General features: G+C 39.3%; 2 protein-coding genes and 1 long non-coding RNA gene across 5 annotated transcripts; all 3 read right to left on the reverse strand.

Moving 5' to 3' along the window:
• Positions 1 to 10,303: 10,303 nt before the first annotated feature.
• Positions 10,304 to 51,117, reverse strand: RAMP3 (receptor activity modifying protein 3). Its single transcript, XM_015619748.3, has 4 exons — positions 50,972 to 51,117; positions 34,195 to 34,224; positions 31,212 to 31,344; positions 10,304 to 11,809 (listed from the first exon to the last, which is right to left on the reverse strand). Exons 1-4 carry the CDS (start codon positions 51,021 to 51,023, stop codon positions 11,554 to 11,556), a joined length of 471 nt encoding a protein of 156 aa, XP_015475234.1. The 5' UTR covers positions 51,024 to 51,117; the 3' UTR covers positions 10,304 to 11,553.
• Positions 51,118 to 55,336: 4,219 nt separating this feature from the next.
• On the reverse strand, positions 55,337 to 62,304 carry LOC107200607. 3 transcript variants are annotated; one of them, XR_004495888.1, is made up of 4 exons: positions 61,554 to 62,302; positions 60,821 to 60,927; positions 60,436 to 60,668; positions 55,337 to 59,713 (listed from the first exon to the last, which is right to left on the reverse strand). It is a non-coding gene; the product is annotated as an uncharacterized LOC107200607 (long non-coding RNA). The 3 variants fall into 3 exon arrangements; XR_004495887.1 differs by having other exon boundaries at positions 55,337 to 60,668; positions 61,554 to 62,304; XR_004495889.1 differs by lacking the exon at positions 60,821 to 60,927 and having other exon boundaries at positions 55,337 to 60,668; positions 61,554 to 62,304.
• Positions 62,305 to 65,685: 3,381 nt separating this feature from the next.
• LRRC14B (leucine rich repeat containing 14B) lies at positions 65,686 to 70,451 on the reverse strand. Its single transcript, XM_015619350.1, has 2 exons — positions 69,547 to 70,451; positions 65,686 to 68,041 (listed from the first exon to the last, which is right to left on the reverse strand). The coding sequence occupies exons 1-2, from the start codon at positions 70,449 to 70,451 to the stop codon at positions 67,396 to 67,398; spliced, it is 1,551 nt and encodes a 516-aa protein (XP_015474836.1). The 3' UTR covers positions 65,686 to 67,395.
• Between the last annotated feature and the right edge of the window lie 1,638 nt (positions 70,452 to 72,089).

The raw sequence follows: 72,089 nt of genomic DNA on the forward strand, positions 1-72,089 counted from the left end.
ACCTTAAAGCAAAGTAGTTTTTAGGCACCACAGTGAATTAAGGGCCAAACATATCCACCAGCCCAATATTCCCAACCCAGTCCACATGGACAAACTGGTGCACGGGAAACCTGGGGAGTGCCTGGTTTGAACTCAAACATCAGTGAAAAGAATCTACACCAAGGAAGGACTTTCACCTCAAGTATTAGTGGAGTCTCTTATGTATGATATGGTAAGACCAACCTTTGCCTGGGATTCTTCTTCTTTGAAATCTCCCCCAGAATATAAGCCAATTGAAATAAAGATGACTTAACTTTCTTCTGCGTTACAATTATAAGCCAGCTGCAGTAAAAGTGACCCAATGCCATCATGTAGGTTTCTTATGAGCTGCACTGTCCTTGTCAAATGCTTGACTTCTTGTCAATCTATCCCAGTCTCAAAGGAGGACTATAAATAGAGAGCAGTTACTCCACACTTCTGATCCACTACAGCAGCAAGGAACCCTGCAGTTTCTTAAGAGACAAACACATAACACAGGCACTTTTTCTCAGGCACTTTTTTCACCCCAGAGAGTGAAAATAAACTGAGGAAGCTGATCATATGATCCTGGGAGAACTGAAATTATTGCTCTAATATGAATGGTCTTTGGTGGGATCCTAAGGAACTGTATGCACTGGTGACATTAGCAGCAGTCATTAACTTTTGGTCTTGATTATCATCCCAGGAAATGTGTGTTTTGCAGCATGCCTCATATTTACTGCTGCTGGTCTATGGTTTACCACTACAAGAAATCTTCCATTTTGGAAGGCCTGTGGCTGTCTCAGATACACCATGTTTAGTGGGAGAATTTAACAGGAACTTGTACTCAGTTTTCAAAAAAGGGAGAAATGTTTGACACAGGTTTCTGTGATTTCAGGTGTATTTTCTGTTACTATCTGCAAAGCTGTAAGACAAGATATTGTAAGGGACAATATAATTTCAGGGGTTTTTTTCAGCCATTTTTTTTTTTTCTATGACTTTAAACCTCATGTATTTTTTCTTTCAAAAACAGAACTTTTTAATAGGCTAGTGTCTACATAATGACAACCAGCACACAGACTAATAATTTCCACAGCGACTGATGACTAATGCAAGAAGGTATCTGGTTGAAAGTTCTTCTGCAGCTGGAAATATTCCCTTGCAATTCCCTTCAGTCACCAAAAAGGGCAAAATTTCCTCACAATAGTTGGGGCTGAATTTGTGATGGCACTCAAAAGACCAAGTCTGGGTTACTAATGTTGAAACAAAAAATTCAACATCAGTCAAAGTCAAACCTTGTTTTGGCATTGCTCTTTCTCTTCCATCAGTTTCAGAGCTGGATCCAAATTTTGCTCATAGTTCTGGTATGATCCAGCCAAAGGCAGGTCAGCAGATCAACTCAACCGACTTCACTGGTCGATAAGTAGATTCTGAAGTCATTTAAGACCAAGTCAGGAAAGAACCATGTAAATGCACAAGCTTACAAGTAACTTAATCTAACAGAGATGCTAAAAGTGTGAGCAAAAATAAACAACTTCCCAGGTCAAAGATTATATGCCAGCCTAGAGTAGTGACTGATGGATTGCATTGTAATAGATTGTGCTTTAATGCAAGTTTGCTTTCTGGCTTCTATTCAATTAAAACACTCCCAGGTTAACCAGGCAATTTAGGTCTACTGCTCTTATTACCATTAACTTATAAACATTAAGTGACATTTGCCCTGGAGACTGCTCTTATGTTACACACTGCTAATGCATTCTTTCACTCGGATCTGTAGGAGTTTATTTCATGGAATGGAATGAGACAGAAGCGTCCCACTGTTGTTGGTAATCACAGGCTTGTGAGAACGCCATCATGCCCTTTTGAGGCATGAAAGTGTGTATATAATAAGTTCATCAGTGTTTCTCTGGTGTCCAGGTGTCAGGGAGCAAGGGCAAGGCAGTGCACCCTCATCCCTGTGGCACATAACAGGGTGTGGTGGCGGGGACCCAGCAGGCTGCAGGGACATGCCTGGGATGTGACCTGGCTGGCAAGCTACGGTGGCAGGAAAGACCTTCGAGAGAAAACTTTACTCTTAATGTCATACTTGGTATTTATCAAGGATGTATATTCTCTAGCCTGGCTATCAGTGAAAGGTGATACTCCCCAGAAGTCATAATTTAAAAAATTACTTAGAAGCCCTAGTGCATGAATTTCAAGTGATAATCATCTACCCTGAGAAGCAGATTCATTCTCCATAAATAAAGTGCATTGCACAAGTGCAAAACAGAGCCAACTTTTGTTGGTTGCTCATCACACTGTATTGTCTGGCCATTTTCAAATTCCACCAGACAGCTAGGCATCAATTCCCTTGCCTGTATCCTTGAGCACTGAAATAATGCTTCAAAAGAGACACCATGAACTGTAGTTTTTTTTTATTCCAAGGGCTTTACTTTGGATAGTACTTTACAGAAGGGTAAATGGTGCATTCCATTTATAACAAATATTTGGAAGAACAACAGCCACATTTTTTCCCTCCAACTGCATATCCCCATGAGCAAGAATAGCATATATTCAACAAAGAGAACTATGCTCTATTTTTGTCTGTGAGCTGGGTGGTCCAATTGGTTACTGCATTGGCCTTTCTTCTCTGAACACTTTGATTTTAATAATAGCTTTGGGCACAACAGAATATGAGTATGACAAATTGATCCTACGTGTCCTGACTTCTGTTACAAAACCTCTGTAAAAATATACAGTGTACTTTAATACACTAGAGAAATTTAGAAACCAAGGGAAAACATCAGTCTATAACTTTTGTATAAATTAATTTCACAAATATAATAAAAATCTAAATACTTACATGATTGTATTATTTTTGATGCCACACTTGTTACAAGTACTGTAAAATGTCTGTCAAGTGTAACATCACCTGGAAACTTTGTCCTTTTTTCTCAAGAAAATATGTCTGTTACTTTTTATTTCTCCTTACATACATTTTTCTTACCTATCTAGAAGTCAAGATAAACGGGAATAGATAATATTTTTCATTTGCTAACATTTATAAATACCAGAAACATTTTAAAGGAACCTTAAATGCTGCTTGGTGTATTTCTGAAGGGCAAAAATTTTTAAGACTCTGTAGACTGCTCAAAAAATGAAAGAGAATTAAGAAATGCAGTGGTGGAGATAATGTTTGACAGACATTTGTTTAAAGCCATTGAGCTAAAATGAAGGTTAACCTCATTAAAGGAGACTTAAGACAGGCACATTCTGTGGTCCAAAAGGCGAGTTCTTGTTCTTTGAATTCTCCAGACTGCAGCACATCCTTGTCACCGGACTCAAAGGAATCTGAGCCCAACAGAAAGGATGTACTGCTCTATATCTTGCCACAGTTCCCCCTGGAATTTCTCAATGTGGCAACTGGAGTGATAATAATTGCACAAAAAAAGACACCTTGTGTCTCCAGACAGAGAGCTGACCCTTTTTGTCACTCCTCTGAGAGCCAGGGAGTCCAACTCTGATTTACTACCATAAAGCACACTGGCAGAAAATTATCATGTTCATAATGTTTTATAAATATTACACAATTACTACTTACAATTAGAGAATGTAAAGCAGAGTTTGGACCTATACAATTAACCCACCTCTAACCAAGTGAAATCAAAACTTTCACATTTGCGAGCCTAAAGTGAGACATTAAAGGTAACTTGATTTTTAAGTACAAAGAAACTGCAATTCTTAACCAACCTCTGCTTCAACTACTGATGGTATTGTGCTCCCGACACAAAAACGCATCATCTTTCAATTGTATTACTCTAGACTTTAGATTTCACTTCAATTCAATATACATTCTGTGGTTAAAACTGCATTACAATAGATAACACTAGAATGTGACTGGCAATATTTGGGGAAAAAAAAGAAAAAGAAAAAAAAAAACCCTAAACAAAAAAAAAAAAAAAAAAGAATTTTTTTTTTTTAAAAAAAGACCCCCTAAAAAACAAAATCCAAAAAATACCAACAAGCAATGTGGGTTTTTCAACACAGAATTGACTATCTTATAGTCTCTGGAATGCACATTATTTCACTGTTTTATAAATTTTACTTATTAGCTTTGTTTCCTCTCTTCAATTTAATGTTTTTAAAACTTCTGGAACCCAGGACAATTAATCATAGTAATCCACAGCAGGGCAAAAATATTTGACAGGCACAAATCAAACACTGTTTACATTTGGGCAACTTCAGCAGCTGATGCATATCAGATTTGCTTTCCAAGCATTTATCTAATTGCTCTTTACCAGGGTTTGGGTTTCATTTTTTAATGAAAGCCTCAACTGGCATCATAGACTATATCATATTGCATCCTTTATGTAAGTAAATACTATAATGTTGATTTCACCTCAGCAAAACCCTCCTGTTTCACTACTACACCTCTGCAGTATTACAAATATTTGTGACCTATTGCTGTCCTTGACTTGTATTTCTAAACTGTTATCCTAGAGTGTACATTGACAGTACTGCATATTACACAAAACACCGTATCTTTCAGTGTCACAATCTACCACAGTGTCCAGCCAGAGGCAGAAGCATTTTCCCTCACTTTTTTTACAGCTAAATAAAAATAATTTCATAATTATTTCAGATTATATACAGCATGCAGATGAAGAGAATCCAGTGATCAATCACCACATCTCAAGTACTGAAATTATGCTTAATGGTTTGATTTTCTTACACTCTTTTCAGGAAAACAAAGTGTATGTATTAGATTTATCCAAGTATTTTGCATTAAGTATTAAGGTTTTAGTTATTAAAAAGGACTGCCAGTTCTGCCACTTTGTTCAAGAAAGTACTCCTAAAACATTATTTTTGCTAGCAAAACCAAATTGTTGAAAGAGAAAAAACCAGATAGTCTGCAGATACTCCGCCAACATGTTTGTCAAATACTGGTGTTTCTCCAAATGTTTTTAAAAGTAGTTTTAATGCCCAGATTAATTCCTAAAAAGGATAAAATTTGCTGGCAGCGCTCTTCACTTTAAAATAAACTGGGATAAATTAGGCAGCCCAAGAAAACTGGGATTCACTCCCCGCTGACAGAAAAATTCATTGCAACCACCTCATAAATGTTATACCCTAAGCAAATTTCTTTCCTTAGACACTCAATCTCATGGGAATGAGTTCATTCTAAATCCCAGCATGGGGATCCCAGTACACAGGTCTCTAAGATGCTGGTTCTGTAAAGTTTCTATAAACTGTGACCTCGATTACTAATAGTTCTACATAAAAATTATTCCATTTGTCTAAACACAGCAAACTCAAGTCTTTCCAAGTGAGGCTTTTCAGTCTGCAGAACTCTACTGCAGTGCCCCACTAGGACTAAGAAGGTTTCCTTTATAATCTGACTTGGCTATTCCTTCAGGTCTGCTGGCTCAGACCGTGACCCTGACACAACTGTGTCCAATATTTTCATCAAAAACAAAACACAAAGCAAGCACCAGTTGTCTGCGTTAATTCCTTCATGCCTTTGAAAAAGTACCCATGCTGACCTTAATAAAAGTAATGTACTTTTATACAAAGTCAAAATTTCAAAATAAACCACAGAAATAAACAATAATTTATTTAAATTAATTAGAAAAATTCTTGATACTTGATACAATAAAATAATTTGGCATTTTTATTTTTTTTTCCTTACCCTTCTCTCTCATTCAGGTTAAAAATCATGCAAAGGGCAGAGACCAACCTAAAAATCAAAGTGTAACTCCACATGCATTATTTTTTCTAGAAATGAATGCTTAGTTATATTTGATTTCTACAACATCACAGTCATTTGAAATAAGAATGACTGAATGTGCTATTGCGTTCAAATCTAGTTCCTATCTGAATTCCTAACAAAACAACCTCTATATTCAATTCTCGTAAAATACCTATCTTTGCTTTTACAATTGACCAATATTATCTATCCAAATCTGAATACTTTGCTGTTAGAGAAGTATGAGCAGACACAGGCACGCTCCAAAAGTGATGATCAGCTGGTTTCCCCAAGTGTCTTGGCTCAAATGAAATTTGGCTCTGTGCTCTTGTGTACTCCAATGGCTTCTCATGCACATAAACCAATGGGATCTCCTCTTTGCAGCGACAGGCACCCACATAACTTTTTCTGTTTTATATAGAATTTCTTTATGCATCAAATGTTGAGTAGATATACCCCTCACACTCAGTCATGGAGTCTCCATAATGTATACAACAACTATTAGCTGGAAAATAGCAGCACATTCCCCTTGCAGTTATGTTACAGTCTTATTGAAGAGTAGGGAGAAGAAAGGTACATATTTGCATGTGTAATCAGGGTTTCTCCAGTTGTTTTTGACTTACAAGCGAGGGTTGTTTTTATGAGGTGAGCAATTAAATGTTATCATAATTTCCTAGGATCTAAAGTGATTTGTGTCAGTGGAATTATCTGTGTTCCCACTCACTGGTCTACACCTATGCAGTTCCCTGGTGTGCGCTCCAAGAATAGCTCAGTTAGTTTCCAAGTCACTCAACATATTTCACTCTTAAGCAGCTATGTGCTAAATAGCTTCCACTGTTGTCATTCTGAATCTTTAATGGTATTGAAACTGTCAGGCAAAAATTGCATTCTCCTGCTGTTCTGAGCAGCAGGAGAATGAAGATGACAAAAGACCCATGTTAACGTTAATCACAGATGAGAAATACAATGGCACTTTTCAGAAACAGGGCTCTGTTTTAAAAGGCACAGGCTCCTTATTTCCCCCTTATAGCCCATTATTTTTTTTAAAAAATAATAACTTCAAATTTAAAAAGTAACAAGAAAAACAATTAGCCAAATGGACTCAATCAGGAAAATTCTTCCTGTATGTATTTCCCAATGGTTTTCTAATTGCTGTGGTTTCGAATAATTAGATTGTTCTAAGTATGCTCTACAACTCAATATTCTTTAAGCAACTGGTAATCAATCACTTTCTTATGCCCATAGCATCCTTCCAAGATTATTCCCCACTCAGATAGGGCACTGAGGAACAAAGGTCTAAGGTACTTGAGAGCATGATTAACATCCTCTATAATTCAGATGTCTACTACATTGTAGCTGAGGCTACAGTGAAACTGTCACTAGCATCGATTTGATGGTTCTTTGAGAGCATTTCTGACCATTAATCTCGCCAAAACCAAGAATGTCCCTTAGAATGTGATGAAAAGGAAGAATGAGACCCTACTCTCATGCAGATATCTCACCCCACATATGAAAACTTAAAAAGATATCCCACCATGAAGGATTTAGATAGAACTCAGTTATATCTGAATGTCAAATCTTAAGGAGCAATTCCAGCTGTGCTGCCACCATCCCTGCAAGTTCCAAAAGAAAAACCAATAGCGTGGTATATTGTCTGTATACACACACTCCCAGGAAACTCTACAATGGCACATCTTCTACAAACTCATTTGAAGCTGTCTCCACTCCAGCAGTCAGGCCACCACATTAGCAATGGTTTCTGCCTAAGGCAAAAGAGGCACATTCCTCAAAGCTGAGTACGGCACCATGTTGATGTGTCTCCAGACATTTCCAAGCACAGTCAGCTCTCACAGCCAGCTCTAACCAGGGCAGTACCTCTGTACACTCTGTGACAACCTGCCTCTGGCTCCACCCCCCGAGTGTTTTGGCACAGTTGGTGTTGATTATGCCTATTATGCACCATTACTATCTGTGTCCTTTCAAAATGTTCTGCTGAGAGTTTAGCCAAAGACAAGGCAGCAGCCTCAATGCTCCTCAGGTTTCCTACTGTGCAGAAAATTTGCTTTTCTTATCAAATCCACAGAGCTATTTCAGGGTCTCAGCTTCTTATTTCAAAATTCTGTTAGAGTAGCAGAAACAGACTCTTTCACTAAAATTCAGTAGCTTTTTCTATATCCACTTCTGAGTATTAAAACACCACTGCATGCTCTTAGGTATTTCTGTCAAAGCACATAGAGAGCTCCATTCTTCTTGTACTCAGAAGCAATGACAGTCACCAATTGTCCTTATCCTTCCTAACCACCCATGAGTTAAAAAAAATGCTTTCTTTTTCTCCTACAGAACTCAGACTTTGTAAATACAGCTCAGGACCTTTCATTTTCTGAAATGCCCTCATGCTTTTGATGATCAAGGCTTAAGCAAAATAATGTCCAGCACTGCAGCATTACATCTTGCTGCCTTACAAAATTCATACTTTGCTTAAGTTTCCAGAAGAGCCAATGCACTGGAGCAGGTGGACACCTGCTTCTAGGATCCACACGACATTTAGACAGGAAGAGACACCACCTACACCAGACAAAAAAGGGGCACACCAGTTGAGCATTCCTATAAATTCATCTGGATGCCCAGTCCATGTAGAAGGGCATTTACATCATATACATTCACTTAATTGTGGGAATGCCAGAAATGAAAGAGGCTGTTGATTGCCTCCACATGAACGATGGACAGATGCAGATATCACGCAGGATTTCCTCCCCATTCCTTACCAATGCCCCAAGGGACATTTGCTACCAACCTGCTTATGGTGAGGTCATACTCCTGGAAGAAAGTAATGAATTTTTTTGTGTTCTTGACCATCTTTGTCCCTGCTCTGAAGGAGCTCTGTCCCTCCTTTGGCCTCCTGAAATTTCTGTTCAAAGAGATGACAGTCCTCTCTGCCTTTGTCTTGGTCATCATCTTCTTCTGTTAACTTGTTGCTGAAGCTCTTATACCCCATGGAAATACACACTTCCACAGCTACTGAATGCAAAAAATCCCACAACTCGCAGCAATCAGCAATGTCAGCTAGCTGTCACTTCTCATTTGGCCTAAATATCGCTGAGGATCAGCCACTGTTCCAGTTCTAGGAAGGATTTTAACCAAATTGTTTTCTTCCTTTTTGAATATCTTTTTTCCTGAGACTCTGTTGTGATATCAAATTAATTTGCAATTAATAAATGAGCCAGGTTCTTGGTACCAATGTGATTTACTTGCCAGTGGAAACAGACTTTGGGGGAGAGATAGCGAGGTCCATGCAGAAGAAAATAACAACTAACTCTCAACAACACATAGTAAAACCTATGTCAAAAGATTCAACAATTATCATTCTGGGTCTCTTATTAGTGTATGTAACAGTTAAGAACTAACTACTGCAGCTGCTTTTTTCCTAAAAACACTATAAATATTTATCAGATTTAAACCACTGAGACTTCATTAAATAATCAGTGTTATTTCCCATGTTTCAACCTCTCTGCCCTTCTTCAGCTACATAAAATGTAATAGAAGATCACACTTGGATGAGAGACCACACACAACGATTAAATTTTCACCTCCAAAACACAGACTAGCATCAGAGTCCTCTACCCCTGCTCCATGGCACATGAAGTAAAATCTACTATTTCTATTTCTTTGGATCTTACATTTTTAAAGACTCTTTGAACTACTGATTTTAAACATGGCATTCTTTTAAAGACCATAGTACACATCTGGTGGTATGAAGTCATCAAGCTTTCTTCTTCTTTACTTACCCAGGCCAATCCATTTTATAAATGAAGCTTATGAATTAAGCTGACTTGTATCTCTCAGGCAACATGTTCATTAGGTGAACATGATTTCAAATGAGTCAGAAACAGTCCAGAATTTGCCCCAAACATGACAATTAGGTTGAAATGAATGTGTTTTATTAAAAGTCAGAATTTTTGTTATGTGGTTTCCAAACCAAAGTTTTGAAACTTGCCTTGAAGCTTGCTGAAGTTTAAGTCAATGAGGATCAAAATGAAACTCCATGCAGAATATAAGATTGTTTGGTATTGGCCAAACGAAATGCTTAACCAAACAATATTTTCAATAAAATGAATGGGTGGGGCATTTTAACTGACCACTAGTTTTGGTGGTCCTATGCATTTTAATATGGAAAATAAGATTGAAATAGAAAATTAAACAATTGCTTAATACATCATTTCATCCTCCTTTTTTACAAAGAGCAATTTTGGCAAGCATATAGAGAATTAGAAAGTATCTTTCGAAAAACACACGGGAAACTCTTTAGAAATTCAATCATTCCAACATCAGAGTAATGAAAAAAAAAGTTGGTGCCTTCAACCCTTGTGAACGGATGCAAAAATAAACCAATACATCTTATAGGGGTTATTTATTTATCTATATACATGCAATGTATGTAGATAAATAATCTAGTAAATTGAGCACTTCTAATTTGATTCAAGCATGGAAGTGCTTCTCATATTCACAGACCTGAGTCTCAGACACAGAGCCAGAATCTTAAAGGAGAAAAATCTAACTAGAAAATATATAAAACACAATTACTTTTCCATTCAACCGTATTTTATTTGTGTGCATAAGGTATGGTAAAATAAAAAGTCACTTGTAACAGACATTGCACACTTGTCGTAGAAGAGCATTGGACTGAAAGGCATGTTGTGAAAGGAAGGTTTGCAACACAGAGAAGTTCTTTTGTTTTGAGCATATGATCTTTATTTCATAACTTTATTACATAACTTTATAGAGTAAGACTTCTGAGTTGAATTTTTTCTCTTTCCTCTTCTTCCTTACTTCTATTCCAAGTTTTGATGCTCATACTTTATTTCCCACACTCTTCACAGGACAAAGAACTATTTTTATGTACAATACTCTGAAAGGCACCTCAATCAACATGACACCTTTATATTTATTTGTAGGACATCACTTGCACAAATCGAAGTGAGAGTGGGGAATATACAATGAACACAAGTCATCAAGAATAGTAATTATAAAAGAGGAAAAATAAGGAGTCTGGCATATGAAAGTTTCTTCACTACTCCGTAGTATATTTATAATCAACCAATTTCCTCTCACATTTTCCAGCTCTGTAAAGTAAGACCTGTACATCCTCCCAGAGTTTGTTTGTAAGACATACAATTCCAAGCAGCAATGCTAAAAGGAATTTTATAAACTATTTTATAACGTGGCATGATAATTCCCCCGTACAAATAGTCACTGGACACACAAATTGCTTCTTTGCCAGAAAAATACTTCCCAGTTTTGATAATGATGATTTTGATTAGCTTCTAGGAAAAGCTGCCACCTGGTTACATACATAATTAGTTCCTTTGCCAGTGATCTCTCCAACTCACAGGGTTAACAGATGAAAGCCTTGAGTGTCCTGCAGAAAACCTCAAGAGGTATCACTTCCCCCTCAGTCAATATTACCCACCATATTACCACAGCTTTGCAAAACATTACCAACCACCTTTACCCACAGGAAAGTTACTTTATCCCTTTTGCAGACAAGGGGTCCAATTGCATGGGAACTCTCTTGTTTCTGGGAGTTGCCTGTGAATTCCATGCTAATGAGGCTCACTGGAAGTACAATTTTCCACCAGCAAGGCTCATGGTCAAGACAGAAGCAGTGACTTGCAGCAGCAGCAGGCAGCTCTTCATTCACAGGAGCATCTCAGTATCTCACTGGTTCCATTTCAGCAGATCTGAAATCTTTATGCCACGTTCCTCTCTTTGTCCTCCTTTCTTAGTGTTTAGGGAAGAAAGAAATGAAGAAAAAGAAAGCCCAGAGGAAGAACTTACACCAGGATGTCACTTCTCTTGCTGCACCATACTACCAGTGTTATCATGGCACATGTCAACATGACTGGGATCAAGATCAGTGTTACGAGAATTTCATCCGGTGGATCTTCCCAGTGAACCTTTTCTGAAGTACAGTTTGAAAAGAACTGTTTATGAATTCCAGTGATAAAGCCTTCTGCGAGGGGGTTTGGCCAAAAGCAACTTGCATTGTTGGCTTCACGTTCTGTGCACTGGGTAAAGTTGTCATAATACCTGGGAGAAGAAGAAAATTAAGAGAAGTTGAAATAGAAAGTATATGCATATTACACTTAGAGAAAGCTACAGAGGGCACCATATGAAATCTCTAAGAGTGTGTCTATCATGTAGATACTCCGCTGAAGAACCCCTAATGGAAGCTGTGGCTACTCACTACACAGTGAGGCAGAAGGAGAACTGACTCACTTGTACTGAGGCAACTGAGCCACGTCGTGTGAAGTTCTGAGATCCCAGATGGACAACAGTCAAACCTGACTACAGCCAGGACCTCCTAATGCCACTTAAATACAAACAGAACTCCCTCACTAGAGACATCTACAGATTCTTTAAGAAACACACACACACAAATGTGGGAGTTGGGCGGGCTGGGATGGACAGAGGGCTGGCCTCAACTGATCACACAGGAGACATCTTAGGCCGTGGGAAGCAGGATGCCAAGAGGGAAAACATCTAGCTAGGTTACAGTGAGAAGAACAGGCTCATGGGAGTTATTATGCTAATGTTGTTGTTCCATATTAAGCATTGTTTCTAGTTCTTGTTTCTGACTAGTTGGTAATGTTCTACATATATTATAATGTAGTTGTTCATTGGTTCACGGTTCTGTTACAAAGGTTATATATTGTTATGTTTCTCCCATTTCGGAGTCTTTGAGGATCACCCCATACCACATATGGCTTTTACCCCTTCATTATTTTTGTTCCATTATTAAAGTCTTTATTTTCCGAGCAACCCTCGTCAAACCTGTCCCCATTTTAATTTTGCCATGCAACTCCCGACTGGTCTGGTCCTGATGTCGCAAACGCTGAATCGTGACACAAAAATGTGCCAAGAACAGGTCACTTTGAACAAAGTATAGATACCTCAACTGCCACTAGACATGATGTTGTGGGGAAAATTATGATGTGGCACTAGGACTGAACCACAACATGCAGAACTGTGAAAAAACTTTGGTTCTGTTGCACTGCCATGCAGTAAGAAAATAATGAGAAAATAAACACACAGAAAGTTAGCTTTTGACAAAATTCCTCTTCTTTCCAACTCCAGCAAATGCCCAGCAGGGAATAAATAAATAATTTCTAATTACATGTTTGTTTATGAAATGCTGGGAATTTCTTGTAATACCTAACATGTGATTTCAATGCTGCACGTGCTAAAATTTACCTAAATATTACCCAGGAATAGCATATATTTGTGAGAACTGGCTACCCTTCAAGAAAAAAAAATGAAACAATAAGCCTAAATGAGTAATCATATGTGTTTTCTGGTGTTAGAATAAGCCAAAGAAATTCAGGAAGTGAATGGATATGAGGGAGGAGATTGAAAATTAGGAAGGTGAAGAGTGTCTGGTCAGTGCATAATAGGGCAAGAAAAAAGGAAGCTGAATTATTGTCTGTTGTGTTGATTTTAGTCCTGTGTGACTCAATAAACTCACTTCAAAGGAGAATTAAAAATAGAAAGGAGAGAGAAAAAATCCACACTACACCTCCAGGGACAGCATCCTATTATAGCATCTGAAGACCCTGCTCTTCCTTACAGTCCATAAAAATATGGTAGCTCCTGATGGATGACTCGTTCTGACACTAAGTCCCTGAGGGGAATAATGTTTACTCAATCCTTTACTGTTAAAGAAGAGGAGACGAGACATTCAGTGTTTGGGCCAAGACTGAAGTCTACTGTCTGCTGTCTGTCTGCCTGTCAGGGGGAATGTCTGCTACAGGCACAGAGGTTGGCAACGCAGCCTGCTGAGCATCTAAATTCTCAAAGCTGTGCTCACAGAAGAAGAAAAAGCCTGACAGAAAGACCCTTCTGTAAGTTCCTTGCAGTTCTCATTCCCAAGGAGTTTGAGCCAGTAAGCAAACACATGCACAATCTAACACCAAACTCCACCATGAAGATGCATACATGCACAATGTATGTGTGTTTTAGGCAAAGCAACTAGAAAGGAAGCTTTTGTAACAGCAACCGCAGGAAAACAACAGGAAATAAGCTAAAAATAAAATACAACTATCAGCTGTTTGCTATTTTAATAGTGTCATTCTTCTGTGTGACCTGATGGCATCCAGTCTTTATGTCCTTGGACTAAATTAGAAGCTGGAGATGTCTAGTTGAATGTGGGAGATACATTCTCAGAGGACCTGAAGGGAAACACATCTGAAGGCAAGGCTACAAGGTTCAGCAGGCTACAATGCAGAGATGGAGGAGCACCCAGCTGCCCAGACAGGTCAGTGCTCCACCTGGCACAGGCTCCAGAATGCTGCACTCTGCTCCAGCCTGCTCTGGGCCATGCTCTCATGGGCACCCTTGTGCCATGAAAAGCTGCTGTTACAGCCACCTCAATAAGAAAACCAACAACAAAACCAGGTGATTTCTGCATGAAAATTCCCTAAGCTCAAAGATTTGATGATATAATTTTTTTTCCCCTCTATGTTTAAAAACCTATTGAAAATTCAGCATTATACCAAGAATTCTGTAGATATTTTTCTTAAATGTTAGATGGTGTGAACAAAAATATTTCCCACTGATTTTTGATTGCAAATACAACATAGCTAGAAAAAGCTGGTTAAGTGTTGTCAAAAGGCCAGATAAAAATAATTTGTGACATACAATGTATTTGAAATACTAAATCCCCAAGAGCCAAAGTAAAATAAAAATGTTATCTTTAATAGTTGGCATGACTTACAATTTTTCCTTAAAACCTTCTCTCATTAAAAAAAAGGAAAGAAATTACTACCTGCACTATAGTTTTAGTTCACACAATTTGAGAAGGTACATAAAGGAAAATCTCAGCTGCTGGAGAATTGCATGTCTGCCAGTAAAGCTGAATTCACTTAAATATTTATGTAGTTTAGTAATTTAGAGTTTATGCAATGCAAGAGAAAGTTCACGTAACAAAAAAAGATCCTCTGCATGGCACTGTGGAACAGCTGCCTCAGATGGGAGCAACTGCATCCTCATTTCTACAGCATGGATGTTTTTGCAGCTGATCAATTGGTTTGCAAGTTGTTGGGTTTTTCTAAGAGGGAGATGGGGGTTAATAGATACTTAATTCCAGTTCAATTTTCCTATGCTTAGTTTTTTTATGCCTTATGTAATTCTCTTTATTTGAATGGTAAAGGCTGGAATAGGAAAACTTTTCACTCTGTATAATAAAATGGCTCTGACAAAGATGTCCTGGCCTCTGGCTGGAGATACTTCAAGAGAAGTCCATTAAAGTTAAACAACTTGTGAAAGGAAAGAATAAGAAATGATAGTTTCTACTTATTCCCAGAACAAATAACTGGAGAGCACATTGGAGCTCAAGCTCTTTCACCTCTCAGATTATAAAGGGGTGCAGGAACATTCTTATTCTTTGTGCTGAGACACATTTTCATCTCTTTCAGACTAGCTACATGGGCCCTAGGTAGTACTCAGGAAAGAGATATTCACCGCGAGCCAGGCTGCGAGCTTTGTGACAAATGGGCCAAAAAATTATTACGAGTTTCAATTCAGCTAAGTAGTCCAATAGGAAAAAAAAATTTAAAAATCTAAGTAGCAGACTCAGGAAAATCCCAAACAATTCTCAGAAAGCCTAATACCATACATATACTACCTAAGACAAACATTTGAGGGCATTTTCTGTCTGCAGCCAGTAGACCCACTGTCAGTTCCAAAAGGAGAATCTTTCCACCTCTCCAGCACTCATGGACAGACCACCACAGAGACACTCACAGCACATAAGCAGTCAGGAATGTTTTGCAATTGCTTAATGAGGAGAGCCAGGAATTAAAAACCGAACTTTCACTATCCCATTTTAAATAAATCAGTTTCGTGATTACTGATACAATTATAGAAGGGTAGTACAAGATACATATAGTACACTGTAATTTTTGTTCTTTTAAGTCCACTAAATACTCAGAATACAGTGAAAAATCTCTCTAGCATAACTGAGTCTTGATACAAACTAGGTAATAGATACACCAGGGACACTCACTCTTGCTGCTGTACAATCCCAGACAGAAATCTAGAGACACTGTTCCAGGAAAGTACAAGTCATGTGGTGTATTTTAATAAAGATGCTTTAAAACTATTTGCTTTCCCCCAGATTATTAAACCAAAAATTTCTTCATACACAGTCACATATTAAATTGAATTATCATCCTTGTAACCTCCACCCAGACTAGAATATGAAATGCTGAAATGTAAAAATATTAACAAGAAATCCCACATGATGAGAAAGGGTTTCTTACAGCATTTCCAGATGAAGTGGAGGCAGGAAGTAGCAAAAAAACCTCACAAAAATAAAAAGCCTATTCTTACGTGAGATGCAGCCAGACTTCAGGGTGCAACAGCCTGGATGAACTTCAAATAAGGATCCAAACCTTAAGATGATTATTTCCTGATGTTTCACCACTATGTTAAAAGGACAGCTTTAATTTCATAGTTTGTAGGAGCCTATAAATATGGTGGAATTTTTCTGAGATTTTCTCACTTAGCATCTCTCCAAACAGATTTGTTTCTGTGTCTCACCATTCCTTTAATCACGTATCTTCTGTCAAGATGAGTATTCTCACAGTCACATTTTTACCTCCCTAATCAGATCAGCTCTACTGCTGTGCAGCTCTGATACAGAATTCAGTCTCAAGAAAATAATGTGCTACAAAAAACATAAGGAAATTAATGGGGGATGGGGGAAACTGGTTTAATGACAATTATGAAGTATAGTTTACTCTCATGCCACTAAATAATGGACATTGTGACAGATATACTCACTTGGGTCAAAAATAATAAACAGATTCTGGTATCCTTTGAAGTAATTACAGATCTCCACCCTTAATTTCACATCAACAGCTGTCTGGAAAATGCAAAATGGTTGAATAAACCTAAGTAAATACCCAATAATGCACAACTATTACTACATTGTTGTTAATTCCCTAAAGATATCACCAGAAAATATAAATATAAAGAGCAACTGTAGCAGTTACTTTATACACTTAATACCCATGTCTAATGAGCAGCAGAAACCACTACATTATGCAAATGTAGAACAAGGGGGTAAACATAGCCTGACATCAGGTACTACATCATTAAAATCAAATATTTAGTAGCACCAGAATTTTACCAAGCCAGACGACTGGCAAGGAGGCTTTCCCTTTCACCACTCCTGACCCAGATTTTAATGACTATTTAGTTGTACACTAGGCCCATTTTTGGAGAACACCTAGTAAGAGGGGAAGTAGTGACATCACTACATCATGTCTTCAGAATCCTGTAACTCCCCTGAATTAGACAAAAATCAAAAGAGCAAGTGAAGACAAATCCTAAGCCACGAACACATAAGCATACATATCCAACTGCTTATAAGCACAGTATCTCATAAGTAGCCATCACTGACAATGTGTGGAAGATGTCCTTAATAGCATGAATAGAATCATTACACACCTATCCTTTACAGTCAAACACTTGTGATTCTGTCAGGGAAATGCAAATTTTAAAACCTCTTCAGGTTTTGAAGCTTTTGTCAAGTTGGTCAACTAGTGAGAGCCCTTCATTTTCTTAGGCTTCTCACCAAAGGAGACAGCGTGCTTCTGGGAGCAAGCATTGAAACATGCCACATGTTCTTGTGGACATCAATATTTGAAATTTCACAAGTAAAATTTTAAACCTTGTACTATAACTTGTGAAGGGAAGCAAGAAGCATTCCAAAATTCAAATTCAAATTGTAAGACCATCTTTTGATTTTCAGTAAGCACTTAGTGCTGAAATCGGCAGATGCACGTCTGCTATCTCATCCATCTGCTTTTTCTATTATAGTCAGTTATTTCTCTGCTCAATTCAGATTATTTCACAATGACAGGGCAAAGGCAATACCTGACTAAGATCAGGATTTTTTTCTTTCCCATCAGCTGTGCATGTCCCCTCAGTGTCATCAGGAAAACCATTAGCATTTTCTGGTGCATATCCTCATTCAAAGGCCAAGCATGACAGAGATGAGAGCCCTGAAAAGCCAGTAACATCCTTTGAAAGCATATCCGTATTATTTATGGTCATCAAAGTTCAAAGTTCTCCATGCTTAGGAACAGTCAGTGGAAACACTGGAATAACTGTTGGGCACGATGCACAAGACAGCTTCCTTCGAGATTCCCCTGCCAAGGAAGGGAGTCCAGAACAACTAGTACCTTGTACAGACGAGTTCTACACCTCTTCTGCCCAGCAAACAAAAAAAAGCTTCACAAAAAAAGGAAGCTAGTAGAGCATTACACTCAAATCTGCCACAGTAGTGATGGAGAGACATGCGAGCAGTACGCTATCCTTGTATCTATCTCAGCTTGACTCCCTCCCAAAAGCATTTCCACCGTGGATATGCACAGTCCTCCCTCCAGTCAGTGAGAGTGCAAGTGCTCGTGGTGCATGCAGGCATTTGGCTCAGACACTGACTCAGCCACCTGTAGAGGTGGTTCTGCTTTCTCCCAAATACATCCGTCACCTTTTCATTCACCTTGTGAAGTTTGCCACAAATAACAGCTTATTTGTCTCCACTCTTCGCCAAATGTTCCAGCTCCATGATAAAACCATCATTCCACCACTGCTTCCAAAATCAAATGCTCTGCCAGCTTCAATCCAATCTTCCAACACCTGGGGAGGAGCCAGAGTCAGGAGGGAAGGTGATGGCTAAGAACTGTTCTGAGCTCATGCCACATTTCAGGAGCTCAGACTTTTCTTTCCATCTCAATAAATGAAGCTGACAGGTGAACAGAGAAAATGTGGCTCAAATTCAGACTGGTCCTCCACAACTGGGCCTCCAGACAGCCACTCAAAACAAGCAACCATGAAGATAATCATTTTTTTGACCAACAGACAAAGACGCATAGGAAACGAAAGAACAGAGGGCCCTTCTCCATTCCAGCTGACATCTACAAACAACTGCTTCATATTCCATTTTTATGAGGATATTAAAGAGTATTAAAGTGTCACCTGCTGAGTGGAAGCTGTCATTAGATTCCACTTAGTCCGAAGTAGCACAAGCCTTCTATAATACCACAGCACTATTTCTTCAAGTGGAAAGAAGGGAGAGAAATATCTACTAATAAGCAGCTGTGAAATAGAAATCATCAGTCTATCAGGCTTACACTTTGAGAAACACCCACTGTAGCATCTCCACAGATTGAAAAATTTAAAAAAAACCCCAAACCCAACAAATAATCTGCTTCTAAGTTGAACTTTTCATCCTCATCATCTTCACAGCCCTCATACCATTTTTATGAGCATGTAAAGAATGTACACTTTCCCTGATTATTTACAGAAAATGGGTTTTACATGAACTTTAAAATATTCCTGTAATTAAAAAAGCCACTTGCTTTTTTTAGTGGAGGAGAGTGGCTGTTGTATTCTGCTCCAAGCAGAGCGCAAATAGTGGGAGTCAAAAATCAGTCGACTAATTACAGATCTTAAACTTCAGATTATGTCAGCTTCTGGATTAGTTAAAGAATAAATCCTTTTTGCAGTCTTGCATAATAAATAAATTATCTGAAATTGCAATCTAGGCACGGACAGTTCACAAACAAGACCAAAATTGATGAAAAAATAACCATAAAACTGGAGGAACAGTAACAAACTTAGATTTAAATTTTTCGGTTTAGAAATAAGCATAAAGACAGTTAGGGAAGAAGCCTGATATAGAAACATTCTGCTTATCTACTATTCAAATACATGATTATGTTTCAGCATGGCTTTGACAGCACAGCATGTTCACCATTGAATGTGGGGTTTTTTCCTTTCTTATGTGTTCTCTTACTTGTGGTGGAAAAGACACATTCCCCCTCCTTATGTAACGTCTCGTTCTGCTTCATGGCTTACCAAGACTGTTCCAACTTCTCCTACACACAAACAGAAGCAAATGGTGGACCCAAAGGGCCTTACTCCTTATCCACAACTGTGTGTGAAAGACTTGAGTGTTCCAACACTCCCTGAAGCTGATTAAGGGTGAGCCAGCAACCTCCCGAGCAGGTGCTTGTCAGCACTGTGTCAGGGGATTTTGGACAATGTCCAGCAAACTGTCTGCAGATCAGAAGCAGAGGGACCCAGCATCCTGAGACTGTCACCTGGAAAGGTAGCTGCTTCTCAGCTCCTGGATCTGCTAAGTTTACTCATCTTCTGCTTGGGACCAGCTAAACTCTGCCTAAGTTTGAGGAGGGACAATATAGCATGGCACATCACCCATAAAATGTTACAAACCCTTGACATAAGAAAGCTGTTATGGGGTCTGATAATACTTAAGCATTGTGAGTAGCCAAGTAGTAGGGTATTTTCTGAATCTTTATCAAATTCCTCTTTGGCTGATGAAAACAAGACTTATTTTCACAGTGATGGTTAAAAACCAATCTGTTTCCCTGCACAGAAATAGCCAACAGCAAAAAGAACCTCACATTTTTGCAATGACAATTTTTGTAAGTAGTAATGCTAATAGTAATATCTTACCCCTGCATACTACAAATCAACCTAGACAGATATTTATACTTCCCAGTAACAGGAAGCAAAAATCCATGGCAGATTACAGTGAAACATGATAAATTATACATAACATAGATCATTGTGCTTCTTAAGCTACCTTCCTGCAGGTAAAAATCAGACTCACTGATAACTCCCAGTCCCACAGGCAGACATAGAACCCAATTCTAGATGCCACAACACCCAATTTAACATTTCTATGTTTATTTCATAATGATTCCTTAATATGAAATGGCACATTTTAGCAGTCAGTGAAATGTATGAAAGGTATTTGTGTATCTGAGTGAAAGGCAAAGCATCAATTTCTTGAAAGCTGCGAAGAATTGTGCTCATAATTGTGCATCAGTGCACTATGCCGTGACAACCTCTGAATTCCACTCCTTCTATACTCAGCATTTATCTTACAGAAAATTTTTAATTTTACAAAGCTGCCATATCTCTAGTGTTTTTTTATGTGCACTACAGGCATCTCATCCATTGCCTTCAAGTTTGTCAATGCAGCCAGCAACATGTGTCTGCCTTCTGCAGATTATACAACAGGCTGAAGAAGGTGCTTAAGAGTGCAGAAGACTGCATTTCTTGGCTTGGAACTACTTTCCAACACTGAATTATATACTATTTTGTAAAGATAAAAGAAATCCCAGAATCCTGGAAATTAACCATGAAAAATACTATTTTTTTATTTTGAAGTATTATTACATAATAAACTTCCGTAATTGAAACAAGACCCTGTGTACAAAGCATATTAGTATTCATTCATACCTATTGTGTTGCCAACAATTAACCACATGAATAATACCACATGTAGCCTGGAGCAAGAAAATCTATTTTATTTTCTCTGCTGAGTTAATCTCCATTATTTTATGTTCGTGGTTGATCCATTTAGAAAACAAGAATGTAGAAAGAGTTTTGCAAACCAGAAGTACCAGAAAAGTTTGCATTAACTTTTCCTTTTCATAATACATTTATATTTTCATTTTCACTGCCTCTAAAAATGTCCATTATATATGCATTGCATATATATGCCTCTCCACTGTCCATTATATATTCATTGCATAATTCATACCAGTCTACCCAAGTTATACCATAGCACTTTACGTTACACCAAACAACTTTACGCAGAAATCTTATGCAATGTTGGTTTGTTTTTTTTTAAATGCAGCCTTTAATTATAAGCTCCATGAAGACTGTTTTCAATTATTGATCTTACCACAATAGAATTCAAAAAGGTCATGAAAGGTGTTGAAAGGCTTATCAGCTGACAGTCCTGAGATTTAACAGCAGACTTTCTAACATCACCTCTAAAATTGCTTACATTATTTTTTTCACAAGTGACTTAGAATTATTATATTCTTATATCTTTAACTATTTTTTAGTTGACTTGGAAATATGAGCACTGACATACTGATGCCACCTTGTGAGTGTAAGCTACCACCGTTAGTCCAAGGCATCTACTGAAGTACACATCAATTTGACTCACAGCACCCCTGCTAAAACACTGTTCCTGGGGTCTTCAGGTGGCATCAACCTCACCACTGTTGAAAACTCTTCCAGGACTTTTAAGGAAATACTGATTTTTATATCAGTGACCTCCTGGCAAATTCCAGATTTCACTCCTTTTTGGGGGGGAAAAAGAAAAAAAAAAAAAAGACTCAGGACAAATAAACGTAACATGTAAAAAAATGTGCTAAAACTTCCCAAAAAAAGCACTTGAGAGGCTGAAATATGACATTAAAGACTGAAAAGTTTTCGGGTCTTGATAATGAATCTCTTCCTACTTAGCAGCAGGCACTGAAGATCCCTCTCCTTTTTCATACTAACAGAACTTCCACAAAGATTTGCAAAATTATTGATAAATTAAAGAACAGAAAGATTTGATCTCTTAAAAACCTTGAAAAGATGGATAATAGGTTGAAAAAACACATTATTCTGGCATGATATGGTCATGATACATTTTCTATGGGAAAACCCAATGTCTCCTGTGGCTTAACAAAGAAAGAAATAGTTACCCACGACAAATAAATTATTGTTGCTTTATCTTCTTCCTATTCCAATGCACTGGTATCCCTGAATGGTGGCTCTCATAGAGAGTAGTTACAACATGTTTTGTGGTATAAATAACGTCGTTTTAGTTCATCAAATCTGAGCCCTTGCTAGTCAGTATACATAATTCAGCAGCCTCCCAAAATATTGGCAAATTTCTCCTAATCCACTACAATAAACCCATTTACCAGTGTCAAGTGAGCTCTTCAAGATTTCATTGTAAAAAGCAAGATTTTTCAGTGTCTAAAATGAAAACACAAGAAATCTCATCAGATGAAAAACTGATAAGGCTTTGCTAGTTTGTAGCATAGCTATGTGTTATATGCTGCAGAACAAACTCAACAAACTGATGGCTTTGTATTTATAAGTAAAGTGGTCTGCAGGTCATCACAGAATTTATAAATGCCAATGTTCTTAATTTAGCATTACAATTCAGAAGTCAGTAACTCACTAAAAATTCAACATTCACAAATGTTTTTCACCACCCTTCTGCATCATGTAAGATGGCCACAGCCAACAGTTTTAAAATGCATTTCTGTAATTCTGCACTCAAGAGAGAAAAATTATTAGAAATTAGTATCCAAAGCATTTCCAATACCTTACTTGGAATTATCCAATATAGACTCTATTTCCACAGCCATGTATTATATAAAATATCTGTGCCTCTCCCTTATAGTAAAGGTGATAATTATAACTGCACTGAAGAACCATATTTCAGCCTCTGCATCCATCAGAAGGAAAGCAGTTATAAGGGAATGAAATATTCCTGCCTCATGTAGAACCCTGGTGTATGATTTTAAACTAAACCACTTTATTTATATTCATCAGGACATATTGTTATCTACACAATATAAAAATTAATCCAGTACATTTCATATGAAACCATGATCTGAAATACAGATCTCTGGAAGATATTCTACTATAGCCACATTAAGGGACCAACTGTGCCTCTGCATTAACTTCAGAGCAACTGGGATGGCTGATCCCAAAACAGCACATTTGTACACATTCAGCACAACCCTGTACCATGCTACTCCATGAGATTTTACAGATTTTAGATTTCTTTCATTCCCAATGTTTTAAATAGTAGATAGCAAGCATTATTATTTCTGCAATGAAAAACTGCTATTGCCAGCTACCAGCATGATGGCAACACAAGTGCTCAAACACAACATTCTTTTCCATTGTCTTACTTCCTCACACCTAACTGATTTATAGGCTGCTTTGCTTTTGAAAAGAAAACCATGAGTCACAGAAGGAAAATAGCATGTTCTTGGGGTAACAATTACCAGCCTGGCATTGTCATTGCTGCCATGACCTCTAGGAGTTTTAAGATGGCTTTTTTAGTACAAAGTTACTGTAAGTTTTGATATGTAAAGAGAGGAAAGAAATATACAGGTAAAAAAGATTAAATATAAACATCATCTTCTCAGCTTTCAGTCAGAGCTTAATAAAAAGCAGTAACTGTATCTGTATGAGAAGCTTAAAAGAAGACAATCCTACCAACGAAGACCAAATGCTGGCATCTACCACATCAGTCCTTTTTGTATACCCCACTGAACACTAAATTGTAAATCAGCTACACTGACACAATGAGGCAACACAAAGTGCAGGTTTACTCAACCTTCCTTCACAGAGACACTAAACAGACAAAGAATATTTTCTTCTATAAAATCTGTACTAACAAAACTGGGAGGACTTACAGCTGGCTAATTGTGGGATTTTTATCACCTTTCTCATTTAGATCTTCATGGAAAATAAGATCTTGCTCTTCCGATGCATACAGAACTTCAGGCAACACCACTGCAGAAAATTACCCAAAGACCAGGCAATACAATGGCCTTTTGCTGTGCAAACACATTTGTGATTTGCAGCATTCTTACCATGACTTTGCCCAAAGTAAACCATAACCAATGTACAAGTCTGTCTATAGGGATATGAATCCCAACACAAATACAGACACCCCTACATGACACAAATGAGGAAGGGTGGACTCCCTTTGATCAGTACTGTTCTAGATCTAAAATTACATGTGCTGGTCACTCAAACATCCAATTTCCAGCAGTCCCAGATTGCCCTTCACATGAGAAAATCACATGCAAAAATCCAGAATCAAGACTTTTCTGATAATATTTATAAGAACGAACTAAATGTTGCTTTTCTAATTGCAAGACCATTACCGTGGGAACATTAGCTCACACGAATCAGTGGCTCACCTCAGCTGCAAAACAAACCCAGCAGTTTGTCTGAGATTTTCACTAGGGATTTGTACTGAGGTTTGATACTAGGGAATATGCCGACCCTATCTGGAAGGAAGCAGAAGAGATGGTTACCCAGGAAATGAGAAGGCTTTTTTTTGCCTTGGTCTTCGCTGGCAAATGCTCCAGTTAGACCCCTCAACTTGCAGAAGGCAAAGCAGGAATTTGGAGAATGAAGAACTACCCACAGTAGGAGAAGATCAGGTTCAAAAATATGTAAGGAACCTGAAGGTCCACAGGTCCTGATGAGAGACATTTGCAGGTCCTGAAAGAACCAGCAGAGGAAGTAGCTAAGTCACTATTCATCACATTTGAGGAGTCACAGCAGCTCAGTAAAGTTCCCATTGGAAAAGAAGCAATCCCCATTTTGCCAAAGGAAAATTAAAAGAAGCACCTCTCCTCTGAAGACAGACTAAGATATTTAGGGTTGTTAAGCCTGTAGAAGAGACTTTGTAAAGATCTTACAGCACCTAAAGGGGACTAAAGAGAGCCGAGAGGGACAGTAGTGACAGAACAAGGGGGAATGGCTCTAAACTGAAAAAGAGTAGGTTTGGATTAGGTATTAGAAAGAAATTCTTTACTATCCAAAACAGATTTCCCAGAAAAGCTGTGGATGCCCCATCTCTGGAAGTGTTCAGGGACAGGTTGCATGAGGCTTTGAGCAATCTGATCTAGCAGAGGATATCCCTGTCCACAGCTTGGAACCAAATGATCTTTAAGGTCCATTCCAACCCAAACCATACAGAAATTCTAAGGTTTTCACAGTTCATTTCTCTTCTGTAGAAGTTTTGTCATTAGCAGCTGGATGCAATTGCTGATCCGTGTCTATATCAGGCTCCCTGCAGTGGTCAGTGGGGAAAATGAAAAAATTTAGATAACCAACCAAGAAAATTACTCCCTTTTGAGAGTTCTTAAATGCCCACTCACCCAGCAGAGGTTCTTAGTTCCAAGCTTCACGAAGTGTGGGCATATCATTTCATTTTGGGTTGCAGAGGTTTCTTCCAGGGTTTGCCTTCCCATTGATCTTAATGAGATCTGGCTTTATTTTATGTAGTATTTTACTAAGTTTCTTTAAAAACTAGGCACTTTTACAGTTAGCTTAGTTGGGCCAAACTGTAACAGGCAAAACTCCCACTGACTTTAAAATTGAGCAACAGGGTCACTTTTCCAAATTACATCAAATTTAGTCATACAGATTTTTTTCTTTAAAACTTTTTTTCAAATTCTCAGCATCTGTACAGAACATGGGTGGACTCCCTCATCATCTTCAATGGGACTGGAAGTGTTTATAGAATTAATATTTCATGTAAAGTGATATGGGAAAACTACACTAAGGCTGAACAGAAAAAAAAAATATTATTTACAGTGGACACAGACCTTGGACCTTGCACACAGCAAAGCAGGGAATTTTGTCAGGTACACACATACCTGCAATGAATCTGCTGTAGATGCACTGTTACGGAAAAAATTTGCCCTCTCCTATTCTGCTATGAACTGAAATTTAAAGCCTCTGAAAATTTAGACTTTTAACATCTTCTAGGTACTGTAGAGCAATGTCACACAGCCACTGCCCCACAGCAAATTAGGGACTCCTAGAGCTGTGAAAACAGGTAAAAAGAAATGTTGGGATTGGAGGAAGAAGTTTGTTTCCTTTTCTCAAACAGAAAATTCAGATCTGACATGTGTTAAATGCACTACTTTGCTAGAAGTCTCTTCCAAAACAAATTGCTATTTCACCCTCTATGGATGCTAAATCTCAACCAGAGTGCCTGTACAAATTACAAGCCGCATAGCTCCTCAGGCTTGCCTGAGAAAGTAGTCTGGGAAAAACATGAGAAGGAATTAAAACAATCCTCAGGAACACAAAACAACCTTGCAGGTGTTGTTATGTGTTCCTTGTTTTCCTTGCAGGAGAAAGTCAGGAGGTGGTGTACACCACTGACCAATGATGGTGATGTAGCAGTTTACTAACCAATAAGAGTTTCCTTTCTGTATTTTCCACAAACTAGTCTATAAAACAAGTCTAGAGTAATAAACTAAGGAATTCTCCTGTTCTGACTCCCTTGAGAGTCCGTGTCGTTCTTTTCACCGTTCCTAATTAGAACGACAACCCTCGGACTCTAACCCACAGCTATCCCCTGGCTGGTAAAAACAGAATGACTGACTGGGAGCTCCCAAAGTAGTAAGTATGCAACCCTAGACACTTGTGAGACGAATGCTGCAACACTACTACTCGTCTGAAGTAAGAGTGCCTCACCTGTACCAGATGACACAATGTTTATAGACGTGATGGATCAATACCCATCTTTTAAATCAAGATTTGATGCCTTTCCATAATGTACTCACTCACTCTTACAGGGTGTAGAATAGTGACTACTGGGCAGATTGCATGGCCTGTGCTGTGCAACAGTGCAGACGTGGCCACAGCCGTCTCTCTGGCCTCAAAATTACTGAAATGCTGGTAAATACACTCAGAAATATTTGGAAAATGGTGATGCAGAAGACTGGTGCTTGGGAGCAGGCCAAAAGCTTAACCAGACACTAAAAATCATCTTTAGTACATTTTGGTCCCACATTTCCATAGGGGTTAGGCCTAGGAGACACACACAGATTTGTTTAGAGACTGTTTGTTCTAGCTAAATTGTTTCCAGGATCCAGTTAGAAGTATTTGAAAAACTGTTTCATGAACTAAGAATAGAAAGTAATCTAAGCAATTACAATAAAGAACATTTTTCCAGGTTCATGTAAGACAGCTCTGGGCACTCCCATCTTCATCTGGCCACTTGCTTCAGGAATTAGTCATACCTGGCCTCTCAACTGCAGTCCCACACCAGGATTTATCACAGCACACTAAAAAAAAGTCTGACTGCTAATAATGAATTTTGGCTTGTGGACAGTAGTTGATTTTACATATTCAGCTGTAGTTGCTAAATATTAAGAAGATAATACAGAAATATAATGCATAGTTATTATATGTAATGCTGCACTATCAACATACATGTTACTATAAGTAGACATAACAGAAATATTACAAGAAAAATAAAAAATATCATTCAATTTCCAGTCTTCTGGCAGATGAAAAGTGTATTTGCTTTTGTTAATTCCACATATAGCTTTCACCCACACTTTAGTCTCTGCTTAATCACTTGCCATGTACCATAACTTTGAATCTTTTAAACAACCTCACTGTATTTTCATCTTCAGAGCTCTCTCTTAATAATCTAAAGGCCTCACCAAAACTGTGACTAGGCAAACTCCTGCTCTTCTGTCAATGAATACCCATGGCTGTATACTGAAGGTTTTGCTTTTCTTGTAAGATGTTTGTGGTTGGCCTTCGTATTCTGATGTCCAAGCTAGAACCACTGAAACCCACCACATGAACCCTCATTGTATTTAAGCTTTCAAATACCTTTGGACAATTTGACCCAGAGTACTTGTACCCTAACTAACAGTGAATCCTCACAGAAATATTCAAAAAATTCAACTTCCATCTAATAGTGCTTCTATTAAAAAAAAATATTAAACTTCATTAAAACTTCACCTGAAAATTTACTGTTTATATGTGATCCTCTTACATTCCCAGCAAGATCAGTATCAACTGTGGAGACTAAAACTCTCATATTGGTTTGCAGAACCAGCTGCCACACACAGAAGCCTGCTCTGCTCAAAATCAGTGAAAAGGCTGCTTTTTAAAGAACACAAGTTTGTTAAGAATATCAGCAATGTCAGAAAATCTTTCAGCTTAATTAGGTTACAACAAATTGGAGTCACTGCAAATTCTCTCACAAATGCCTAGCCAAATGGTGAAGCACTACAGATAATTGCTATTTACAATCCCATAACCAAAGGACAGCCATTTACAATCAAGTGCTAAAATGCCTCCATGAAACAAGGAATTTAGAAAATTAGCAGATTTCCATTAAGTGTTACATTTCAATATAAATTACAAAGATTTATTTCTAAGAGCACCATGTAGAAGTTACTCCGTGAAGAAACAGTTTCCTTCATGCAAAACTCACACTTTTAACCCACTATCTGATCCAGGCTGATTAACTGTTACTGCTGGAGGCTAGATATAAAAGCAGCACAAACTAATACCACCAGGTTTGAACATCTGAATTTTAAGTGCTCATGGCTAGATGTGCCAGTTTTTCATTAATTTGTCAGATTACTCCAAAGTAAGTGTTTCTGTCCCGTCTCTCAGGGCTCCTCTAATGAACTGGACTAAATCAGCCTGTACTTGTCCCTGACCATGGCAGAGGGGGATGGAACATGGGGATCTTTACATCCACTTCCACTCCAGGACATTCTGTGATTCTATATGCTTCTCCCAGAATGCATGACATCAAATAACAATGTCTACTCTCAAAAGAGTAAAAATCTTAAAGGTAGATGCACATTTGCTATTTGCTCCTTCTTCAGTGCAATGAACCCTTATAATAAGTTTGTAATCAGACATCTAATGCTTGATTAATCCTTGATTCAGGAGATAAATTTCAAAACAAATTCTTCCTGCTACTCTCTTCTGAAGTAGAACTTGATGCATAAAAAATAAGGTTTTTTTAGAAAATGTGTATTATGTAAAAATGTAGGAGATTTTTTCTACTGTAAGAGCCTTGAATTCTTCTGGTACTGCTTTTGAGGAAAAACAAGCAAAGCCTCAGACTGACCAACTTTTTCAGAAAAATTGTCTTGTACAGGGAATGAAAATTATCCTTTCCAGTACACAACTGGAAAGGATAAAATCAAAGTGGATTCTTAACTCTAATTAATAGTCAGGAAAAGGTCTTGCAAAAAGCTGCCTGTTTTTTCACCTGCATTAATAAAGGCACAGTCTTTTATTTTGGCTTCTATACGTATTTTTCACTTTACTTTTCAAGTAATCCCATTAGTAGAGGTCACTTATCAATTCAAACAAGGTATCAGCAAAGAAATCTTATCATTCTGAAACAATTGTAATGAAGATAAAATGGAGAAAAAATACAGTGTTTCCTTTAAAAAATAGAACATCTTGTACCTAGATGAGTTATAAAATTAAATTTATTACTCCATAACATACAGGTATTTGTTAAATTTAGCAGTACCAGAACTGCAAAGATTTTGTTTTTCTTTGTATACACAAAGTGTATACAGAAGTGTTTCTCTGTCAGATTTGACTACAGTTTCTGCAAGCTGGTTTAGGAGAGCTAGCCTTCTCTTGCTCTTCCCCACAGCTGGGGAGAGCTGCATGAGTGCATCTTTCACCCCAATGCCGTAAGACTTAAGCATCTACCTTTTAACAGATTGGATACTTTTAAAGTCATCAAGGTTTGCCAATAAATGCACTAAGAAGGAGTAGCATAATAATAGTAGTAATAATAATAATAATAATAATAATAGCTAAATTGATAACATGCTGTCAGATTATGAAACATTATCAAAAGGCAGGGCATTTCAACACAGCTGTTGGCACTAAGGGAGTCATGGGGAACAGCTGCAACACGGCACTGCAGTCCAACATTCCATTATCTGTTGATAACATTGGTGAGGAGCTAGTTAAAGTCTTGTATCACATGACACAACACTAAACAGGACACAAGACCAATGATCTTAAGAGAAGATACCTGGGGCTCAGTGACACTGTAACATAACAGGTGTGGTGACAGCTGGCTTGGGGCTAACTCTGCCTCCACAGCAGCCTCCAGAAACAGCACCAGCACAGTTTCAAATGCAGGAAGATGCTCTGCTTCAGGCTGGCTTGTACCATACCAGCTCTAGCTCACTTGAGTCTTGTTTCCTGAAGTGCTGAACACCTGCAGTTTCCTCTGATTTCAGTTGATGTAGAGGGTACTCAGTGCTTCCGAAAAACAGGCATTATGCATGAGCAGACATGGTCTTAAGAAGCAGATGCTCCATAAAGCCAAAAATGCCACCAATTTCACAACCCCTGTGAGCTTTCTCCAAATCAGAATTTGAAGTGTGCAGCTTTATAGAGAGATGTTTAAATATCTCCAGTAACTATAGAACAGGAAAAGAGATTAGAGAATAATAATGCCACCCTCACTGCTGTCAGTCTTGCCATATTTTAGACATCCAAACAGAATGGGTGGTGCTCACTCTCTCCATGCTAGCTGGCAGGCAAAGAAACATATGACAGCAGGTTCAATAGGACAAATCACTTTAAATTTGGATTTCACGTGAGGTGAATTTCTGAAACAGTGTCATCTTACTGAAGAGAAGGAAATCAGAGGAGAGAACTGCACTGCTGTCAAGAGAGAGAACAGCATGACTCTGAAAGCATTATCGCTTTAGTGGTTTCACAAAAAAATAAATTACATAGGGAACATTTGCTTAAAAGGCACAGAAATATAGATTAAATGTAAACACAACTGTCTGAGGTAACACAATAGCAGCTAGTATTAAATAGCCCATTGGTTAGTTTTCATTACAGTGGACTATTTTGCATGCTGTTTGAGTTAAGAGCTGGGTGTCTCTGTGTGCACATGGCCTTACTGCAAGGCTTAACAGCTTAGCCCTCTGCCAGTGGCAACAAAATACACAGGGTTTTTATTTTCTGGAACAGAAATATTTTTATGCATTATAGGAGAACTGTTAAAACCAAAACTAACTCTTACATGATAAATTCTGTCAGGTTGCACCACTTTCTTGAGTCCACTTTCTTCATCATCTCTTCAAAGGATTTTCCACAGGCAGGCAACTTTTCTAACATGAGAGATTCATTGCACAGCTCAGTCTGTTGACGTGCACCTAGGAAACATCAGAACCACCTTTAATCACAAACACTGAAATAGAAGCACAAACACATCACTCAAATTTGTTCACGGAGTCCAACTTGCCACTTACATTCTCATAAGGTTAGCATTTAATTTTCTAAGCAACTTTAGAAAACAGACAAAACACGTATTTACATAACTATGTTAAAAACATAACTTGGTATAAAAAACTAAAGATTACCATATATAGTACTGCCTTTTAAACCTAGCATGGAGGAACCTATCTAATCACTTTTCTTTTTTTTAGTCATGCTAACTCATTACCACCCATTTGCACTTTTAGTTAAAAGCTAACTGGATCTCCAAATCCCACATTTCAGCGTAGAAAGCACTTTTCAAGCTTACACAGATACATCACAATTAATATAATTAATTCAATAATAATATCAATAATAAATATAATTTAACTAATTTTACTACTGTGAAACTACTTTAACATTGGAAATATTTGTATGTCTTACCAGCTAAAGGGGGTGGATTTCTACAATTGCAGCTTTTCGTTCAGTACAGCCACTAAAGGAATTTTCTAGAGATCAGGTCCTATGAGGAGCAGCTGAGGGACCTTGGGGCTGTTTAGTGTGGAGAAAAGAAGGCTCAGGGGAGACCTTATTGCTCTCTAGAACTTCCTGAACGGAGGCTGTAGTGGGGGTCGGTCTCTTCTCCCAAGTAACAAGTGACAGAAGAGCTCAAAGTTGTGCCAGTAGAGATTTAGATTGGATATTAGGAAAAATTTCTTCACCGAGAGAGGTGGAACCATCTACAATTATCAGATACTGAAATTACAGTGTATAGCTGCTTGCAAAGAAGAGTTAACCTTGACTTGAGCAAGCCTGAAACTTTTTAACCTATAATGGCAACTCCAGTATATTTCGTCAGTCAAATGTTTTTCTCACCCAGCACATGCCTGCATTGGAGTATAAAGATAATATTTTGATATTTCTTATAAAACTGAAATTCTGAAAAAATTCTCTTCAGACTAATGTGATTGATTTTGATAAGCCTGAAACATTTTGTTTCGATCAAGCCATTAAACATTTCTTGCTTTACCTCTATAGATGCCACTATTTTGACCATTCTTCTGTATAAAAAAAATACTGAATATTACCTGTAAATATATGTATATAAACATCTTTAATACAAACGACGAAATTAAATTAATCAGAAAAAAAAACTATGGCCTTTTTTCCCTTCACAGAAGTTGAAATCCAAGAAATGTATTTACTTGAATGAAACTGCAACCCTAATAAAACTGGTATATCAGGGAATCCCCTGAGAACTCTAGAGGAAGGGTTTTTTTAAGAATAAATCCAAGGAGAACAGATAATTTAATTCTAAAAAAAAAATTCACAGAGAACATATTTACACCAGGAAGAGGAGGTATTTCTTTTGCTTCTATTAGTTACTTTGAAAGCAGGATCCTATCACTGCTGAAAAGATCTGGTAGTTCTAATTTTATGTGGTGACAGCCAAACATTGCTCATGGCCAACTGAGGTCAAAATAGTGCAGGACTTTGCTTGGTAAGAAGAGAAGTCCTCATGGCCCCATCTCGTACTATCTAGTAAAGAAAACCCAAACTCTAAGGCAAGATGACTGGTCTCAGGCTTCACTTCATAAACCAGCCATCACTCAGAAGTTTGAGTATCTCCATTTGGAATAAGGCATGTGATTGTAAAACAGGCCTGAGTGAAGATCATTTCACCCAGGAAGGAGCTGGCTCCTTTGGAGCCTGGGCAGTAGCACCTTGCAATTTAACTCCAGCCATCACAGCTGACTCCTTAGCTGGTGGTCACTCTCTCTGTGATGCTGTATGACAAATAACCATCTCATCTGGCCAAATAAACACTTTGCTTTCACATATTTGCCAAGAGCATCAGGGCCATAATGGGACAGCCTATGCTGCACCTGAAACCATAAGTTTACAACTTCCTACAGACCACAAACCTCTCCAGGTGTATGGCTCATTCACTGGGACCTAATCCTTGCTCCTTCATCGTGTCTGACTCTCAGCTGTCTTACAGCTGACATGAAGCCTTCATTCATGTTGGCAAAAAGTCAGAACAACAATTAATCACCAGTGATAGAAATGGTGAAGATTACCAGCATAATTTTATCCATGGGAAGTTAACATGGTAACATGGATCCTGCCTAGTTAAGTGTTCTGTCAATTCATCTGGCAGCTACAGTAGTTACCAGTTACACATTCCACAGCTAGACCTGCAGATGAATGCTAAAGCTGCGCAGAACTCAAAATCAGATATGAAATTTGCATAGCTCGCAACTTAAATCCTGCACTGATGCTTTAACAAAAGTTACACAAAGCTGCGTTTTCTGACAGGGTATTCTAAACAGCCAGCCATCATTTGATTTATAACCAAATCCAACACAGTGTAAGTTTTTCTTCCACTACGTCACGTGTGCTGACAATTTACTCCAGCCCCTTTCCAGCAGGGTGTTTGAATGGATTTTCCATGCCCTCGGTATTTTTGGTTGTCTGTATTTAAAACTTCAATGTTTTGCAGGGTCATATCAAAAAAACCCTTATCAGAGTCACTTAAGTGCAATCTGATGACATGAGAGTTTCTGTCTAAATCCCTGACCAAAAGAGCTCAAAATCATGGATAATTCTGCAGTTTCACCATCACTATTGAGAACAAGCTTTACAAAACACTACCACACTCTCTTTGCATACAGCCAAGGACAAAAACAGTTGAGAAAAATGCATGACAGTTGACTAAATGAGATGAGATAGGATGGAAGTGTTTCTCAAATGCCAACCATTAGCAAAACAGAAACAGAAGTCTGAATTTTTGAAGTAAAACTCACCTGCGAATCCAAGCGTCATGAGACCATTAACTAGGAGGGGAAAAAAAAAAAAAAAGAGATTAATTAGATACCTCCACACTCTTATATAAAAGGATTAGTGCAACTACGAGCCAAGCAGAGGATAACTACGTTTCAACAGAATATTCAAAATGCTTATTCAAACATTAGTTCCAGTTTTCTTAAAGAGTGTGTCTGAATGAAATAATGAGCATTTAGAGAACATTGTTTTTAAATTCCTTTTTATCTATCCTTTAAATGTCTGAGTTGGAATTGTTATGGGTCTGTATATACCACTCCTTCCTCTCATTTCTAATATTAAGGATTAGGGACAAGGCAATTTTTACTTCAAGCTTCTTAAGGGTGAAAAAGTTCAATCAGATAACACATACACTCAAAATATAGGTGTACTTCACATTCTAACAGTAGAGGAAAAAAATCCTTCCATTGGAAAAACATCCAACTATAAGTGTGTACTTTCCTCATTAAAAGTATATTTTTGCGTTTAAGTCTCCAGCTTTTGCACAGTGAAGTCACTAATGTTGAAAAACATTACAATCAAAACCTATAAGCTTCTTATGCAGAAGTTACACTAACACAGGTATGTCAGAAGAGCATCTAAATGGAAGCAGACTATACCAACAGAAGAAGCCTTCTGATTAGTGATTTGCAGTATATCCAGATGGATGAAATTCACAGAAGCCCACTGTGCTTGCACAGCTCCAGCCCCACCCAGGATTTTTTAACAGCTAACGGGGACATGGCTTCAATTATTTTTGAAGTCCCACTGAAAAATAAAAATTGCTGACAAATCTTTATACAGTTAACCTCACATCAGAAATTAAATGAATGATTTCAGACAGATGGGTGCCTCCCTGTTCATACATGGCACCCCAGCAAAATGAATCAAGATATACATAGCAGAGTATCAGTGCCAGTCATTAATCTACACCACGGTCACTGGGATGTACCAAGCTGTCAGCAGAGTTAACCAAAAATTACTGTGTACATGCATGCAAGAAGAATTTAGATCCTTCTAAGGAACATATTTTTCTTCCAGAAAAGCATTAATCTCTGTCTTAGTTACTAACGAGCCAGAATGTACTGTGAAGAGCAGGAATCCACACATCGGAAAATTGTCCTGCATCCAAACACACAGAGATGAAACTCCATAACACACTATGATGGCTGAATCTCTTTCACAAATAGAGCATTCTTCTTTCCAGGCTATTAGCAGATGGACTAATAAATATACTTGATTCCCTGGGTAGTTTTTTCTTGAATCCTCATTTGAAAATGTGCCTTAGTGACCGCAGAAGACTGAAGATCACATTAAAAGAACCCAAACCCACCCATTCTGGGTAAACAGTGTAGGGCGCACATAGTTACCCCAGGTACTACCCCGGAAGATCACAGACTGCACGTCCAGTTCTTATTCTATCAATTCCTATCACCATGCTCTAGATCTTTCATAGTTATGGCTGCAGTAATCCTCACAAAACCACAGCAATACAAATACAGGGTTTACAACTAGAAAGAACCAGACTGCCCCAAGTGTCAGTGAGGAAGTCAGTGAAAAGCCAAATACTGAACGTAGTTCAGGTTAGTCCTCACAAATCCTCCTGCCCACAAGAAAATGTGTTTTTTGCAATTTTTGATCTGCTCATAGCAAAGTAACACAGGATGTTTTTCACCTATTCTCAACCAAAAGAGCCCACATACCTTCAGAGAAGGGTAAAACAGCCAATCAGATTACCATGCACCACCCAACTATTTTCTTTCCTCTGAGATACTCAACTCATAACCAAGAGTTAATCAGGAGACTACAGAATGCTGGCCATGATCATTTCCATAAAAATGTTCCAGTAGCTCTCTTAAGATGGGGAAAGCTTAGCTTTTTTCTGGAAAGGCTGATGGAATGACACCTCTCATTAGAAGATTCACAGAAGCAGCAAAATGGGTCAGTGTTGAAAGGTGTTACCAAGACCCCAAAATAAAACAGTTGGCATACCCTCCTACCTCAGCTAACATTTATGTAGAGAAAAGGGGGTTCAGCTTAACTAGCTGCCTGAACTAGCTGCTCACTTTTTTGTCTCCATACACAGTAGCAGCATGTGTGATCATCCCTAGCGTCAGCTGAATCAGATGGGAAGGGAACAACCAGGTTAGAGCCAGAGCAAGAGGTGAAGCAAAGTATCATCAAATGAAGGATGAGGAAAAATAGCACTGAAGAGCTTTTGGAAAGAAAAAGAGAATATAAAGTAGGAGAAAGTAATAGAAAATAAGGAAATTGAGGAAAAAAACCCAATTTTTTTATTCACAATCTTCTTCAAGATTTTGTATATAAAAAATCTCATCCTAGACCTTCACTATAACCTCTCATTATCTACTCTCCTTTTGCAAAAAGACATCATTCTGACACTAAGAAGAGAGCTCAAAATGAGATTCACAGCCATATGTAAATTCACAACTGGGATACATGACAGGGTAACTGTCCTGTAATTTTGTCAGGTATATAATCTTTCTCTGGGAAATTGAAAAATATTTCTCAATGTTTATTTTCCTTCTATGCTGTTATTATTCACTGATATTTTTCACAGAGGCTTAAAAGAAGCACTAAATGTCTGTCTTGAAACTACTTCAATAAATCTGAAGCGGCATATGAATTGCTATGTGTTCTCTCTACTCCACCTTCCTCCAAACATGTTTTAGAAATGATTCTGAAAATCTTGTGTAAATGTATGAGTAAACTGTTACAATTTTCTCTTGTCTGAATGTTTCTTCAAGATGCTATTACTGATAGTATAGTAAGATAGTTTGAGTGGCTCCCATACTTTCTCAGAATAATTCTTATTTTAACAGATAAAACTGCTGTATGCACCTTTTAACCAGCAATTACAGCAATGTAATACTGTGCATATTCTTCAAAATTTGTGATGTTTATTCAAAACATCATTTGTATCAATCATAATTTTCAAAAGCAAAAAGAACATATAAGGACCGCGAGTTAAACCTCATGTAAAGAACCTACCTCTGTATCTCTTTTTAAATGCAATCCTGCCAATTAACATCATTTAAGCTTTATCTACATCAGGATAGATCTCCACTGGAAGTTATGTACAAACAGCTGCCTTTATGCAGAACTTGAAGTTCCACTGACAGCAGCACATTACAGTGCAAGAACTGTCCTGACAGTTAAATAGTTATATATATATATATATATATATATATAGTTATATATATATAGTTATATAGTCCAAAAAAGCAAGTAAAACAAGAGTTTGAAATGGGAACTGCTGCTCTGCAATCATGCACATATGATTTGTGCACAGGTGAGAGATAAATATGCTATTATTAATATAATCTATATATATCTCTATAATTTTGTCATACTGATCAAATCTCAATACCCACATTTTTTTATAAATCTGATTTTAAATACTGAATAAGCCAATCTTACAGCACTCTAGTGTTTCTCCTGGTATTTAGATGCTGAATAAAGCTACTTGTTGCACAGGTACTGTTAAAGATCATGTTAAATTCAACAATCTTTTATGCAAACCCCAAGTCATACATTACAGGGGCTCTAGCAGGAATGCAGACACTACAGGGTATCTAATGCAAAAGAAATTCTCTGTGGAAATTACTTCTCCCATGCTCTCACACAATGTCAAGAGGCATCATACTGCATCAAAAAAAACAACTGGCATAGAGTTTCTTTATTATCTGTTTCCTGGGCATTCACAGTTTTAAGAGATTCATTTCACTAGAGTCTGTCTGAATACAGAAGGACAAGATGAGCTAACACAAGCATCACATGGGTGCCTTCCAAAGCCTTTTCTAAAACTCCCCTACTGGGGTCAAGTCAAATGTACACGGCCAAAACACGACTGAATAGGCCAAGAAATCCTACAACTTGATGGGAAAGCCCAGAGGCCACTATAAAAGTGGAAGGAAAGGAAAAATAACACTATTGGTACAAAAACTGAACCACCTGTCTCTCTTTAAATAACCCTCTGCACAATATACATGTCTCAGAAGGTCATCTTTTGTTTTTGGCTACCAACTGTCCTTTTGACACTTCTTCTTAAGAGGAGTGGGATGGGGAGAGGGGGACCGGGACAGTACACAAGAACAACATCACACAGTGTGAAGGCAACCAAGGAAATGAGGCAACTAAAGTTCACAGAGACAGGAACTCAGCACAAAGGAAGGATGCCAGGAATAAACAGAAGCTTGCAATAAATATAGTACTTGAAAGAAGTGTTACACTTGCATTCAAAACTGGCCCAGAAAAAAATGTGTCTCAGCATATGGAGAGGCAGGAGCAAGGTAAACCTGTTGGCAGGGTGCACTGATCTGTCTCTGGGTTCAAGAAGTTTTCTTGAGAGCTAGCATAACATGGAACTCAGCTTTGCACTATCTCCTGCTTTGATGCTGAATCTTTTTTAATGCTCTTTTTCTCCCTCTGTATCAATAGTATGGAAGATGCATATATAGTCATAGAAATATAATACCTAAAACTAAAAGGTCAGCTCAATGCTTATCACAGTTTGAGACACTACACTTTTGTTTTTAGATTGTGAAGGTAATTTCAGACTGTTAACTATTTTGGACATTAGAATCTTCCTCCTGCAGAGACAGAGTTCCCCAGCTTTCAGTGACTGCAAGAAAATGTGACCATCATTCTGAACTCATGCTTCAACTAAGAATCTTTCAGAGTAGCAATAAAACTTGTATAGGACAATGTAAAGGACAATTCCTTTACATTATTTTTTGAAGTTCTTAAATCACTGCTGGCAGCATATTAATAATGTAACAGAATTCCTGAACAGTCTGTCTACTTCCAGAAGTGTTGGATGGGTTTTCTACTGGTTTGAAAGAGATATGCTCTATTTAAATAAATATATAACCAGTATTTTAAATATAATATTCCTTTATTATTAATTAATCATTATCAAGTAAATAATTAAACATACCAGTTCAACAACTAACTTGGGAAGGGATTTCTCAGCTGTACAATAAGTTCTGCACTGGAACTTGCATGACTCAGTCTGAAATTTAAGTGTTTTCTTCAAGCCTTTTCTGTCCCATTACATTTTTGACGAAGCAGTATGTAACTGAAATGTAAAATACTTTTTTTTTTTTATAGCCAGTGACTTTCAGACAGTGAATAAACTAAATACTGCAAGAGCAGAATTGCTTGAAGTAAACTTTTTTTGCACTTTTACAAAAGTGGCATACACAAATGTGATCCTTGACTCGAGATCTATTCTTCCAGAAAGTAAAATCGAGGAAGGGTAAGAGCAGTACATTTGTTTCTAGGCTAGAAAAAAAATCTGTGGCATTAGAAACAGTTTAAAGATGATATTTAGCAACAAGCATAGCATCACCAGCCAGTCCAGGAGGGTGATTGTTCCACTCTACTCTGTGCTGCTGTGGCCTCAACCTCAAGTCCTGTGCATAGCTTTGAGCACCGCAACATAAAAAATACATTAAGCTATTAGAAAGCATCAAAAGAAAGGCTGCAAATATCACAGAATCAGTTAGATTGGAAAAGACCTCTGAGATTATTGAGTACAACCTACGACCTTGTCAAGTAGACCAGAGCACTTAATGCCACGTCCAGTCTTTTCCCAAACTCTTCCAGGGACAGAAGACGGTGATGACTCCACCATCTCCCTGAGCAGCCCATTCCAATATCAAATCACCCCTGCTGTGAAGAAATTCTTCCTAACATCCAACCTCAGCCTCCCCAGTGCAGCTTAAAACTGTGTCCTCTTGTCCTGTCACTGATTACCTGGGAGAAGAGACTGCCCCTCCTGGCTACATCCTCCTTTCAGGCAGCTGCAGAGAGTGGTATGGTCTCCCTTCAGCCTCCCTTTCTCAAGGCTCAACACCCCAGCAACTTCAGCCAGTCCACCCAGGACTTACCCTCTGACCCTTCATCAGCTCCACTACCCTCCTCTGGACTCATTCTAGCACTTCAATGTCCTTCTTCAAGTGAGAGGCCCAAAACTGCACACAGCACTCAAGGTGTGGTCTCAACAGTGCTGAATACAGGGGGAGAATCGTTTCCCTACTCCTGCTGGCCATACCACTTCTGATAAAGACCAGGATGCTACTGGCCTTCTCAGCCATTCTGGCTCATGTTCAGCTGCTGACCAGCAGTCCTGGATTCTTTTCCACCAGGCAGTTTACCAACCTCTCTGTCCCCACCCTGCAGTGCTGCATGAGATTGTCATGGCCAAAGTGTAGGACACTTGGCCTTGCTGAACCTCAGACTTATTGATCCACCCAGTCCAGATCCCTCTGCAGAGCCTTTCTGTCTTCCAGCAGATCAACATTTGCACCCAACTTGGTGTCCCACAAATTCACTAAGTGTGGACTTGATCCCCTCATCCAGATCATCATTAGAGATATTAAACTGGGACAAACACTGACCCCTGGGGAATCCCAATAGATCCAGATACCAACTGGCTGCAACACTATTCAACACCACTCCCTGGGCCCAGACATCCAGCCATTCTTAACCCAGCAAAGAGCAGTCCTGTCCAAGCTTTGGGCTGCCAGCTTCTCTGGGAGCATGCTATGGGAGTCAGTGTCAAAGTCTTTGCTGAAGTCCAGATGGTGAGTTGAAGCCACACGAGCATCTGCTTAGGTCACTTGGCTTGCTCAGCCTGGAGGAGAATGAGGAGAGAGCTCACTGTGGTCTACAACTTCCTCACTAGTGGAAACGGAAGGTCTGGCACTGATCTCTTCTCTGCGGTGCCCAGTGACAGGACCTGAGGGAATGGCCTGAAGCTGTGTTAGGGATGGTTTAGGTTGGTTATTAGGAAAAGGTTCTTTACCCAGAGGATGGCTGGGCACTGAAACAGGCTCACCCAGGAAGTGGTCACAGTATCAAGGCTAAAAGAGTTCAATAAGAATTTGGACAATACCCTCAGGTACACAGTGTGATTCCTGGGGCTGTCCTATGCAAGGCCAGGAGTTGGACTTCAACAATCCTTGTGAGTCCCTTCCAGCTCAGGTTATTCTGTGATGTAAGGTGGAAGGAAGAGAGTTCCAGATGACTGCACACATCAGAAGGTGCCTGTGGTTAGCAGAGGCAAGCACAACATTCCTAACAAACCCAAATTCACTGAATTTCTGTGTGTGTTACCTAGGACGTAAGGCAAAGACCATGTATCCATGGGCCTGCCAAAGGCTTTGTGCTCTTTGTTTTCATCTAACTTCTGCCTGCAAATCTGGTCTTCTGACCCTCTGCATACAGTAGTTGTCACAGAAGTGTGTAGGATCTAGAACAACCAGACCATATCTCTTCATGATTTATGACTACAGATAAATATACTTCAAGCAAATGGAAGTGAAAAATCTTTTTTTCACCCCCTAAACATCTCTATTTTAGGTTCACTACAGCCTTGTGAGGTACTGCTACTGAGGTCTCCATTTAACATGAACTATGGAAATAATGACAGAACTCGTAAGAAGTCTGTCTAAGGTCACAAGAAGAAACAAGCAGAAGTCTTAACTAAAGTGTGAGCTAGCAGCTCTCTGGTGCCAGTACCTATTTCACCACTATCTCCTCTCAGAAAACGTTACCAAAGGAACTGAGGAACATAATCTCTCTGCCCAAAAGATAATTGTGAAATGTGTTGGCTGTGCAATTTATATGGGAAAGGTACATCACCTAATGAAACAACATAACTCTGATTCATGGCCCACAACAGTGAGATAGCTTACAATTACTGTTGAGAAACACACATGAGAACTGTGACAGCCCCTGAAGTTGGCCATCTGCATCCAGGTCCTCAGCTTGACACTGTATCACCTGATTACCAGGAAGCACATATTTGATCTAATGGCTAATTGCATTATTGCAACCCAGATGCTTGTCATTAGCCAAAAAGGCAGGAAAACACAAAATCTGATGTAATGTAAGGTTTCCCTACAATAAGGAAAAAAGTCAGACAATACAGACTTTATTCCACCTGTGAAAGAGTGTGAAGCACAAGTCCCTCAAGGCCAATAGAGAATCCAGTTTGCTCCTGTGAGGTAGCCTGAAAGAGAAGTCAAGCAATCTTTTTTTTTTTTTCCTTTTCTATTTTTTTTTAATAACTTGGGAAGGGGAAATGACCCATGAAGATTTCACAGACAAGGGTCACTGCACACTCCCTCCTGAGGAAGTGTTTAAAAACATGGGATGCTTGAAGACATTTCAAGTTCCTTCTTCCCTTGACAGGCAGAACATTTAAATCAAGATACTACACTCATAGAAGGCCTGGGAAAATTATTTTTTCCTTTTCTGACCAGATGACAAAAATTCCCATCCTGCACATCCACCTTCTCTTGATGCTGCATGTACTCCTCTCAGATTCCTAATGCTGTTATATACCATGTGGAGGCATTACACCAATAGGATTCCACTGAAGTCATGTTTTCTTTCAATTCTATGCCTACCATGAAATATTAAGTTGGCCTGACCATCCAAATGTGGGTTGTTTTTCTTCAGCATCCCAGCTTGACTACCAGGATTCCAGAGCCCTGGATACTCTACATGATCACAGAATATTTTAAATGACATGTTGCATGAAAAACTCACAAGAACAATGAAACACTAACAAAATTTCAAAGCTCCACATGTCTACTTACACTGCTGTATATATACCTGCTCACAGCAGGTGTGAGCAGCTTTTTACAACAGTACCCTTGCTCCAAGGAATAAGACACTGAAAACAGATCCTTACATAGCACCATGATCCCTGCACATCATGATTTTTCCTAGGTGTATATAGGAAACTGCAAAGCAATGGATTCTGACACAGGAAATTACTTAATTCATTCCACCAGGTACCTATCAAGCCACTCTATTACAGCCCTCCTCAGCTGGAAAGGAGGATAGAAAACATAATGAAAAGCTCATGGGTCAAGGACAGGGAGAAATCACTTAACAGTCCCCATCATGGGCTTTGAGACTAAACGTGGTAAAATTAATTTTATTTACTGCCAACAAAAATCAGAGTAGGGTAATGAGAAATAAACCAATTTTTAACATACCTTTCCTCTACCTCTTTCTTCTTCTCAAGCCTAATTTCATTTCTAATTTCTCTACCTCCTCCTTCTGGAGTAGTTCAGGGGGATGGGGGCTGCAGTCAGTTCATCATACATGGTCTCTGTCACTCCTCCCTCCTCAAGAGGATGACTCCTCACACTCTTCCCCTACTCCAGTGCTGTATCCCTTCCACAGGATACAGCCCTCCACAAACTTCTCCAACAGGAGTCATCCCCACAGGCTGCAGCTCTTCATGAACTGCACCAGCATGGGTGCTTCCACTGGGCCTCAGGTTCTGCCAGGAGCCTGCAAACTTCCCACAAGGTCACAGCCTCCTTTGGGCATCCACATGTTTGGGAACGGGGCCCTCCAGGGGCTGTAGGTGAATCTCTGCTATCACACGGTCCTCCATGGGCTGCAGGGGCACAGCTGCCTCACCCTGCTCCTCAGCCAGGGGAATTTCAGCTCTGGCTCCTGCAACACCTCCTCCCCTCCTGCCTTCTGCACCCACCAGAGCTGCTTCTCACACATGTTCTCACCCCACACTTGCAGCTGCTGCTCTGCAGCAGGTTTTTTTTCCCCATCTCAACTATGTAATCCCAGAAGTGTTCCCACTGCCACTGATGGGCCTGGCCTTGGCCAACAGCAGATTGAACAATATTGGTTATTCTCTGTTCATCTACAGATCAGGGTTTGTTTAGCTCCAACACAATCAGTGGGCCTGCAAAGCAGGTTAGCTAAATCTGCCTGTTTTGACAGGCTCAGAGATGTTCTAAGGCTGGTATTTTCTATGGCATTGCTCCCATATGGCAGTCAAACTTTTTTGCCTACAGCCTGAGGAAAATCCTCGTGCAAGAAATAAGTAGAAAGGAGAGTAGATAAGAATGAAGTACTCCCTTCCCTCTAGTTTTGCAAATGTCAACAATACTTTTACTCATGAAGTTACAAAGAGTTTAATTTATTTATACAGCTGAGAAGTGGTACACTGACACCAGAAGGAATCCCTCACATCTTCCAGATCTTTTGTAGAATGAGGTAAAGAAGGTCTTACAATAATTTCTGGACCAAGCCTAGAACATCTACTCAAGACAGATATTCTTCATAAAGATATCCAGTGTACATTTCAAGACTGCAAGAATCCCCCATTTCCTACAAGAGGTGTTTCTTTCACACTGTTCCTACCAGCACTTTTTATTTCTTTGCCAAGTTTTTGTTTTCTAAATCACTGCACGATAAAGTATGAAGTAGCTGGAAGGAAAAGAAAACCTGAATTTTGCACAGGCATATTTGGCATGGAACAGCATGAGCCGTAGAGCATCAAACACCCTGATGGTGTTGCAGTGCACATTCCACCTGTTCTGTACTGCTCCATCAGAAAGGTAAGACAAAGAGGAGTTAGAACCTACTTTAACTAAAACTTACAGAAAATAGGAAGTCTAAAATGTCACATTACTTCACAGAGATTCCTCTCTCCATTCTGAAAAATATTTAAATCTAAGAAAAGAGATTTCCTTCCAAAAATCTTAAAATACAGAAAGAAAACATTTTACAATACAAACAAGTATTTTGAGGAGCTTAATTTTCTTTTGACCTTTACTTTGCAATGCTCTGGTTTATTTGCTGCTTCTGGTTTTACACTGGAGCCAGTTAAATAGAAACTGGACCAATGGCTATTCCAGAAATATTATCTCTACTTTGTTGTGCATCACTAAGTGTTTCATGGTAAAAAATTCCCACCCCAAACATAGCCCTGCAATATGTTCAGCAGCCACATTTACTAATGGCAAACGTTACCACTCCTGAATGCAAATCTATCTAGGTTTACTGGTCAAAAATAAGAGATTTACATTATTTTTTAACACGATACAATAAGTTCTGACTTTGCATTAGCTTGAAATACAGACATAGCTTATAAAAAAACTAAATATTGATCTGCTTTCTAAATATAAAGCAGGAATAGAGGAGGTTTCACACATATTGAATGACAGTTGATGACTCCATGGAAATAAAGGCTTTGAGCATCTCTTCACTGAAAGCCAAAACAAATTTACTTTTCCTATTTCTCTTGAAAACATAAGCTTAATTCTTTTTCGTTGTAAGTTTACAATGCACATTGCTAAATACATTTAGAGAAACCTCTTCTAATATTAAATAGGACATGTCATGTTCTTGGTACATGTTGATCCTTGAGGAGTAAAGCTGGAACAGCTCATGAACTCGAAGACATGTGGAAAGACACCTGTAGCCATTTGTCAAAAACAATTGTGAAGAGGAAATCTCTCCCACAGCCCCAGGTGGCTACCAGACAGCAAAGCCCTGACGTGAAGGATGAGGTCCCCTTTGAGCAAAGGGCCACCTCCACCCCAGAGCTACAGAAGGCATGTCTGGGTATCCCAGAGACAGCCACAGCTCTTCAGACACCACCAAGTGCAAGCACCCGAGCGCCCTTCATACTCCTCATCAGAGAACAGCCCTGAGGACACTCTCCAGTCACAGAGCGCCAGCAAAAGAGATGATTACAGATCAAAGCTTAAGTCCAAGTGCTGAAGTCTGAGAAGAAACCTGAGCTTTGTGTCCTATTGATGACCACTTGAATGACTTTCAAAAGGTTCCATTTCCTATTCCAGTATCGCCCCATCTCTTCAAAACATTTTATAGCTGTGAAATCTCTTCCCCTTTCTGCTTACAGAAGAAGGCTGCACACCCTGCCAAATCTCAAACTACATATTTTGAGACAACAACAATGCAATAGTATTTCATAACAATTAGAGTCTCTAGCATGAGACATAAAAGGATGCAAAAGGAATCTCTGGACACAAAAGGAATCTGTCAGTTGTGATGTTTGGAAACAAAATAATTTCACACAATAAGTGACAGTCATTACAGGCCAGTGTTAATTACACTACTTACTCTGACACTGCCCACAGATAATGCTTTGCAAAATAGAGGCAAATTAGTCACATTTATTAGAGTGTGAAAATCTTAAGACAGATGCTTTATTGTAGGGCCCAGTGCTTCTGCACAGTCCTTTGCTTAGCCAGCTTAATCTGGTCAGATGCAAAATAGATGTGCTTTCATCAGCCTGGTGCTCTGCTAGGATCTTAGCAGTGCCTACCACACCTTCCCCTTCAGGTGAGAATCCCCCTGGCTCAGAGCATGGGCGAGAAAGTAACACCCCATCTGCAGAAGGCCATCAATCTGCCCCCATACAGGCAAAATTCTGTATTCCTGGAGACAAACTGAGGCCAAGGGCTGTTGTGCAGGCATGCCCCTTGTCCAAGACAATATGATAGATCATGGTAAGCTGCTCTGTAGACAACAAGGGATCCTCTCTATCCTTTGGATCATTTCTAACAGTGCCGCTGGATTTTCTTTTGAGATTTTTAGCAAGGAAAAAAAGCTGTTTCCTCTTTTCAGACTGGTTTCAAGGAAGCCAACATATGCAAGGAGATTTAAGCCTAAAAACTTCTGAAAGGGTGCCTTTCTCCTATTCCACTTTGCTTCTGCTTTCTTTCCTCATACTTGCACATTTCCACAGAAGACCTAAGAGTCCTTCAAGCAGCTCTACATATATATTCACATTAAAACAATGTCACTTTTTTTCCATTTATATTCTCTAGTTTATCTCAATGCAAGCCTGACTGTGAAGAGATTCTTATTTTAGAAAAGACAGGCTGTTTCCATAAAACACAAAATAATACACTTCTAAAATTCTGTTCTGAAATAAAATGGTTCATGTGACAGCTTTCACTAAACTAAAAGGGTGCGAATTGAAACAGGTTTCATTATGCTTGTGAAAATTAATCTCTCTGAGCCCGAAACGAAAGCACAGTTTGCTTTCTTCATGCGTCTCTCAAGTACTAATTTCAATAGCCAAGACACAGATGGTAGCAAATGGTGTTTAGTAAGGGACCACTCCTTGCATTTTTTCCCTTGGTAAGGCAAACTGGAAATTGATTCATTTGTCTGCAATTCAAGCCATGAATCATCTCAGTTACCAGCAGATAGGTGGGAGAAACTGAAACACAAAGGGTACAAAAGCTACTGGTGGTGCAATGCTTAAACACAACTCAACTGACAAAACCTCCCATGGCTCCCCTTGAGCCCAGCTCAAGACCCTTTCCTTCAAACCATGCAGTTTGTGTGTATCTGCACCTACAGCAGTACCTGTCTATCTCAACGTAAAATTCTGTCTCCACTTCATAGTCTCTTGTGATTTGCCTCACAGGCAAAATAAACCTATAGGCAAAGCCCTGAGACACCAAAGGTATTTAAAACTTTAATCAGGATGTAGATAGTGAGATCTTACTCATTTAGAAGCAAGAGTTTACTAGCTAAATAGTTTCCAGGGTTAGATCTCATTGCTGTAAATCAGGGTTTAAAAGCCCATTTTCTCCTCCATACTTTCAGCCTGGAGCTACCGTCAAGAACAGAGTGCCATTCCTCCTGAGGGCTGGGACCAAACATTCGATGTTCTGTGCTACCACCTGCAGTCCACTTGCCTCCACAGGGACAGTCCTACCATTCACCCTCTCAAGGGAGCTGGCATGAACCTGTCCCCTGTTGCATGTGTAGATCAAAGGAAAGAAGTGACACCTTCCCGAATAAAAGAATCAGGAGACACAACCAGGGTGAAGGGAGGTGAGAAGAATGCCTGGATCCTACAGCAAATGGGAACACAGGCTGCATTTACACCAGATGCTTTGCTTTCAGAATGGATGTTGGTGGGGTCTGCTGCCTGTTTTCCCGCTTGCCTAGTGTGGAAAATCTTTAGAAAATGAGGCATCATTTCGGTAGAGAAGTGTTTTAGTTAGAACCCTGTGGTCTGTCTCAGAATAAGATGTTCTGTTTTGCAAAGGTTTATTTGTTTTACATACACACACGCTCGCCTGGGTCTATTAAACTCAGAACTCCTACGACAGTATTCCCTTTCTTTGTTCCACCCCTTGCAGCTGCAGAACAGCATGATAGTCATAAGAAAATAATGAAAAAAAAAAAAAAACAAAAAACTTGATTTGGTTTTCAAACTTTAACCCACTAAAATTGTTTCCTGTTGGGTATTTTTTTTTTCCATCATTGGAATCTAAACTCTCCAGAACTTACATAGGCCATGTTTCACACAAGGGGAGCTCTGGACCTTACAGAATTTGGACTTTTATACACAGCTTTATCATTATTGTTTGCAGATGAGCTGCAGCCTTTAAAACAGAAAGTAAAAATATAATTGGGACCCAGGTGTTCCCAACTGTCCAGCTGCTCACCTCTGACCAAAGCACTAAGCTTGGCCAACCCCTGTGAAAACAAGACTATGAAATGCAAAAGCCTACTAACAATCTTTGAAATCTGCATACAAGAGCTGCTCCAGATAAGGATCACACCATCTCTCTTGATATGGGTATTTAAAAGTACCCAGCTTTACTCTGGTAGCATCTTTTAACACAAATATAAATAGTACCACTGAAATGCAGGTGTTACGTAAATAATGAAGGAGAAACGTTTGGGCAGAGACTCCAAAACAATGACCTGTGTAAAAAACCCACTTTGTCTGATGAAAGTCTTGGTCAGGCCCTGACGTTTCTTCTTACCTCAGTTTCCATACACAGAGTTAGAATAAGAGAATTTAGCATGATGGTAAATACAACATTATTTCTTAGATTATTTCTTAGGTGCTTTGATTCCACAGTCAGCGTCTTCTAAGTATCTACAGTTGTGCTAAGCAAATCAGAGGGATTCACCTGACAGCTGGTGTTTCCAGCTCTTCCCCACCTGGATGCTTATCAGCACTTCATAGCAATGAGCACATGCTTGTGTACCAAGTACCTCAGCTGATGCACTCTGTGATACACTCACACTTGGCAAATCCAACTTCTTCTGCAGTCACCGAGTCAACACACTGCCTTTTTTTGCCATCCTCACTAAAGACTGACAACACAACAGGTAGTTATGCATAGAAACTGTGTGTCAAGAGTCCTAGGCAGAAAGAGACAGAAAGGAGTGGTCTGAGGTTACAGTACAGTCCCACACCCCACCCAGATGGGCTTCCCACTGCCTTCAGTGAGCTCAACAATGAGGATTGGTGGCTTCACCTTAATGACACAGGTCACAGCTCTCTGCCTAATAAAAAGAAGCCATTAGGAATGACTGTTCAATTAAAGAAAAAATTCTTTCAAAAGAACTGGTTTTAAACCGTGTTTGTATTCCCAAAGAACAAATTTAGTTTTCTACCACTTTAGGCTTTTCTTATTAAAAAAAACTGATTTCACATCCTAGAACTCTATGGTTTTTCTATTAGGAAATTAGTCTCATTTCATCAGTTCTTGATTATACCCTTTCCAATTCCAAGCAAAAGTAATGCATTATCAGTTAACAGATATTCTTAAAATATCTTTTGTCTGTGTGTTATTCTATTAGGAAGGGAACTAGCAGAGTTAAAATGTCTAGCATAATTCATTTATCTGTGCCTCTCTGGTAAAAAATGTCCTTCTGTAGCTTCCTGAGCCACAGGGACACTGTCCTTCACTCTAGTAAATCCCTGGGAATAAATGTCCAGTGGGCAATTTTGCTTTGCAAAAATCACAGTAACATTAAGATATCTTCCCAAACAGAAAGATTGTTGTCTAGTTCCCTAAGTTCAAGACCGCATAAATCTCTCATGTGTCAAGACAAGTGTTGGCCACCTTTTTATTCCTTTTCAGCTAAGGAATAACAGAAACCTGAGAAGCTGAGGTAAAATTTTAGAAGTCCACAAGCCACAGAGAATCAGAAGCTTGTGCCTGTGACATTCTTTTGACAGACCAGCTAATGATGATGCTACTGAACACTGTCCATTTGTTTGTGCGTCTTTCCCTAGGAATAAGTGCAGTGTTTACCAGCTTTTTACTTTGGAAGGGGTCTAAAATAGCAAACAAAGTTCTGAAGTCCTCAGATACATCTTCTAAAGGCCTTAATTTTTGTCCCTTAAGTGTGACTCACAAAGAAATCAACTACATCTCTTAGTTTACTATTGAGTGAAGACGATCAGAGCCGACCTCTGGCAACTTTAGATGACTGCAACACATTAAATCAGAGAGCCCTAAAATAATCTACCTGACAAGAAACAATAAAACAGCTTTTCTAGCAGCCGAGGCACTCTAAGTGAAAGATCTGAAGGATACCTGTGCTTGATAACTACGTGCTTAGAACTCGACTACTCTAACAGTAATCAGCCTTTCAGTCTGCAGGGAAAATACCTTCCCCAACAGCCAAACACACCTCCCCAGAATCCATGTGGGATCCAAGAGGGAAAGCCTACATAACGCTAGAAGTTTGAGATCGTTTTCCCCGGGGCCTGGGCGCCCTGTTCGGGGACTCCCCTCGGCGATGTGGGTGCTGAAGGGCACCACCAGCCGCCCCGAGGCTGCGCCCGCCCGGCGCGCCCGGAACGCTCTCGCTGCGAAGCCGCCGCTCTGCTCGGGATGGAGAGCCGCGGAGGGAAGGCGATCCCCGCTGTGTCACCCCTCGGCAAGGGACGCCTGGAGACCCCCTCCCAAAGGGATGCTCCGGCCACACTGAGGGCGCTCCCACCTTCCCCGAACTTCGGCCCCACGCCCCGGCAGAAAGCAGCGCCCTCGGGGACGGCGCACACGGGAGGATGCTCGGCCGCTCCCGGTGCAGCAGTCCCGGGGCGGTAGCGGCGAGCCCCACCGCACACCACCGGGACGCCCCCGGCCAGCCCCGCCAGCCACTTACCCCAGAGCAGCAGGACCGGGAGCTGCCGCCGGCGGCTGCCCTGCGCCTCCATCCCGGAGCGGGCGGCAGCGGCGGCGAGCGGCCGCGGGGGACGGAGCCCGCATGGGGCGGCCGGTCCGCAGCCGCACAGGGCCCGAAGCCGCCTCAGCCCGCCCGCCGGGGACGCTCCTCTTCATGCCTCGGAGTCCAGCGGCGGGGGCGGGCGCGCAGGGGAGCAGCTCGCCCGCCCCCGGGTGCTCCCAGCGGCGGAGGGGCGGACCCGGGCCCGGCACGTGTGAGAGCGCTCCGTGCGCGGCCGTGCCGCCCGCTCCTCCGGCAGCCGCGGCGGGAGCGGGGCCGCTGCCAGCCCGCCGGGCTGGGTGGCCTCCGAGGGGGAGGGCACCTACCCTGCACGAGTCTTAAGTGTCCGAGGGATTCAGGGACTCTTTACCCCTTGCCCCGGGAGCCAGAGCAACTTCTCCCCTCCTATCACAACATCCTGGTGGTGGAGGTGAAGGCATGAGGAGCTGGAGGGCCACCTGTGTTAGCCCACCCGCAGCCCTTGCAGGGCACCAGCGTGTTGGCGTGCTCAATATTTATAGCTGAACATGGGCAGCGAGCTGGCCTGACCCCACACGGACCCAGAGCAGCCTGAGTTCTCAGATGCTAAGTGTATTTTTATGTTGCTATTTCATCTTTGCCTGTCTCTTTCCAGAGATGGTACAGCTCCTGATTTTCATCAATATTTAAAGGCTGTTTTCGTGGAGCTCTCTCTCTAGGAAATTAGCATCTCCATCAAGAAACACCAGAGTGGGAAGCTGCTAAAGGCAACTTTTCTTACCAAAAAAATAATAGTATTGCTCAGTAACAAAGACCCAGAGTCTTCTGAGTACATGGACACACCACCCCAATAACTGCCTTTTAGTAGAGCATTAAATCACTGCCATTACTGAAGGTCAAATGTACCATAAAATTTCAAGAGATTTTCAAGCCACACAAGACCAAAGGGTATTCTTAGGTATCAGTCAGGTTGTTCACATTGACTTTGTATACTTGCCTAGTTTGTATGCTTCCAAATGCCTTTGGAGAGTGGGACCCCAGCACAGGAGCAGAATTATGCATTGCATGTGCCTTTGTAACCACTGTTTTCAGTACACAACCTTTGTCTGATTTGTGCTGTTATGGAGGCTGGAGGAAATGGAAAACTTTGGAAACCACAGAGAAGGCTGGGAATGCAGTGCTGAAGCAGCTCTGCAGACATTTGAGTGTGTCAGTTAGAATGAACCTCCTATCACTTGTGTGCCGCTTCTTCCACTTAGCTGGGAGCAAATCTTGTAAAATACCATAAACCATAAATAAACCATAGCTCAGGGAGATCATCCTTCAGCAGAGGGGCTGCCATTTCTGCTTTGTAAGGAGAGTTTGCAAGCTGCCCCTGCCAGAAGGAACTGCAGCGAAGTGACAAGCGTGAAGGCACACACACACCACAGACTTGTTATACCATCTATAGCATCCTTCCTAAGAGTAAGATCTTGATTCCCATCACAAATTCGGTTTCTTGCAAATCTAAAAATACAGTTAGTATTTTCAATAATTTAGACTGATCTCCAGGAGGTTAGGTATCATGCTTTATGTGCAATATTATACGTTCAAAATGTTTTAAAGGTACTGTATATTATACAGTATAAAGGCAGCTTTTTTTGTAACACACATGGAGACAATGCTGACAGGTATTTTACATCAATTAATTTATCTTCTTTGCCTGTTTCAGATGAAAAAGTAGCAAAGTGAATGTTACTTCTTCCAAGTCTCAAGATTCAGCAAGCACTTCCCATTTTGTGCTTGCAGCACATAGTTTGAAGGTGCAGTATATCTCAGGTAGAACAAATAGACAGAATTTATAGGTAAATGCAGTAATGCAGCATCTTGCATTGGATCACAAGCCAGCTATGCTAGGTGATACCTTCAGCAATGTGGTCTAAAATGAGTAAGTCTGATTCACATTTGAACAAAACTGTTATTAGAATTGTCAGCAAGATGGTTCAAATACTTAGGCTGTTTGCAGTTTTTCAGTAAGACTGCCCACTCCCCCCACCCCCCCTTGTATTGCAGTAATGCAAACAGAGTCACTCCAGAATGACTGCAAACAACCTTTTTGTTCTGCACATCTGCCTCAGTAGCATCATATACCTACACCAGCAACAGAAATCCAATTCACCTTCAAAAAAGAAATATTATAAATGCCCTTTGCTGTATGAAACTCTGAGCCCTATCCCCAACACACACACTAACAGTGACTTTCAGAACCATAGTCTGTTTTAATTTTCAGACATACAACCTCCAGTGATCACACTGACACCTTCTCAGGTACCCTCAAGACAGTGCTGCAATCACATTATTTCAGGTATTTTTTAAAATGATTAAGCCTGCTAACAAGACACTGAGTAAAAGAAAGTATAGTGACAGACATGTAGGTAGTTGTTTCAGTATGGAAAGTTCCTGAGGAGTCCATGGTGAGAAGAGATGGAAGAAGTCAAGCTGCCCGGGACAGGTATTACTAAGTGTTCAGAATGGTAAGATAATAAACTTTCCTGCTCCAGAGTTCAACTGATTCAACAGAAACTGAAAAAATAATAAATTAAGAAAAAGCTGAGGACATTACACTACGGAAAACAACATTGTCTTTCCCTGTCACTTCAAGAACTGGCCCAGAGAGAGAGGCTGCTTGCCTGTATGGAGAGACTTTGCCCAGTGTCAGATGAAAGCTTTCTTCACCTCTTCCTAGCACAGCAATTTTGTATAAAAGACACATTAAGATTTCAAGACCATGTTTTAATGGGATTGCTTGCTGGACTGAGGTTTGAAAAAGTAGGTTCAGTTCGCCTGTGGTTTTAAACTAAAGTAGGTCATCCTTCCTATTTAGTGCTCCTAGAAGCATGCCATTCCTGCTCCAGATATTAAAAAAATAAAAATAAAAAAGGATCTGCAGGTTATTAAAATAATTCCTCTCTTTTTACCATCAATATGGGAAATGTAAAAACATGATAAACCACACCCACCCCAGTTAAAAAACACCTTCTTCCTATGACTCAAAGGCCCCACTGTGGTTTATTGACTGCACATAATACCCAAATTTAGTTTAAATCAGTCAGATCTGATGAGCTGAAGCTCTTTATGCTTATATTACTTGATGAGAAGGAGGAGAAAAAAGAACAATTTTTTTTATGTAAAGATCTTAGACTTTTTTACACAACAACACTCATGGAATACAGAAGCACTCAAATATCTTGCCAGCCTTCTAAAGCTTAAAATTTAAGCCATGTATGGATGCACTCTGTGATTTCAGCAGGGTTTCCATGTTCAGAGCAAAGCATCTAGGGAGTGTTAACATGTTCCAGATTGCACTCTATTTAAAAAGTGCTGAGCTGTGAATATTTAGCACCACTAAGACCTCTAAGCACCTCTTATTTTGCTCTGACATGACAGCCTTCCCACGGCACAGCATGTGGACTTTGTTTGAAGGAAGTGGAATGTTCAATTACTTTGTTTCCATACTAGTTTCTAGTGCAGCAAATTGGCATTATTAACAAAAAAACAAAACAAAACAAAAACAAAAAAAACCCAAAAAAAAACCCAAGGAACTTCTGTACCCTATGACATCAACACCAACACCTACCAAATCAAAATTGAAAATTTCACAAGTGTCATGATGCATGCCAAGGGAAAGCAGACAGGTTTTATGGAGTGATGGCAAATGCCTCTTCCCTCTCTCTCCGGAGAGAAGCTCCCCAGTCATGGATCCTCCACCAAGGCACCCACCCCTTGTTTTACAGCCAGCGTTGCAAAACGCGCCCATCAAAGGAACCGAGTGCAAATCTGTAGGAACTGGGATGTCTAGCTCATTCTTATCTGTTGTTCTTTTACCAAAAAGAGTATCCCAAGACCACTGGTGACTATATGTCATGCACACTGCAATCTCCTCTTCCTGTTGTGCACAGCTATTCTTTTTCGACACCAGCCAGAAGTTTTGTTATAACAGAATATCTTTGTAATTTGGCTCAGGAATGGGAAACAAATCATGTCTTCATTTTTAATGTGAATGTAAACATAAGCAAAAGGCACACAATGCTCTATTCCTTCAAGACTAAATAAAGCCAAAACTAATTTAAAGGATTTTAAGCACTTCACTCTCAGTTATGTTCTAGCGGCCCTGATTTTCTACTCAGAAATTAATTTTGTTTTTCATGACAGGCTGGCTGAGCAGTTTGGAAAATGCCAGGAAAGAATATATAGACTGTCTCCCATAGATGATTGTGTCTCTGAGAAATAACTCAGCTTGGGAAATCAGGGAGAAAGATACAAGAGAAGAAGTGGAAACACACACCATTAGGTTTTGGAGGGTTTTTTTCCTTTTAGAAATAATAACACTGTTAGAATTTATTTGCATACAAAATCATACAGAGATGAAGGCTGACATATATCTGAAGGAACATTCAAGGATCACTTTATTGGTGAGATGGCAACATAAACCTACTGCAAGAGAAAGCAGCAAAGCGTCTTCGAGTTCAGTCTGAGCACAGGATATATGATTCCACAGGTGGGCTCTGATCAGTGCAGATCTGAACCAGCATCTCCTAACATGAAAAAAGACTAATTGTCCTTCCCAGGTGCATGAATGACTGAGCAAAGGCTGAGCAAGACAGATCCTAGGACACTTCTTAAATGAGAAATTCCATAAATCTCCATTCCATGGAAAAATGCAGCATTATATAAAATGGAAGATATTACTATAGTATATAAAATGTTATTTGGTGGCACAAACTGAGTGCTAATTCATTTGTTTCTAATTATCCAGTCCTAATTCTTAGTATAGTTGTCCCTCTAAAGTAAAATCGAAATTAAAAAAATAAGTCATAACATGTTTTCATTAAGGCTGAGTTCAACCTGCTATTGCATTCACACATCTTCCTAACATAACAAATCATCCTATTTTAATCTTGTCATCTTTACAGGCCCAAGGCAACCCCAGCTCATGCACAGAACACTCACACCTCTTTCACTGACATATCTCACAGCATTTGCTACAAATTGCATAAAATGTGAAAGCAAGCACAAACATTGCCTGGTGCAGTTCTACTAGACCAATTTCCCTCGGAGTGCTATGGTGCAGAGCCTCAGCTTCCATTACTTGAGGAGAAGACCCAGAGAGCTCCCCATTCATCATGCATTCACTTTATTAGTACCACCTCCCTTACTCCTGACTGGGAATAAATGCACAGTAAATACTTTCACTTATTAATGAGAAATCTGGAGATAATTTGTTGGCAGCGTGCCTGAAGAGCTGATCACTGATTGTCGCTGCCATTTAAAAAGGAGAAGGGAGGAAAGAAAGGTGGTGTTTTAGAGACACCACTGCTTGTGTTTTCCATCTCTTTCATAGATCTGTCCAGGGTTTGCAAATGTGTCCATTCACAAAGGTTATCTCACTGTTTGACCACATAGTTTCATGTCTTGGGATTCCCTTCAAATGATCTCAGTAAAGGAGAGCAATAATTTCCCCCACAAAGGAATGAAACTACTGTTTGCATTTACGAGTGCATCAATTAAAGGTTTATTTGAGTTTATTGCACTTGCAGAAAGGAGAGCATCTGCTTAGGTTCTGCTGACCTTAAATGACAGGGAGTATCTCAGTGTGACAAGTGACTGTAGCTCTCATTTGAAAAAAAAAATTATGTTTCTCAAAAATCTGGGGAAGGAGAAAAATAATAACAGGACAGAGGTGGGAAGAGTGGGTTGATGGTTTATCCTGGTAGCACTCACTATCTTTGCCCTATATCAAACAGCTGTGTAGGTTGCAGGGACAGGTGTGCTCAATCTCTGATTCACAGAGAACCAACTTGAATTTTAAGGAAATTCCTATTATTAAAAAAAGTAAAGTGTATATGTTTATGCCTTAGTTAACATGAAATAACATCAATTCTCAAATGAAAGTATAAACGATAGAAGAAAGGAAATATTATCTTTTCAAATGTTTACTTTTTATGAAAGGCTTTGTTCATCAAAAGTTTCACTTTACAGAATATATAGCCCTTCATATTTAATTGATTTGCTGTGAACATCTCTCACTATTTTTGACTCTAATAGTAGAATGATCTCCATCTCATGGAATTATCAGTTAAATCTTACTCAGGATCTCTTCTTACCGTCATTTCTTTTTGCTTTATATTTAGAAAAGATCAAAAACAAAAAAAAAATGAGATTACAACAGCTCCCATTACAAATTTACTAGACACTAAATCTTTCCATGTAAGGGGAGTGAACAAATAATATAGATGAGCAAAAGTGCTTTAAATAATCTAGATTAACTGACATAGACAGCTATTTTGTTGGTAGATGCAGATATAAAATATTCCAAACGTGAGCTATCTTTGTCATTGTCTCCAGAGATTTCTAAATCAGAGGAAGGATGTAAGTGGATGACAGGACAGCAGGTACTGTTCCACTGGCCCACATCACACTTGCCATTTCCAACTACTGTATCAGCTACTGAGTTGCAACTCTGTGATTTCAGGTGGAATTTACTGCTTGATCTTAACAGGCATAGTACAATGCTGCACTAGAGGAAGTGAGACCTATCAGAAAATATGAAATCTCCCCCAGCCCAAAAGTCAGAACAAGATTTCAAGTTCACAGTAAAGTCAGTGTTGAACACATCAAAGGTAGGGTTTTTTGCACTGCTGTTGCAAGAGTGTCATTTACCTTAATCATATCCTAAGGGTTCAATTCAATGTGAATTTCAAAACCAACTCCAAACAGAAAAACCCAGAACAAAAACAATTTTAATATTACATAATTAAAATTCCCCAAAAGTGCTTAAAGTGCATGTTGGGGGGAAAAATAATCCTAAATATTTAACAAAAAAACCTGTTTACACTGTAAATTAAGCAACTACTTTTAAAAGATAGTACTACCTCCAAGTATTGGTATTTCAAATGTGCTCTTTTATATGTATGTCCCAACTCTTCCTCTATCAGAACCATCACTGTTAACTTTTTGTCCACTCTTCAGAACGCTGCTATTCTAATTCTGAATGAAGAATTATGACTGATTCAATTACTTATGAATAAAGCCTATGACTGAGTTTGTGATGAAAGCTGGGTTCATAGTTTGAGACAGAAAGTTCATTTCTTAAATGAATAAATTTCCTTTAACAGATTTCTTGTCATATTTCTTCCTTTCTGGAAGAAATAAATAAAAGGATCTGTCCTGGATTCAGCTGGGATAGAGTTAATTTTCTTCTTAGCTGCAGCAGTGCTGTGCTTTAGATTGAATGTGAGATTGATGCTGATAACACACCAATGGCTCAGTCATTGCTCAGCAGTGCTTATCCTGAGCCAGGGGCTTTTCAGCTTCCTGTGCTTTGCCAGTGAGGAGCTGCACAAGGGAGGGAGCTTGGCCAGGACAGCTGACCCAAACTGGCCAAAGGGATATTCCAGACCACAGAACATCATGTGCAGTTTTTAAACTGGGGGAAGTTGGCTGGGAGGGGCCAATTGCTGCTGGGAGGGGGGTTGGGAGTCAGTCAGTAGGTGGTGAGCAATGGTGTTGTGCATCACTCGTTTCAATTAGGTTTTATTGCTCCTTGTCTCTCTTTTCCATTACAATTGTCAGCAGAAGCAGTAGTATATTTTATTTTGTTTCAATTATTAAATTTTTCTCATCTCAACCCATGAGCTTTGCCTCTTCTTTGCAATTCTCTTTCCACTGGGGTGAGGGTAACGAGGCAGCAGCTGCATGGCTCGTACTTGCTGGCTGGGGTTAAACCACAAGAGGCATTTTTGGTGCCCAATTTAGCGCCCAGAGGATTGAGATAACAACAGATCTGATCAGAGCTTGCTAAAACAAATTACTTTAAGGAACCATTGAACTGGTTTAATTGTTGCTGGTCACCATGTAGTTTCATTTGTTCCCTGCATGTGTGCCCACAGGGGCATTACAGAACACTGTTCTTCATGCACATGTTCTCTGTGGTGGTGCTGATCGTCAGTGGGGTCTGGGCTGAAGTTATAACTCTGCTGTTCATTGCAAGAGTGGTTTATGACACGATAGAATCGCTGGTCACGAACCACATCCTGTCTGTGCGCTTGGCACTGCATCACCCCTGAACCTCGGGAGCCATCTGGTGGGAAATGCTCACAATCACACCTTTTAGCTGCTGCTGGTACCGTCTACAGGACCTCAATTTCCTGAACATCTCTTCGATTTGTCCTTTTTCTGAGTATGAATATGAGAGTTTGCGAGATGAGCCCAGAAAGTCCAAGTGGGAGATTGTTCTTCGGGTAAACACTCCCAAGGATTACATCTGCATGTGTAAGAGATGGGCAGAGGTGTTTTCAGCAATAATAACACATAGATTTACTTTTCTCAAATATTTTTTTCCTGTAACCTAAAAAATGTTAATTGGTTGATAGTGGAGCTTCCATTAAACTCCAAAGATGCTGATCTTCCTTAAGAAACTATGGAATAGTGTGCTGTTCAAACAGTAAGTGAGGAGACTTAAGCAGGAAAGCATTAATATTATCTAGACATCAAATTAATGCATTTCCTTAATCAAAGAAATCCTTTGAAGAGAATTTTCTTCACCAGATAAGAGAAAGTAATTATCAGCGGGGAGAGGATGTGGGTCAGAGCAGAAAGGATGCCATGCTCTGCCAGGGAGAGACACCCCGTGGTAACAGCCTGAAATGCCATTCCTGCAGTCTCCTGCAAAGAAATGGCAGAATGATCATATACAGTGATTAAACAATTACTTATAGAGCCATCTCTTTTAATAACACAGGTAACAACAGGACAGATCTGATGTAAAAGTGGCAATTTCGGTTTCCAAAATGCCACTTACAAATTTAAGCTCATCTTTAAGCTCACAAATCAAAGTGTTGATCTTTTTCATGCCTTCCTCTCCCCTTGCCTGAGGTGTGACTGCCCATGCAGCTAGAGCTCTCATTCTGTCACATCCTCTGTTAACTCAATTCACCATAAACACGTTTGCCATCGGTGCCAGGCACCCCCACCATCTCATCACATTAAGAAAATCCCATTGCCTACAGTTGTTTCTTTCAAATTTCTTGTCTTCACTTAAAAGATCCTTCAAAGCCCTCCACGACTCTGCCTTTTCTGGCAATTTTGTACACTTATATTTGTACATTAGGCCTCCTAATTCCCAAACAAAGGATATGGAGGAAAATCAAGGCTTTCCTGACTGTAAGAGCCAAAAGAGCTCAGAAGTCACTGCAGTTTTGGTCAGGTGTGGTGTCATGACGTACTCAAGCTGCCTGTTGAGGTCTCCTCAGCTCCTCTGCTCTGCTCTCCCACCCAGGGGAGGCCATGCAGCAGACATGCCCCAAGAGGCAGCATCTTAACTGGCCCCTCTCTGCAATTAAGAATGAAGCTGGGCCCCAGCCAAATTGCTCAAAAAAAGTTCTGACCTCAGCAGAGCAGGGGTGTTGTTCCATTCTTCCTCTGCAGGTGTTCAGAGATGCCCCAGGAACAGGAGGATCAAGCAGGGCTGCTGCAAGGTAGGTGGTTTTTCTAATACAGTCAAAGTACAGTGAGGAAAGTGGGGTATTTTATTCTTCAGAGGGTTTCCTGATTCCCATGTGTGGTGGAGATAAACACTGATTGAGGAGCTTTTCATTCCTTGTGCATGGTGCCCGTAGCTCTGGGAAGGCAAAAAAAGATTACACTGGTTTACATTTTCTTCCAAATCTACCAGGCCAGCTAAATATGCAGCCACTCCCTTGCCTGGTTTTATCAAAATGGGCTTAGCATAAATAGGTTAATCTAATGAAGATAGGAGAAGGAGAGGTTAACCTGGACTGTGTTCACAGAAACAGGCTCAAGGACAAGTACATGTGCTTTTCTATTGGGAGCTCCACTGGACTGAATCTCAGGCTCAGCTGAAACCAGTTTGATGGCAACTGAAATACACAGAGGAAAAAACTTAACACATATTAATTATTTAATTATTGTATTTAATTACTTTATTTACTATTATTTGTTTTAATAAAATCTATAATAAAATGTATTTGTTTATTATAATTTATTATTTATTTTATTTATTATTTTATTTATTTTATATTACTTAATTATTTAATTCTCTAAGTATTGAAAAGTTAACTGAAAAGTAACTGAAATGTATGTATTTAAATTTTTCCATTAAATGAGTATTTCTGAACATAAATAGCATCAAGGTAAGCTGTAGTGCAATAAAATCAGATCAAAGCATGTGGTTGAGCAGCCTCTGCTGTATTATGTTCTACATGGTAGTGCTTTCAGGTAAGACCATTAACACCACTGACTTAAAATCATCTGACCCATTTAAGTTACTGGCTTGGAATAATTGTCCACCATCTTCCTGAGCTTCGGTGCTAAAACCTCATGCATTATTCCACCCACATTTCTCATCTGTACAGGCAACTGTTACACAATGAATATATAAACTTTCAGCTCTCCCCAGTACTGCACAAATATTAAAAATAAATAAATAAAAATAAAAAAGGGAGTAAATAAATTTAGCCCAGAAATAATATAAGGAAATACTTACAAGTTAATTTTTGTTTCCCCCCTGTTGAGGAGCGAGATTTTGAGCTTGTTCTCTTCTGATATCCAGGAATCAGGCATTATGAACCTAGTCTTGAGTCACCCTAGAGCGCAACATCACAATAGAGGAAGTGGCCAAGCTTCACTGCATATTCCTTTAAAAACTGAGTAGAATCACTGGACTTAAATATTTAAAGAACTTCATGCAGGAGTCACGCTGTGGTGAGGCCACATCAATGTGCTTCAGTGCACATGCTGCACTGGTGAACGACTGCCCCTAGATACACCACACCAAAATATCAAACTTCTGCAGAAAACAGCTCCAAAAACACTTTGAAAGACACAAAGTATTCCAAGTGGAAACAGGACTTTATGTTGGTTTATGAAAGAGAATAAGAACTTAATGAGTGGGGATCAATGCTGACCACACACAAAAGAAGTATGTGGTGCCAAGGGGCGTTTTTCAAAGTAGGTCATGTATCAATGACAAGCACACTTTTTGCCTTCCAAAATGTGCTCCGCCACTGTGTATCTTGGCTAGCGATGCATGAAAAGCACTCAAGGGCTTGCTCTGCACTTGTATTGGACACAGGGAGCTGGGAAGCAGCAGCAGTGAACAGTGCAGAAAGTCGGGAGCCCTTCCAAGCACAGGCTCTTTTGCACAAGGAGGAACCTCTGGGGAAATGGAGCCAAGGGAATAGCAGAACTTGTTTCCATTCCAAGCTTGCAATGGGAAAGAGAGCCAAAATATCAAACCACTGCAGAAAACAAAAAGAAACAAACAAACAAATAGAAATACAGCTTTTATTAAGCATTAACGAAGCTTATAGTTCTGCTTCATTAGAAGCAGGCTAGCTGGTGCTCAGAATAAAAAGTGAAATAATGAAAAGCATAGCCAAGGTTGTCTTTCAGTCTGTAAAAACTTCTACAGCAAACAAATAAAACTATAACAAGTAAAACCAATGTTGTAATTTGGATCTCAGGCTAAGAGAAACCTTCAGCCCAGTGAAGAAAAGCATGGAAAAGGAAAAGGCAGCAGCTCAGTGCATGGTTTTCCACAGTTCACAGCAGAGGCAATAGGAACAAAAAAGCCCTTCTGAATGAAAGATTGAGAAGGAAGAAAAAAAAAATTACCACTACCTTCATTATGAATTCCCAGAAGAGATATGTGCCTTTAGATGTTTGAATATTCTCAGTTCTGGAATTTAAAATATTTCAAAGTTGGATACAAGATGGAGATTTGCTCATCTCCCACAGATATTTAATTTATCTTTTTTCTGAACAGACAAGTGGTGTTCCCCTTAAAATCCTGTGATCTTATGTTGCATAAATTCTGCTTATTCTACTTGAGATTTAAACTATCTTTAGGATTATTTTGTAAAAATTCCTTGGGTAAAATTAAGCCATATCAGTGCAGCTGGACCTTAGACAACAAACTATCTTTAACCTTAGTACCTGAAAGAATGATAGAGATGGCCATGCTGGGTACTATTGAAAGACTTTTAAAAAATAATGCTACCACATTATTGGTCACAGCCAATGTGTTTTCTTCAAAAGTAAAGATTGTGTAAGACTGTTAAAAAAAAAACCCTTCCAAATAATGCTCACAATTGCTGTTTTTAGGATTAACCAGAGGCAGCTTTGAATCTCTGGCCACACATTTGTTGAAACAAGTATTAAACTTCTGTCATAAATTTATCCTACACACAATAATTTTCATACTGGGTACTTTTACTTGAAGGCAGTATGGAGAGAAGCATCAGGTACAATGTTCCTTCCCTTATTTCTTTTCAAGGTAGTTCATACAGTCCTGCTCTGTTGTTGACATGCATATTTTAGGGAGAGAAAGAGGAGCTTTGTAAGCAAAGTTCATACATGTTCAGGAGAATTGACCTGTAATCCATAACCTTTGTGTTTTGGAATATTAATTTAAAATATTAATATATTATTATCATATAATACTAATTATATAATTATTATATAATTATATAATATAAAATAATTTAATATTAATTTAAAAGGTGTAGGAATATTAATTTAAAAGGTATTGGGAAGCTTGTTTCAGTTTTATGTATGACACCTTTCTTTCAAGAGTAGTGTTTATTTGCCTTTTTCTACTGATAGGCTTTTATGTTGTTGAGAGAGCTGTCTCCAAGTCCATTGCTGCTGGGCTGCTTCTTCCACGGTAAAAATCTTACTATCATCTTTTTTCCTGTTGCTTTTTTCAACTGCTCTGTGTGTGGCTGAAATGTAATATGAGACTTAAATTATGAAGAGATCAGATGTAGCAAAGGTAATTTATAAAGACTTCTTACCTGTTCTTCATCTTCATGAAGTTTGTCAAAGGAGAAAATTTATTTCCTATGTACTAGGTATTTCACTGAATGCAGTGCAGTTATTGAATAGAGGAGTTTAGCAATTTTAACAGCAGAAAGCTCTTCTGGCAATTCTAACCCTGCAAGAGAGAAAGATTTGCAAGCAACTGGAACAAAATATGTCCCAGTAAATGAAATTAAAATATGGTAATGAATAAAAATACAATATGGTGAATAAAACAGGGTACTGAATAAAGCATGGTGAATAAAATAAAAATTTAACAGTCTTTTTCTTTATGTTGGAACTAAAAATTCAGCCTTTAGCTTCTCTGTGATACTCATTATTGCATTTTGTGTTTAGAATACTTGCTTGAATATGGTGAGTATGGTTTTGGTTTTTTCCTGGTTTTGTTTTTAAGGTTTTTTTTTCTACATGCATCTCTTCTGTGTCTTTCAAAAATAAACCTCAAGGGACTTAGAGTATTCTTCTTCAGACACTTAAAGGAACATCATGAGCAGATGTGGTAGGAGGGTCTACAACTCCATTCACAACACATCAGACATCTTCACTCTATTGACAGCTGTGTGGTTTCACTGTTGTGGTAACTCCTGTCCTGTCTCTGTCAGGGCAGCCTTACCTGGAGCTTAGAAGACTGTCTCCACCTCAAGGTGGTATGTAGTTATGGTGGTATGGTTTTAGACAGCTTTCTGGATAGACAGTGCAACTGGACTTGGATCCACTCAGGTCTGAACCCAGTGAAGTTGACAGTAGTCCCATAAGGAAGAAAAGGTAACACCAGACAGGACTCAATCACTGTCTGTACTTGCAAAGTATGAGGTAGCTTTATATGGCTAGGTCATCATAGCATTAATCCTTCTTCTCCAATAGCTGCATTCCAAGTACCACACACATGGAAAAATGGAAAAAGAGCAGGTCCAAACCATAAACACACTGCTGGGGCAGAAGACATGCAGGAAACCTCCTGAGAGAGGGCAGAAATCCTTGGTGCAGTAAGTCAGGCAAACAACAAAATGCTAAAGCTTGATCTGTATTTAAAATGAATGATAACAACCATAATTAAGAAAGAAACTAAAGAGAAGAAGGTGGGATATCTGAGAGTTCAAGCTCTAAAATAGTCATAGTGGAGATTCTCACTTTGCACCAAAACAAAAGCTACGTACTTCTGCTAGCCCAGGAGCCAGCATATAGACATGAGACTGAAAATGGAAGAAAGGCAGGAGTTTGTCGGGTTCAGAAAAAGGAGGAAATAAAGTAAAGGAGTGAACTATGGCAAGAAGAAAACAGAAGGAGAGGTACATAGACACCAGACTTTATAAGTCATCTAATTATTCTGAAATAAGAGCTGTCTATTTTGTCTCGCCTTCCAAAGAAGGCAAGGACCGACTGTTGTAGCTTGGAGCAGCATGTTCCAAAATGGCCAGCCTTCACCTCCAGGTACAACCTGTTAGATTGGAGTGGGGAAGAATCACTACACTTTTGCACCTATAGTACAGTGTCCTCTCCCAGCAAAAGTGCCACTACTCATCCCAAAGAGGTAATTTGGCATAGCAAAATTCAGGTAACTTACATCTGACAGAGAAATCATGGGTCAAGTCTGGGATGGAAAGAATGGCAAGGTCAGAGGGAAGAAAAGGTAGAGGCAAGGATAAAGGATGATGTGGAATTCTGTCCAAATATAAGCAAGGTCATATGGAACCCAATTCTGTCCTTTACTATTCACAACTCCTTAGCTTAGCAACTTAGATTACCTTTTTATTTTTTAAGTGCTCTGTAAACATAAACAGGTCATGACCATTCACTTTCAATTTTACCATCATATGTTTAATCAATAAAACATGTTAGAATGTAAGCTGACATGAAAAAAATCATTTAAATGCATGCTGTGGAACCTGTAAGCTCTGCTTAGTACTCTTTCCATCAATTTTTGGGGTTTGGGGGGATTTTTTTTAATAAATTAGGTTAAGAGTTTCTTGCATATTCCTACTGTAGATAAACAGAAAGCTTGACAAATCAGCACTGCCTAAATGCAGAATTTTTTTTCCTTATCCTCAGATGATGAGGCCCAGTATTACCTCAAATAAACAGTCCTTAATGATGATCCTCAACATAACAATGACACTTTCAGCTACTGCTACAAACATTCACTTTCAGTCCTGTTTGATCACGTTTTCATGAACTGTTAAAGTATATTTAATGGGAGAATATTGTGCATTAACCTGAGGGGTTTTGGGGGTTTTTTGTTGGTTTTTTTTTAATTACCTAGCACTTGTTTACCTCTCAGTGCCCAATTACAGTACTCTCCCCAGATGTGTGTCTTGTGGCCTTTACTGTCCTGACATCCAGGCACCTTTACCTATGCTCCAATGTGTGTGAAGTCTGGGATACTGTTTACTCTGTCACTCTAATACCTTCCTTGCACTAAAGCTTGACAAATAAATGTGATTTTTCCTGATAGTGGCTGAGAAGCTAAAGTAGTCTGTAGAGAACACACAGTCCTGACAGAAGGCCAGCAGCATTTTACACAGGTGAACATTGAGTTATTCAGCAACCAGCCTTGTCTCTTTTCCACATTTTATAAATTGGCATCGGATTAATTTTTTTCATGTCTTTTCAACACTAGTCGTTTTTTCAGTATTACCACAGTCCTAGACTTTCTTTAAAACAGCTGAAAGCAGCAGGGTGTACCCTGCCAGCCATGAAACTAATTCCAGGAAGGGAGTATCCTGAGGCACTGTCTAGCTGACATGAGAGGCATGGCTGGGCAGCACTGCCCTGGTCCGCCTTTCTAAAATACACGTTGCAAGAACATCAGCAGAGACCCCACAGACTGCTTAATATTGCTGGGTAGGTGGGATGAGATCCCCTGCTGCCAGCCAACCATTTGGTCTGCTGCCTCCTCTGTATGGAATTTTACTCCTCACCAAGGGCAATGTATAAGACAAATTGTGTTTATTGCGCTTGCCTCTGCAGAAGAAAGAGGCACAGGGATATGAAGGCTGTTACACATCCTCCATTATTGGGAATATACTGCATAAAACACAGATTGGTGAATTCAGGTCATGAGCAGAAAAAAAAATACATTTAGGCAGCTACACATGAGGACATGTGCACAATCTTTTGAATATCCTGCTGGATTTGGGAAAGGACTTCCCTGTTTGTTCTGCAGGGCTACCAGACCAGCTGACAAATCTAAGGGAACCTGCATAAGAAATCAGTCAAGCTTAAACACCAATTTGATTTACTAATAAAAAGTACATTTGTATAAAATAATGCGCTATTAAGTGTCCTCTCCTCTTTTGTGAGCAAGTAGTGCTTGTGTAAGGTGTATGCAATAGATACAGCATGAGTTACAATACCTCATGTGATTAGAGGCTATTCAAACAATAGTAAACTCAGATGAAAAATTAAAGAAAATTCACAACTGATGATTGAAGGTGCAGTTCTAGAAAAGACTATTTTAAGTTCTGATTTGGCAGATCATCTTATCACCACTTAAGAATTCTACAGATTTAACTCATTTTGTTAAATGAAGTAGTGAACTTCTCTAAAGTCTCTTTGAAGGACTTGATCAAGTAAGCTCCCAGTTCATTGTTTGTCTCCTGAACAGCTGCATCATAACTCCCAAAGAGCGGCGTTGAAGCCTTCACATCCTCTCTATTTGCTTGGAGTAAAATGAGGTTAAGCTCCTCTGCTACCCTTTCATATTTTTGGTGATCAAATCTGCAAAGACTGGCATCATCAATGGGATAGGTGATGCCAACAGGGTAGCAATCCCTTGGAACTGGGAACTCCACATTTTTCAGCATCGGCAGTTCACAGAGAAATGTGAAAAGGTGTTTAAGAGCTTGGGATGACAGTGGATTTCCAATAAACTTAAACTCCTCTAGTTTCTGACATGGGCTTAAACCTAAAATCAACCTGTTGACATGAATGTCTTGGATATTACAGTCCTCCAGGGTAAGACTCCTGAGCACTGAAGAGCAATGGCTGAGGAGCTTAAAGAATGTTGATGGGTAAAGTTCAGGTATATCGTGACCACTCAGGTCCAGGGCTTCCAAGTGACTGGCATGGGAGCTATTGGCTAAAAAGGCCATATCATCATGGTTCAAGGAGCAGTTAGAAACATCCAGCATCTTCAGTGGAGTTTTTAGTGGGCTGCAGAATTAAAGAGAAAAAAAGTTTTATGGTACAAAATGTTGAAAACTACATTTACAAGATTTCATGCATCTAGCCACGTTATGAATGCAGCCATCTACCACATTATTTTTTCAAGCCTCTCTTGAAAACAGAAGCATGTGCCAAAAATAGCAAGTATATTTTCCTCCTGAAATTACTTCCATTAATTATCTCTTTCTTTGCATGACTCCACTGTGCTATTTTAATGGGGATTAATTTATTAACATTCTGTGTATCTATTTTTTTAACCAGTTATGTGTTGGCAAGTGTCTGACTTGCTGAACTAACAGCAGATCACTACTACCATAAGAGCATTGGTCACTGTTTCTTGTAGAAAGCTTCTATTATTCCAGAGATTTAGATAATTTCCATTGAGGAAGGATTAATTACAATATAAAAGCCAATCAGTATTCTGACAGGATATCTGCTTTTGTTTCTAGCTGGTTTTTTTCTGCTATATTTTTAAGTGCCCAAGAGGTTTACATATTGTAGTGTTCTGGAGTTGCAAAGAGACCTTCTTATGAAGAAGGCTGGAAAAAATGTAACTGAGATTATACTCAGATATTCACATTAAATATAAAATAGTTCTCACAAATGAAAGTCAAGAGATTGCTTTCATACTTAATCTTAGTGAGACTTCTGACACAGGGCTCAGCTGGATCCAGCTTAGAAACTTGCAGTTCACTTCAATTGCACCAATCAATATATGTAGTATGCTACTCACAAATTTTAAATAACATGGCTTCTTGTGTGGAAAGAATTTTAGACCAAGGTGATTTGTCTGGATGAAAATTTTATCTGCCTTTTTTTTTTTTTTTAGATGCTCTGAAAAGCTCACAATTAACTTATTTCCTGTTCCAATATGAATAGTGCTTACTAGTAGTTTGATAACTTTTTGCAAATTGCCAGTTTTCCACAGGAATTCATAATGAATATTCATATATCAGCTTAATTTGCAGTACAGAAAAACATCAGATCTCTCTTGTCTTGACATCAAGAGACACAACAAACAGCTGAAATCAAAGTCTCAAATTAAATTCTCTTACTCCCCTGCCCTCCTTAAAATACAGTATCTGAGGTTAAGTATATTTATTATCTTTGTTCTTTAGAAGACAAAAATTCACTAGATACTCTAAAAAATACTTGGAATACCACTCAGGACTTGCACCAAAGGCCAATGCAAGCTGATTAATACATTAGTTCAAATAAGAAAATGTCTGCAGTCTCTTATGTGGGTAGCTAAAAGTATATTCTCACCAGATGGACTCTGGAAGACTAATCATAACAGTCCATTTTTCAAAGTGTTTTAGGTATACATTGGCTGCCAATTCTCCCCAACAAATAATCTTTCCTAGCTTCCTGCTCCCCCTTCCCACACACACTGCAAGATTCTCACTTCCCTTACTCTCAGAGGTTCCCAGCTTGCTGGTGGCACAAAGTACTCATTTTTTACAGTGTATCTGAAAGCAGGATGACCACATTACCTGAGAAGGTTCTGTATTCTTCCCGTGAGGATAGAAAATGACATACTCAGCTCAGTGAGCTGCAACATTTCACCCATCTTTTCTCCAATGTTCGTAAGCATCTGTTCATCTGTAGCCGTGAACCTCCGCACGTTAAATGTTCGTGCTGGCAAGGTCAAGGACATCAACACAGGGAAGTGGATACTGTTGAAGAGCATTTCCAGGTGTTCCATTTCCAAGTGAACATTATGAACTATTTCCAGTTTGCGCAACAAGGAGGGATCAGTGAGCTTTATGATATAGAAGAATTTCTGCAAGGTCAGGTTGTCAGATCTGAATGCCACACAGCAGATTTTCAGCGGACAACTGCATTTCTTCAACAGAGCCTGCACGACCAGCTCATAGTTCCGCTCTGTAACAAACAAGTCAATTAGCACATTGATACTGATTTCAAAGGTACCTGGGTGGCACTGTGCTTGTTGCAGGTAAACCAGCAGTTCTGAACAAAGCTTAGAGAGCAGCTGTGTCCTGGCCCACCTGCCCATTGTCTTCTTGCACTTACAAAACTGAACTTCAACATCTTTTATACCCGTCAGGTCGACCACTTTCAACTTTTTCATGTAGGGAGAAGACTGATTCAGCACATAGTCTCTCAGCCCTGTCAGACAACTTTCCAAACACACCGAGCATGTTCTATGGCTCAGATCTTCCTGGCAGTCCAGAGTAGCTCCCAAAAGTTTTCCCATGTTAAAATCAAAAAGTGGCCAGTTCTCTACCAAGTCGTGAATCACTTCCCCTTGCTCCAGTAAATAGCTGGCTTTAAAAAGAAGCGGAAAAAGATCATGTGCAACAGCACCGAGACTCTTCCTGGCAAACTCTGCATTTGACACGAATGCTTCGGCGCTAATGAATCGGAGAGACTTCATTGTTGTCCTGGAGTCCTTACTGTCATGGAGAGTGACTTCTATATTTAACTAAAGATCCTGGTTGCTTACAACCTTCTATTTTTGTCTGCAGCTGCTGTTTGCTGCTAGTGGAAGTCAGAGTGAATGGTCACATGCTGCTTTCTATTTTAGAGCTATACTGTGAGTCTGCAGTAATCATCTGTGAGATCTTTACTCAGACAGCTTTTAAACCCCCATATTTATATCAAAGATAACTCAAGTAAATACATACTGCTACCCAGAAGGAACAGTAAGGTCAATGCATTACACATACATGAGAATATTGCTGTCTCTTTTTTATGCCATACAGAAAAAGCACTGAGTTCCACTTAAACATATGACATGATATGCATTCCGTTTTTTTTCCCATGAATGATGCTATGCTGGGGATTCACATGCTGATTTCCCAGAGTTAGCATAGAGATTCTCCTAAAAACTACAACCAAAAGGAAAGACTGAGGCACTACAGTCATTGAACTACAACAGTGTCCCTCCCTTTTGCCTTTCCTGTCAACAAGGAGTAGCTGATACAGTTGCTGCAGTGGAAAAGGCAAAGGACTCCAGAAAAGCTCAGAGCCTTGGTGACCAGGACACTTGCTTGTGGTAGAAGACCAAAGGTTGATTGCAAAACAAGCTGAACAAAATAGAGCTCTGTTAAATCTCTCTCATAATTTCCCAGGCCAGCTTTTTATTGTTCTTACTTTGAATAACAGATGGTCTTTTCTTTCCTGTTATTTGAGAAATTATGGTTCCATTGTGATACTGAATGGGAAAACATTCAAAATCTACCATGGTTAGGAGAAAAACCTCTGTCACTCAGCTGTCAAAAGATCAGAGATGCTGTTTCTTTCTTTCAGTCTGGCACCTCCTCCCAGAGGAAGCAATGATGGACACCTCCCTTACCTCTCTTGTGTTTTGCTAAGCAGCCAGTGGGATGGAGACTTCCTTCAAGCTGTGCTGATTCTGCTTTTCCAGATAATTTCACATCTGCTTTGCTGTGAAAAATTCGCACCACACCTCAAAGATTCAGGTTTTTTTTTTTCTTTTCAAGTAAACTCCTTATGGAATATTTGAATATTTTATTGAAAGCAAAAGGAAAGTCCCAAATACACTTTAAATTACAGGGAAGGGACATCTTTATTAGATTGTGTTATTCTGAGTAAGCTTTTAATTTTTGCAGACTTTTGGTTTGTATTTTTTAATTTTACTTTTAAATAAATAAGTGGTAAAAAACATGCAAGGTGAAATAGATAGAATTTGACAAGGTATTAAGTATTTTCCTCTGTTTTTCAACTCCAGTTCATGTGTATCAAACGATGATAATGTAGGTATTACAGTATTTTGTGCAACTTTATAAATGCTGAAAATGGCCAAGAAAAATGTAGAAATTGATTGAAAGCTTTGTCAGTTTAGTTTTATTGCCTTTCAAAATTGAATAAGCCAGTCATTGAGTTTTTATCTATTTACCTGTATCTGGACCTCTTTATCTGCTTACCTGGTATATTTGGACTACTGGTCCAAAAGTTCCAAGATACAGTACTCTACTATTGTCCCAGATTTTTATTAAAATACAGCAATAGGAATTCTGCCTGGTTGTGTAGGGATGGGGTCAGAAAAGCC

Source organism: Parus major, chromosome 2, assembly GCF_001522545.3.
Source record: "Parus major isolate Abel chromosome 2, Parus_major1.1, whole genome shotgun sequence".
Lineage (NCBI taxonomy): Eukaryota > Metazoa > Chordata > Aves > Passeriformes > Paridae > Parus > Parus major.

Excerpts from the sequence above, each read along its gene's own strand:
- LRRC14B (XM_015619350.1), bottom strand. The coding sequence starts at position 70,451 with ATGAAGTCTCTCCGATTCATTAGCGCCGAAGCATTCGTGTCAAATGCA. Across the intron at positions 68,042-69,546 it reads AGAATACAGAACCTTCTCAG|CCCACTAAAAACTCCACTGA; the intron begins GTAATGTGGTCA and ends TTAATTCTGCAG.
- RAMP3 (XM_015619748.3), bottom strand. The coding sequence starts at position 51,023 with ATGGAGGCGCAGGGCAGCCGCCGGCGGCAGCTCCCGGTCCTGCTGCTC. Across the intron at positions 34,225-50,971 it reads CCCGGTCCTGCTGCTCTGGG|TTAATGGTCTCATGACGCTT; the intron begins GTAAGTGGCTGG and ends TTCCCCTCCTAG. Across the intron at positions 11,810-31,211 it reads AACCTGACAGAATTTATCAT|GTATTATGACAACTTTACCC; the intron begins GTAAGAGTTAGT and ends TTCTTCTCCCAG.